The 72,089-nt window shown below is 43.2% G+C and overlaps 1 protein-coding gene across 1 annotated transcript; it reads left to right on the top strand.

Annotated features, from left to right (window-relative positions):
- Nucleotides 1-33,827: 33,827 nt before the first annotated feature.
- On the top strand, nucleotides 33,828-47,757 carry LOC310636980 (monoacylglycerol lipase ABHD6-like; the record flags this gene model as incomplete). The annotated part of the gene is made up of 8 exons (XM_083357211.1): nucleotides 33,828-33,937; nucleotides 34,836-34,992; nucleotides 36,067-36,180; nucleotides 37,562-37,694; nucleotides 39,713-39,870; nucleotides 41,009-41,063; nucleotides 41,902-42,002; nucleotides 47,581-47,757. 8 exons carry the CDS (start codon nucleotides 33,828-33,830, stop codon nucleotides 47,755-47,757), a joined length of 1,005 nt encoding a protein of 334 aa, XP_083213337.1.
- Between the last annotated feature and the right edge of the window lie 24,332 nt (nucleotides 47,758-72,089).

The following is a 72,089-nucleotide window of genomic DNA, read 5'->3' as shown; positions in this document are numbered from 1 at the left end:
CTCCGTGTTTGAAAGAAACTGAAAGAAACACGGACGAACGCAGCAGCTGTGCAAAGAGGACGGTAGCTGTTTGGAGAGGTGCGCGTGCTGTTCGGAGGTCTGCCACGCTCATCAAACATGAAAGAACGCGGCAGCTGTGCAAACGGGACAGCGGCGGTTTGGAGAGTGCGCGCGCGCTCTCTCTCTCTTCCCGTCAGCCGGCTCTGGTGGGGCTGCCTGCCATACTCTCTTTGCTCAGCTCGGCTCCGCTCTGCCCAGCTCGCCTCCGCCTCCCTCACCCCCCATTACCTCAGGCAACATCCTCGCTAGTCTGGAGGCGGCCACTGGAGCGGGGGTTTTAACGCCTCGCCCCCTCCCTTATCCTTCTCTCTCTCTTCCCCGCCGCTGCCAAAGAGAGAAAGAGAGAGAGAGAGAACTTCAATCTGCGCGTGCCACTTCTTCCCCGTCCCGCCAAAAGCGCCTGAGCAGAGCGACAGCGCTCCATCCCAACCACCCCAGGACTAGCACCAGCGGAGATTCCCGCAGCGCCTTGCTTGCTCCTCCGCAGACTGAGGAGGGCCTGACTAGGCGCTCCCTGCCCAGAGCAGAGCGGAGGCAGCCATGGCGGGGATTTTAGCGCGGGGGTCCAAGCAGTCACACGCTGGTCCAAACAGCAAAGGGAGAGGCGAGATGTGGCAGCAGCAGCCCCGGCGAGCTCCTGCCGCCTCCCCTCATAGGCATATCGCCCCTTCTCCCTGCCGGGGCTGCTAGCCACAGCAGGGAGAAGGAAGGGGGGAAAACGCGACTTCTTCTTCCTCGCCGGGGCTTGTAGCCCCGGCGAAGAGAAGGAAGGGGGGGAAATCGCCCTTTCCTTCTCCCTGCCAAGGCTGCTAGCCACCGCGGCGAGGAGAAGGGGGGAAATCGCCCTTTCCTTCTCCCTGCCAAGGCTGCTAGCCACCGCGGCGAGGAGAAGGGGGGAAAATCGCCCTTTCCTTCTCCCTGCCAAGGCTGCTAGCCGCGGCGAGGAGAAAGGGGGAAGAAATCGCCCTTTCCTTCTCCCTGCCAAGGCTGCTAGCCCCGGCGAAGAGAAGGAAGGGGGGGAAATCGCCCTTTCCTTCTCCCTGCCGAGGCTGATAGCCACCGCGGCGAGAAGGGGGGAAAATCGCCCTTTCCTTCTCCCTGCCAAGGCTGCTAGCCGTGGCGAGGAGAAAGGGGGAAGAAATCGCCCTTTCCTTCTCCCTGCCAAGGCTGCTAGCCGCGGTGAGGAGAAGGGGGGGGAAATCGCCCTTTCCTTCTCCCTGCCAAGGCTGCTAGCCGCCGCGGCGAGTAGAAGGGGGGAAAATCGCCCTTTCCTTCTCCCTGCCGAGGCTGCTAGCCGCCGCAGCGAGGAGAAGGGGGGGAAATTGCCCCTTCCTTCTCCCTGCCGGGGCTGCTAACCTCGGCGAGAAGAAGGGGGCAACCTTAACCCTAACCTCCCCCACCGCAAACGAAGGGGTGGCGAAGGCAGCAGATCTGCAAGCCTCCGCCACTCCACCCTGCTCACCTTTTTACTTCTTCCTCTCTTCCTCCACTCTGCCAAGTACAGTTAAAAAAACAGAGGTTTGTGGGTAGTCCCACAAACCAACCAATCAATTTAAACTTTTCAAGTTTTTTTGTGAGAAGTTTAAATTGATTTTTTTAAAGTAAACATGGCAGAGGGAGGAGGCCTGGGAGCCGCATGGGACGGCTCAAAGAGCTGCATGAGGCTCCGGAGCTGCAGGTTGCCGACCTGTGGAAGAAACCAATCTGTTGCCATGGCGAAAAGCAATTAATTGTCATGACAATTGGCAATTAGTGAGGGATAGCCGACACCTTATGCAGCAATTCCCCGCTCCCCTTGGAATGCAGACAGAGAGAGGAAGAATGATTCCCGATCGCATTTAAAATGCTGCCAGCCCTTTCCACCTCCCTGTCTGTTGCAAGCTCAATTTGTATTTGAAAGAAATCCCTGCAATAGTGAGCTTCTGGCTGCCTTAGTGAAGAGAGCTGGCTGCATAACACAGCATTTCAAAGTGAAAAAAGATTCATTTCTGTGTGTCCTCTGCTTGTCCCCCCCAAAAAAAAAACTGCTCAGAAAGAAGGGGAACTGTATAATAGCTAACTGTTTTCAAGAATCCTGTTTTCTTGTCTCAACGAGCCAGCATGAAATACATTACTAAGAACAGCTCAGCCTAGAAGAGGGCCCCAGTCTCCTAGTCGTCAATAAAGTAATAAATTGTCATGGTAACCAAGCGACTGGTTTATTGCTGAGTGAAAGAGACCCCCTCCTTTTGGAATGCAGAAAGCAAACAGCAAGCTTGGATTTATGCCACACAGACAGCGACCTCTGGTGGCCAATCTGCAAATAAAGCCTGAGCCAAGCTGCTTCTGTAAAAGCTACTCAGCCCCCCTCCTACATCAACTCAAGGAGAAACAAAACTGCTAACTAACCTTTGTTAAAACTGCAAAGTTCACAGCTCTGGTTGGAATTTTGACTTCTGACAAGCAGATCTTTAAAAATTCCAGACCGGCTTACCACCTAGCAGTTTTAAGAAGAAATATTAAGCTGACCTTTGTTTCCAAGTGAAGGCTAGGAGCAGCGCTGTCTGGTAGCAACTTGCAAACTTCTTTTTTCTAGATTAGCCATACCCAATTCCTGCAACCATTCATATGTTTTTGGTCTCCAGGCCCTTAATCATCTTATTGCTCTTCTGTGCAATTCTTCCAAAGTCTCAACATCTTTTTTGTAATGTTTCAAACTCTGTTACACCTAAAACCTTATTAAATGACTCACCAATACATGGTATATATACCGTTACTTGCCCCTATACAAAGGAATAATTACCAATTTCCAGGCTTACATAATATTTCTGGTCAGCTGGTCCCAGACTGGAAAAAATTCTGGGTTATTTATAATATGCTTATTTGCCCCACTGTCCAACAACCAAGTGTCGTTAGTGTCTGTTGGTTGCTTTCACCACAGAAATCTGTGTCCTCCTCCTTCCTTTTTTGTGCTGTCTCTCTCCTATGTGTTAATCTTCTTACTTGGCAATTTTTCTGGATATTTTGAATGGATCCACATACAAAGCAGCATTTTACTACATAGACTTCCTCTCCCACCTTATTATTTATTTTATTTTATTTATTTATTTATTTAAATTCCACTTATATCCCACCCTTCTCCGAAGACTCAGGGCGGCTTACAAGCTTAGCAGTAGCCTTCATTCTATGTATATGCCTGCTTATTAGGTCTTTCACACACACCCCAAGCAGCATTATTACAAAGTCAGCTTAATTGCCCCCAACAATCTGGGTCCTCATTTTACCTACCTCGGAAGGATGGAAGGCTGAGTCAACCTTGAGCCTGGTGGGATGCGAACCTGCACTAATTGCAGGCAGCAGGTGTTACTTAAGGAGGCATTAGCCCACTGCTCCACCAAGGCTCATTATCTCTCTGGAATGCATCTCCTTTCTGACTGAACTGTAAATTACTGTCATTTCTCTCGCATGCAGTGTTTCTCTCTATTCTTCTTCCAAAAGTGTCCCAGTTACATATTTAAATTACTCTCCTTCATGGAGTCAAGGCTTACTATTAACACATCCCAAGTATCATCAAGGGAAGTTAGCACAACATACAGTTGTATACTTCTGAAACACCATTCCTTGCTCTTCTAATTCAAAGAAGGTTTTCCTCATGAACTGGCAGTAATCTGACAGACTTTAGCTTTATTCTGTAAAGTTTTCTGGTGAGAGTTACTTTGCTCCTTGCTGTCTTTCTTACATAAAATCTGCATAAAGCAAACCAGCATTCTCTAGCAGATGTTAGTCCATGCACATATATTACCTGACTATCTTCCAAGCACAAAATTAATCTGACTAGTGCTTTTTATTTTGCTTTTGCTGTTCCTCATTGAGATTGTTGGAGGACTGCTTACAACTGTCCACAAAGCCTTCCTTTCCATTTTTAGGCTCCATGAGAGCTAATTTCTCTCATTAAGACTAGCCAAAGGAAATCCGCCTCCCATCTCCATATCAGATAGCAATATACTGTCTTAACAGGTGAATCATCCTCAACCTACCTCAGGCTCATGAAGAAACTTTTACCTCAGTTAAATTTACTACTGTCGCTTCAGGGAACTTCTGGTCCCATAATCTGTCAGGGAAATGTGCAGCAGGTGTCCAAATGAAGTTAGGAATGCTGACACAAACTTATGGTTTTATATAAATAAATATATTTTACATCTGTATTTATAGCAGAGAAGATAGGCAAACAGAGGCATCCTGAGGTAAAACACAGCACACAGGGCACACAGAAGAAAATCGCAGGAAAAAAGGAAACTCCCCCTCCTCACCCACAGCAACCAATCACAGCAGATTGCCTCACACAAGAGTTAGCACTCTGCAATCAATCAACTATAATTGTATATTCTGGCTCATTGTACATCCTCACTATTCCAGCTATTAAATTTGAATGTATAATGATAATTCTAATTTAAAAAGATGCTTTCAACATAAAAACTCATGATTGTTTGTATTCTGTGCTATTGTAGTACATAAAACTGCAAGATAATAGAACCTAGCAACATTTCAGAAGGGAATTCATATGAATTCTGACAGTTTCATATTTCCCCCTAACCTTATTACCACTTTCATTTCTCTTTTCCTTTGAAGGTACTTATGGATAGAAGAATAAAGATTCAGTCGAACCATTCCAATTTATCAGACATGGAAAAGGAATGGAGAAACATGCAGTTCAAATGGAACTAGAAAACTGTGAGAGAAACCAGTCATATAATTGGAATAAGGGAAGCTCATCTTCCATTGATGGACAGATTCAAGACGTTCATAGCCAACAAGGCAAACACAAGAAAAAGTACATTGGGAAAGGTGTAGGACTATTCAAAAATGCATTCAATATAAATAAGCAGTATCCAATCCAAACAAAAGGAGAAGATTATATATGCAGAGATGATGGAAAAAATTACAATGGGACTTTCAGTCTTTCTCGAGATAATGGGTCCCTGACATCTCATAAAAGGATCCACATGGGAGAGAAGCCATTTAAATGCATGGTGTGTGGAAAAGGCTTCAGCCAGCAGAGTAACCTTAGTTCCCATAAAAGAATCCACACAGGGGAGAAGCCTTATAAATGTATGGAGTGTGGAAAGACCTTTACTCATAGCATTCAACTTACTTGCCATAAAACGATCCACACAGGGGAGAGACCATATAAATGCATTGAATGTGGAAAGAGCTTCAGTCAACCCAGTAGTCTTACTGTTCATAAAAGGATCCACACAGGGGAGAAGCCATATAAATGCATGGAGTGTGGAAAAACTTTTAGTTACAGTGGTCATCTTACTTCACATAAAAAGATGCACACAGGGGAGAGACCATATAAATGCATGGAATGTGGAAAGACCTTTAGTCGTAACATTCAACTTACTTCCCATAAAAGGATCCACACAGGGGAGAAGCCATTTAAATGCTTGGAGTGTGGAAAAGGCTTCTGTGAAAACTGGTCTCTTACTGTTCATAAAAGGATCCACATAGGAGAGAAGCAGTATAAATGCACAGAGTGTGGAAAGGGCTTCAGTCAACACAGTAATCTTACTTCCCATAAAAGGATCCACACAGGAGAGAAGCCGTATAAATGGAGTGTGGAAAGACGTTTATTTATAGCAGTCATCTTACTTCCCATAAAAGGATCCACACAGGGGAGAGACTATATAAATGCATGGAGTGTGGAAAGACCTTTACTCATAACATTCAGCTTACTTCCCACAAAAGAATCCACGCCGGGGAGAAACCATTTACATGCATGGAGTGTGGAAAGGGCTTTAGCCAACAGAGTAGTCTTATTTCCCATAAAAGGATCCACACAGGGGAGAAGCAGTATAAATGCATGGAGTGTGGAAAGGGCTTCAGCCAACGCAGTAATCTTCCCATAAAAGGATCCACACAGGGCCCAAGCCATATAAATTTCAGGAATGTGGAAAGAGCTCCAGGAGGAACAATGACCCAATATCCCATACAGAGCTACATTTAGGTGAGAATCTATGTTAATTCTAGATTTAGTTGGTTAAATTTATGCATTTCCTATTTATGTATGTACTATTTTATACTGAAATTAAGGAAGGTTTTCTTGAGTTTGACCCTCACAATTGGCAGTCCTAGAGACATGAATTTACTGATGAAAATAAAAATAATAAGCATGTACTATTTTAATTATTAACTATGAACTTTGCAAGGTACTGTCTTTTGGCAGATACTATTGCATGTAATAAGAGATTTTTTTTTGTGTTAAATTTATGTTTGTTCCAGATTCCAGTTGGTGGTTATTTCCAAGAATCTGGCGATTTTAGGCATCTCTCTTGCTGGGCTGTTACGTTATGAAGATTTTGTCTTTATTGTTTCTTTATAAGTGAGCTTCTTGCTCCCAATTGTTTGTTCTTCCCATTTGATCATGGTTTTTGAAGCAGACATTTAATAGTCACAGCTTCCCCAAGCAGTAGAAGGAGCTGTATTTCTCTGATGCATTTTTTTCAAGGTTTATTGGTGTTAGTTCCACTGTAGATGATGTGTAGATAAAGGTACAGCTGACTCACAGTAGCTTTTCATAGTTTAAACTTTTATTCTTTTCCCTAGTCTTCTTAACAGTTGTTTTTTCCTTCCTTTTTCATTCCTTAAAACAGAGGTGTCAAACTCAATTTCATTGAGGGCCGCATCAGCATTGCGGTTGCCCTCAAGGGGCCGGGTGGGGCGTGGCCTACTGGGTGGGCGTGGCTAGAGTGTGTATGGCCTACTGGGTGGGCGTGGCCAGGTCTACATCGTTTGCATCAAGGGTGCCTATGGGGGTCTGGGCAGGAGTGGGACAGAACTGAGGGTCTCTGGCAGAAGGAGGGTCTCTGGGCCAGGGCCAAGGCAGTGGGGGCCGTTCCCTCACTGTTTCCAGGATGGCTTCGCGGGCCACGTGAAACCACTTTGCGGGCCGGATCCGGCCCCCGGGCCTTGTGTTTAGATTTAGATTTAGATTTAGATTTTATTTAATTTGTATACCGCCCTTCTCCCTAGGGACTCAGGGCGGTTCACAGGGCATATATAAATTACGATACAAAAGTTAAAATAAGATTAAACCAATGCCCAGTTAAAAAACAATAATACAATGCTAAGAACAACAATTTTAAAAGCCCATGTTCCCCCATCAGGCCAGACCAGCTAATTCAAATAGGTGGGTCTTCAGGTTGCGACGGATGGTTCGGAGGTCTGATGTCATCCGGAGCTCCACCGGCAGTTGATTCCATAGTGCCGGAGCGCCCACAGAGAAGGCCCTCCCCCTGGGGGCCGCCAGTCGGCATTCCCTTACCGGAGGCACCCTGAGGAGGCCCTCTCTGTGGGAACGCACAGGGCGGAGGGGAGTTGACGCCGGCAGCAGGTGGTCCCTGAGGTAACCCGGACCCATGCCATGTAAGGACTTAAAGATCATAACCAAAACCTTGAACCTCACCCGGAAGACAACTGGTAACCAATGCAGCTCGCGGAGCAAAGGTGTAACATGGGAGTACCAGGAAACTCCCAAGACAACTCTCGTGGCCGCATTCTGTACCAGTTGGAGCCTCCGAGTGGTCTTCAAGGGAAGTCCCATGTAGAGAGCATTACAGTAGTCAAGGCGAGAGGTCACGAGCGCATGAGTGACCGTGCACAGGGCATCCCGGTCCAGATAGGGCCGCAACTGGCGCACCAGGCGAACCCGGGCGAAAGCCCCCCTAGTCACGGCCACCACATGATCTTCCAGGGTAAGCCGTGAATCCAGGAGGACTCCCAAGTTGCGAGCCCCATCCACGGGGGGGTAAGAGCTCACCCCCCATAGAAAGAGATGGAACATTTTGTATGTCCCGGGATGCCGGAATGCACAGCCACTCAGTCTTGTCAGGGTTGAGTTGAAGTCTGTTCCTCCCCATCCAGACCCGAACCGCCTCCAGGCAACGGGACATCATGGCGAGGGCATCACTGGGGTGGTTTGGGGTCGAAAAGAAAAGTTGGGTATCATCGGCATATTGATGATACCCAACTCCAAAACCACGAATGATCTCACCCAGCGGTTTCATGTAGATGTTGAACAGGAGAGGTGAGAGAACCGACCCCTGAGGAACTCCACAAACGAGAGACCTAGGGGCCGATCTCTGCCCCCCTGCCAACACCGACTGCGAGCGTCCCAGGAGATAGGAGGAGAACCACTGAAGAACTGTGCCTCCCACTCCCAATCCCCTGAGACGCCGCAGCAAGATACCATGGTCGATGGTATCGAAAGCCGCCGAGAGGTCTAATAGGACTAGGACAGAGGAATATCCCCTGTCCCGCGCCCTCCAGAGATCATTCACCAGAGCGACCAATGCCGTCTCCGTGCTGTACCCGGGCCTGAAACCCGATTGGTAGGGGTCCAGATAATCCGCTTCAACCAGGACCAGAGGGAGCTGATGCGCCACCACACTCTCAACAACCTTCGCAAGAAAGCGAAGGTTGGAGACTGGACGAAAGTTGTTCAATACAGCTGGGTCCAAGGCAGGCTTCTTGAGGAGAGGTCTCACCACCGCCTCCTTCAAGACGGTGGGGAAATAACCCTCACTCAAGGAAGCAGATATAACCGCCTGGAGCCAGCCTCGTGACCTCTCCCTAGCTGCATAAACCAGCCAGGAAGGGCACGGGTCCAACAAACATGTGGAGGAGCTCAGCCTCCCCATAATCCTGTCCACTTCATCAGGGGTCACAGAATCAAACTCTTCCCAGGTAACATTGACAAGACCGCCCGTGTCCTGATCGCCTGACTCTGCCCAGTTGGAGTCCAAACCGGTCCGAATCCGAGCGATTTTATCCGACAGATGTTGACTAAATTCCTCGGCACGACCCTGCAAGGGATCCTCCCTCACCTCCTGATTAAGAAGTGAGCGAGTCACCCTAAACAGGGCGGCCGGGCGATTATCTGCGGACGCGATGAGGGTGGAGAAGTAATTACACCTCGCCACCCTCATCGCTGCGAGATAAGACCTAATGTAGGTTCTTAACCGCAACCGGTCAGGTTCGGATCGGCTAGACCTCCAACGGCTCTCTAGGCCCCGTTTCCGACGCTTCATCTCCCGGAGCTCCGCGGAGAACCATGGAGCTCGCTGGGATCTGCGCCGGGTCAGGGGCCGCAAGGGTACAACCCGGTCAAGTGCCTCAGTGGCTGCCCTTTCCCAGGCTTCCACTAAGGCATCCACCGAGCTGTGAGCAATGGAGGCAGGTGGGGACCCCAGCGCCGCTTGGAATCTATCAGGATCCATTAGGCGTCTGGGGCGGTACCATCTAATTGGCTCCGTACCCCCACGGTGGGGGGTGGCAAAACGGAAGACCAGCCACAGGAGATGATGATCGGTCCATGACAGGGGCATAATAAATGGAGAGCCCCCACCAAGATCATTCAACCACCGTCTAGATAAAAAAATCAGGTCAAGGGTGTGGCCTCCCTCATGAGTTGGTTCAGAAATTACTTGCGTCAGGTCCATGGCCGTCATGGAAGCCATGAACTCCCGAGCTAGCTCAGATGAACCTCCCAGGGATGGTAGATTGAAGTCTCCCAAAACTATAAGTTTGGGAAACTCAACCACCAACCCCGAGAGGATATCGAGCAGCTCGGGCAGGGCTGCCGCTGCGCGACTAGGCGAAATGTACACCAGCAGCAAGCCCAACTGCGCCCCAGAACCAAATCTCACAAAGAGAGACTCACACCCGACTATCTGAGAAACGGTGGTCTCCCGCGGACATAAGGTCTCCCTAATAGTGACCGCCACTCCCCCACCCCTACCATGAGCTCGTGGCCGGTGTAGCACCCAGAAGCCTGGTGGGCAGAGGTCAACCAAAGGGACCCCACCCTCTGGGCCCAACCAAGTCTCCGTGATGCAAGCCAGGTCCGCATGCTCACCCTCAACTAAATCCCTGACGAGGGGAGCTTTGTTAACCACGGACCTGGCATTCAGGTACACCAGCCGGAGCTCAGGAGGCTGCACATCCTCGCTCCCGGGACCTCGGGGAAGAAGCAGAGGGTCGGAGCGCCTCACCGCTTGCAAGTAGCGGAGACGGCCCTCCCGGTAGCGATACGGCCCCCTGTCTATCCGCCTGCTGCCATTCCCCGTCGTGGGAATTGGTAGTCCCACGACCCGCTCATGAGCCCCGGAGTCAACGACGCCCCGTTCTCCCCCCTCGCGGTCAGACCCAAGTCTGGCCTGAACTATGGTTGATTGGCCACCCCCCATAGCCAAACAACCCCCCTCTCCCACCCCTCTCCCCAACCCCATAAAAAATTTTGATAAAAAATTAATCAGGGGCCTCTTATTAAATTTGTGTTGACGGCCCCTACCCCTGCCCAGCCATCTCTCAGAGACCCAAAACTCGGGCCCTTCATCGAGGTTAGGAGGATCTAAAAAGGCGGGTCGCACCCAGGCGAGGGGGGCACCCCTGAGGGCGAGCAAGTCCGTGCTAGTATATTGTCGCATGTTGGCCCAGCAAGTCCAGGATAGGCAGTCCCAAAGATGATCATGTCCATAGGAGGGTCGAAGGCCGGAAAAGAAAATATCTGGCTCCACACCCAACTGCACTGCCACTCAGTTGGGTGCCCCGGTAAACAGGCCACCCCCGCCCTCTCACGGCAGGTTGCAACTCTGTTCCTGGGGATGGTCAAAGATATACTCTGGGTAGGCCTGCCCCATAGAGCTCCCACCTCTATGGGGCTGCAGATGTAAAAGTCAGCCACTCTCCCACCGTGGCTGGTACCCAGGACCGACCAAATCCAAAGGGGAGAGGGGGAGGTAGGCAAAGAGTTAATAAATGTATATATTGAAGGCAGAAGGGTAGGCAGGCCAAAATAGAGAAGGTGGTCTGGAAGCGTCATCACCGCCGCTAAAACGGTCCAAAAGCGGTGTAAGGACCACCTATCGCCATTGCTCCATTGAAACGGTCCGAAGACGCCGTTGCCGACACAAGCGGTCTGAGGCAGCACAGAAAACATCATCGCCGTTGGAATAACTCGCAGTCGCCCTCTCCGCCGCCAAAACGGCCCGAGGACGACAACGTCACTAGAAGCAGCCTGATGCGGCCTGGGGCAAGATGGAAACACCACCGCCGGCGAGAGGGGCCAAGAGCCCGAAAAACGCCGTAGCCAACCACCGGCCTCCACAAACGGCCCGAATAGGCCAGAAAACACTAGTGCCGCCGAAGTGGCCCAAAAACAAGTCAGATGTTGCCACTCGGGCCAGAAGGCCCCGGAAATGCCACCGCTTAGTGCTGGTCGCTGAGAAAGGCCAGAGCCCACTGCTACTGTCGCCGTCGTCGCCGGATGCAGGCCGTTTCCGCCGCCGAATGCGGCCCAAAGGACCGCCGCCACCAGCGTCGACGCCCACGCCGTCGCCGCCATCGCCGCCGCCAAGCCGGACCCACAGGTGTCTCTCTCGCCGACCAAAGGCAGCCTGAGAATATCGAAGGCGGCCCGAAACGGCCCGGGGAAGCAGGAAGCGCCGCCGCCGAGCGCGGCCCGAGAAACCGCCGCCGCCGCCGCCAGCGCCCAGGCCGCCGCCCACGCCGCCGCCGCCATTCCCGCCGCCAGAACGAACCCGCAGGCGTCCTCCTCGTCGACCGGGAACAGCCCGAGAACGCCGAGGCAGCCCAAAACGGTCCGGAGCAGCAGCAGGGAACGCCGGAGCAGCAACAGGAAACGCAGGAGGCGGCCACAAACAGCTGAGGACGGCCCGAAGAAGACAAGCGGCAAGCGGCAGAGGCAAACAGAAGGCAGACAGCAAAGGCGAACGGATGGAGAAGGCGACGGATGGAGAAGAGCAGGGCCAGCAAACAAACAAGTAGGACTTCAAACAAGTGGGACTTTGACATGTCTGCCTTAAAACACACACACAGTTTCTCAGTGAATACTACACTTCTCTGTTCTCGCAACAATTTGGAAATGACAGATTCATTGGATGTGAATGAATAATTCAAAGGGAATTCCATCAATTTATATAGTGAGATGGAATGTGATATTGAATTGCCCTATTAAATAATTTGTGTATTGAATTAAAATTGACAACTTTGAATTTTTCATGACTTTTTCTTTCTTTTTGTACCTAGTTAAGGATATTCAGGAGGATGAGGATGAAAGTGACTATAGTGTGCTGACATTGCAAATGATCAAGCAAGAAGAGAGATCTTTGGAAATCAGTGGGGACCAAAAGAAAATAATATGAAATTATGAAAAATTACTTTGGTTCCTTCTGACCAAGCACACAGAAAAGAGAAGGGGAACTGCCTGTGAGATGTGAAAATATCAGAAAATAATACTGGACAACAAAGATTTTGCATCCTGAACACCATTGATATATCTTACAGATTTTTAGCTGCTAATCATGAAAATAATCTGTAATTTAATGTATTGTGTACCACTTTATAGAAATCTTCTCTTTTTACACTGGCAATGTACACCTTTCAGTATGTTGGATGTACTGCAACCAAAGTCATTACTAAAAGCCAACATGGGTTTGTCAAAAACAGACAAATCTTATTGCATTCATTGACCAAGTGACAAAATTAGTGGACCAGAGGAATGCTGTGGATATAATTTACTTGGACTTCAGTAAGGCATTTGATAAAGTAGACACAAACTACTACTTGATAAGATAGAAAAATGTGGGTTAGACAGCATCACCACCAGATGGATTCGTAGCTGGCTGACCGGCCGTACGGTCCTCAATGAAACTGCATCTATATGGAGGGAAATGTGTAGTGGGGTGCCTCAGGGCTCTGTTGTAGGCCCAGTGCTCTTCAACATCTTCATCAATGATTTGGATGAGGGGATAAATGGGGAATTCATCAAATTTGCACACGATACCAAGCTGGCAGGAATAGCCAACGCTCCAGAAGACAGGCTTAAGATACAGGAGGATCTGAACAAACTGGAACACTGGATGCTATCTAACAATATCATATCATTTAATAGCATTGTATTTTATTGTTGTTAGCCGCCCTGAGTCCTTCGGGAGATAGGGCGGCATATAAGTCCCAATAATAAATAAATAAATAAACAAAATGAAATTCAACAGTGAAAAAAGTAAAGTTCTACATTTAGGCAAGAAAAACCAAATGTACAGGTATAGTATAGGTCAGGGGTCAGCAACCTGAAACAGTGAAAGAGCCACTCGGAACCGGTTCCCTCACAAAAGGAAAAACTGGGAGCCGCAAAAAATGTGTGCGCATGCGCGTACATGCACGAATGCACAGAACAGGGTTTGACTGAAGAGTGGAGCCAAGGCGAGATATGCACCTACCCTGCATATTTGAATTGATTGGTTGAACTTTTTTAGTCCCACTTTTTTTTTGGACTGCACATGGCAGAGGACTAGGAGCCGCAGGAGATGGCTCCGGAGCCGCGGGTTGCAGACCTGTGGTATAGGTGGTACCCTGCTCAATAGTAGCAACTGTGAGAGGGATCTCGGAGTCCTAGTAGACAATCCTTTAGATATGAGCCAGCAGTGTGCTGCAGCTGCCAAAAAAGCCAACACGGTGTTAGGGTGCATTAACAGAGAGATAGAATCAAAATCACATGAAGTATTAATATCACTTTACAATACTTTGATAAGGCCACACTTGGAATACTGCATCCAGTTTTGGTCACCACGATGTAAAAAAGATGTTGAGACTCTGGAAAGAGTACAGAGAAGAGCAACAAAGATGATTAGAGGTCTGGAGGCCAAAACATATGAGGAACAGTTGCTGGAATTGGGTATGTCTAGTTTAATGAAGAGAAGGACGAGGGGGACATGATAGCAGTGTCCCAATATCTCAGGGGCTGCCACAAAGAAGAGGGAGTCAGGCTATTCTCTAGAGCACCTAAAGGCAGGACAAGAAGCAGCGGGTGGAAACTAGTCAAGGAGAGAAGCAACCTAGAGCTAGGAGAAACTTCCTGACAGAACAATTAACCAGAGGAACAATCTACCTCCAGAAGTGGTGAATGCTCCAACACTGGAAGTTTTTAAGAAGAGACTGGGCAGCCATTTGTCTGAAATAGTATAGGGTTTCCTGCCTGAGCAAGGGGTTGGACTAGATGACCTCCAAGGTACCTTCCAACCTTTATTATTATTATTATTATTATTATTATTATTATTATTATTATTATTATTATTATTATTATTATTATTATTCTGTTGTTACATATGCAGATGGGAAAGCCATGCAAGAGAGTTGCATTACCTTAAAAAGAACTAGCCACTCTGAAAGAATTTGGTTCCAGGCCAGAAAAGCATGGCACTTGAACCTCTTGTTGAGCTAACAAATTTTTGCCTCCATTTCACATAAACCTCAGACTGATGAAATGTTTTGTCAGAGCAATGAACAAGGAAGATGAATGTTTTTGTTATTTGAGACAGATGTTTCCAAGAATAATTGATGTCAGGATTAAGGAAGGCATTTTTGTTGGTGCACATAATAGATATATCATTGCCAAGCTCTTTGAAGAGATGTTACTGAGAATTTGGGAACTGCAGAGCATCAAACTACATTCATCTGGTTGACAAACATCTTACAGCTTACAAGACCATGAAGCAACATGTCATTGAAGATGCATTTTCTGCATTCATACTTGGACGTCTCCCTCAGAAATCTAGGCACAATCAGAGAGACAAACATGGTGTAAGGTTTCACCTGGACATTGCCACAAAGGAAAATTGGTATGGCAACTGGAATCCATCAGTGTTGGCTGAATAATGTTGGACACTACAGTGAGATGCATCAGACACTTACAAATGAAAATCAGCAGCAAAATAATTTTATCATTATTGAATTCATACAGTGTGTCAGAAATGTGATTAAATATATTATAGTCATTAAAAGTTAGTTTCATATTTCTCAAGATGTGACTATGTTGAAGGGGTCTGTCATAATAACCAAAAGTTTTTCAGGAAGCAAAACTTTGAAAAAAATTATCCATTGTGACCAGACTCACATCTAAAGTGTAGAACTGAGACCTGAATCAATCAGTAGGAATGCAGGAAGCATGGAATTTTTTTCAGTCAAAGACCTCTCATTATATGAAAGAATCATCACATACTATCAATTTGTAATGTCTGTAGATGTGAAAGAAAGGAATTGGCTAGATTAGTCAGACAAATTAAGAAGGATACATCATTTGATAGGATAGTGACAGTGAGGGCTAAGCATCAAAAATATCAGGCACTTGGGACTAAAAAGTTCCATTTAGCTTATGAGTAAATTTTAGATTGTTATTATTATTAATAGTTTATTATAGTGGAATTGTTATTAGTTTTAATTACATGGTATTATTATTTTTATATTGTATTGTTTAATAACTTGGATATTAATTTGTTTATATTTTTACTATTATGTTTACTTTTATTTTGCTTGTATTTATGTTAAAGGGGAGTTAAAGCGCATTATGAACTTGGTTATTTGTATAGTTGGTTAATGTTAGTTAGATTATGATTATTATATTTGTAACCCTGTACTCAGCTCTGGGAAGTGGGGGAGGGAGGGGGGGTTAGAATTTTTTAACATAACATAAATCATTCAGTAATTTGTAAACAGTATGTTGTCTGGGTAACATTTATAAGACAATCCTTAACAATTAATTTCTATAATCTATATTCCATATGTTAATTTCATTTGATTTCCCCTTTCCCCAGAGTATCTTTCTTTGCAAAACATTAGATTAAAACAATTCTCATTATTTTAATTAACAGCAATTAAGTATATATTTTCAATAATCCTAATTGTCATTTTAGTTGCCTTATCATAAATCCTGTTACTATGTTTATTTCAGCTTATTTCTCCCCCCCAAATTCTAAATATTCTTACTAGTGACAATTTTTTCAACAGTTAATTATATTTACATTGGTGGATTTAATTCTGTTTTTTCCATATAGGCCCTCTCATGCTTTTATATTTCTTAATCAATAAGTAAAAAAGTAGAAAGAGAAAAGAAAAGAGGAATGAGACAAAAAAGAAGAAAAAGAAGAAAGAAAAGGGAAACAAGAAAAAGAGACAAGAGCACAGAGATACAAAAAATAACATACAACTTAAAATATGTATCCCTCCTAATTTAATATATATTTATTCCCTCAATTTCTTATTCTTTTTGACCATAGCTAAGAATGTATTTAATCTATTTAAACTTTAAGCATTCCATTCAATAGTTCTAATCATCTAATCCTTTAACTCTCATTCAAAACACATTTTTATGCTTTTCTTATTGTCACATTTAAATAACTAAAACATTTGCTTTTGTTTAAATCATTTCAACTTTTTTCCCCTTTAACAGGAAGGAAAAAAAACATGTATTAGTTAAGGAAAAAAAGGGGAAAAATCATCCCTCTAAGAGTAATATATTTCAAAGCTTTTCCATTTCTTTAGCCACATTCAAACAAATGTTTCTTTTTAAAGTATTCTCTCTGATAAGTTCCATCATCTATTTTCTGGATTTCCATTTTAGTCTTTTTTCTTTGGCCGTTGCCTTTCTTAATCAGTATGTTTTGCTGCATCATTTGTTTCCCTGTAAAGAATTTTTTCTCATTCTTTTCCTTGTCTTCAAAGTTGCTTGGATGTGTTGAAATATTTCCCATTTGGATTAAATCATGATTTTTTTATTTTATATGGTTCCATCTTCATGTCTCTATCCTCATCTCTACTGTATTTTCCTGGGAAATTTCTTGGAGTGAAATTAAGTTGAACATAAGTTGATTAATGCTCTCAAGATTATTCTGCATTCCCTTGTAGTTTAAAGTCATTATCCTTTGAAATTGTTGCCGCTTATCATATGTTTCCTTTTGTGAAGTGTTCATTTTATATGGTTCCATCTTTAAGTCTCTATCCTCAGAATTATATTCAGTCACCTCTACTGTATTGTCCTGGGAAATTTCTTGGAATGAAATTAAGTTGGAAATAAGTTGATTCATGCTCTCAAGGTTATTCTGGATTTCTTTGTAGTTTAAAGTCATTGTCCTTTGTAATTGTTGCCGCTTATCATATGTTTCCTTTTGTGAAGTGTTCATTTTATATGGTTCCATCTTTAAGTCTCTATCCTCAGAATTATATTCAGTCACCTCTACTGTATTGTCCTGGGAAATTTCTTGGAATGAAATTAAGTTGGAAATAAGTTGATTCATGCTCTCAAGGTTATTCTGGATTTCTTTGTAGTTTAAAGTCATTGTCCTTTGTAATTGTTGCCGCTTATCATATGTTTCCTTTTGTGAAGTATTCATTGCTTCAGCTTTGTTACTCTCACTTTGTTTACACAGCTGCATTTTCTAAAAACTTTGAGGGTCAGAGAAAAAAATCCTCACCCACCAGCAGGTGTCAGCGTTTGCTCATTTTTCAGATCTTTCTAGTCTTTTTTCTCTCTCTAAAGGGTAAGTTTCGCCGCTTCCAATAACCAAAAGGGAGAGAGCAGAATCCCCCTCCCCCTTTCCTTCTTGGGAGATCTCTTATTTTGGGGACATCTTCAGGAAAATAAGTAGGATAGAGAAAATCAATTTTCTTACCCAGATTCAAGCATGCTGTTTTAAATCTGCTAAATTTGAAAGCTTATGACTTCTGTTGTTTCCAACTATGGCTGAACGTGCAGTTAGTCAGCCCTTTCTTCTGTTGGTTTCTAGTAGGCTTCTCCTGGACCATTTAGAGAGACCGCCATCTCTCCTAAATCCCTGGGATTTCCTTCCTTCATACCACCCCTTCAGGGTGGGTTCTGGCCCCTTAGGGTCCCCAACAAAAAGAAATGCCAGCCAAAGAGTTCGGCATTCCGAATCTTCAGACTGCTCACTGGAAAACAGGAACAAGAAGTCCTCCTCTTTAATTTTTATATGCATATTGCATCAAGAACCTAGAACTAGATTAATCATGCCTCTGTCCAACAGAATAAGTCTAGTTTAGAAGAAAAAAAATACTATTGACTGATATATATGAACATATAACAAAACAATAACAATGCAAGATACAAAGATGCATGTTGACAATGAGTATATAGTACTATAAAAATAATCGGATTTATCTACAGTGTAGAACTGAGACCTGAGTCAACTGGTATGAATGATGAAATATGGAAAGTTATTCAGTCAAAAGTCTCATTATGTAAGAGAATAATCACATCTCTACCCATGTATCTAGACAGCACACTAAAAAGCAGAGACATCACCCTGTCAACAAAAGTGCGTATAGTCAAGGCTATGGTCTTCCCAGTTGCAATGTATGGCAGTGAAAGCTGGACCATAAGAAAGGCTGAGCGCCAAAGAATTGAAGCCTTTGAACTATGGTGCTGGAGAAGACTCCTGCGAGTTCCTTGGACTGCAAGGCGATCAAACCGGTCAGTCCTAGAGGAGATCAACCCTGACTGCTCTTTAGAAGGCCAGATCCTGAAGCTAAAACTCAAATACTTTGGCCACCTAATGAGAAGGAAGGACTCACTGGAGAAGAGCCTAATGCTGGGAAAGATTGAGGGCAATAGAAGAAGGGGACGACAGAGAATGAGGTGGCTGGATGGAGTCACTGAAGCAGTAGGCGTGAGCCTAGATGGACTCCAGAAGATGGTAGAGGACAGGAAGGCCTGGAGGAACATTGTCCATAGGGTCACGATGGGTCGGACACGACTTCGCAACTAACAACAACAACACCCATGTATAGTGTGTGGAAAGAACTGAAAGGATGTAGAATTCCTCTCTCACTAAAGGAGCCAGGATGATGGGAAGTTCCCAAAATGCATGTACAAAAACTTTTTTATCAAGCTTATATTTATATTTTGCCTTTCTATGGTGTGACAAGGATTAAGAAAAATCTAAATTGGATTTAAATAAAATAAATATCAATGGTGTGGTTACTTTTCAGACATGTATTAAATTCTCTTTTTTGTTGTTGTTAGTTGTGAAGTCGTGTCTGACCCATTGCGACCCCATGGACAACGTTCCTCCAGGCCTTCCTGTCCTCTTTTGATACTGTCTATGGGGTTTTCATGGCAAAGATAGTGGAGTGAGTTGCCATTTCGTTCTCCAGTGGATCACATTTTGTCAGAACTCTTTGCTATTACCTGTCCATCTTGGGTGGCCCTGCACAGCATAGCTCATAGCTTCATTGAGTTACACAAGCCCCTTCACCACGACAAGGCAGTAATCCATGAAGGGGAAATTCTCTTTAGTTGTGTTAAAAATTAGTAAAATGCACACAGCAGAGAAGCCATATAAATGTGTAGAGTGCGAAAGAATTTCAGTCGTAGTTGTTCCTTTACTTTCCACAAAAGGATCCACACAGGAAAGAAACCATATAAACGTGGGTTCTGAAAGAACTTCAGGAGGAGCCATGACCTAATTTCCCATAACAGATCTATTTGGGTGAGAAGCCATGTAAATTCTAGATCTAGTTGGTTAAATCTATGCATTTCCTATTTACATATACTGAACTAAGAAAATGCTTTTTTTTTAGTTTGACCCTCACAACTGGTAATCTTAAGATAAAAGATAGGGATTTATTATTTCTACATTTAAATTGTGCCTTTGTGACACATTGCTTGAGATAAGTTAATTATTCCAAAAATTATTTTGCAAAGGATTGCTATCTCCCTTGTGGTTATGTTAATGTGTTTTTTTTCTACTCCACCCTTGTTATTGTTTCTCTCCAATATATTTCGCTAAAATTCTTTTTGCTAAATGCACCTTAAGGGATTCCATAGGGGAGATTTTTAATATGTTGAAGAGGTGCTTGTGAAGGTATTATTGAAGCTCCATCTATTTTTACATGTGTGCAGTTATGGGAAGAGAGCCTTGCAGTGGAAAGCAGGGACTATTTTTTCCTTTTGTGGTCTCCCCTGGGATTTAAAGTAGTCTGAAGACCACTAAAGTAGACCTGGTTTCCAATGATAAGAGGAACATGTTGATAACACCAAAGAATGGGTGTTTAAGTGTATTTTGGAAAAGAGACAACTGATGGTGAGGGAAAAGCAGGCTTGGACTTCAAACCAGCAGCAGACAAACTGAAAGAAGAAGCGGAGCCCAGAGCTGCTACACCCTCTAGCAGAGGCATTACAGCCAGCCAGCAGCAGGTAAAGCATCTTACTTTATTGGTGGTCTGAACCATTTCTCAAAAGAAGTCCCTCACCGCAATGCTCATCAAAATAGCCTGGACAGTGATTGAACAGTTACACCTGCCATTTTGATCTTCACACATATACAAAGTGGTCACCCTTCTTTGTGTCAGTCCTTCCATTTAGTCCGACAAATATTCTGTTTCATTGCCCAGATGGAAACACCTACAGGATCATTGGCTGAAGGACAGCTAGTCCTCAACTGAGTTAGGTTAGGCCACCCACTCAAAGCAACTTGATAACTTTGGGAGAAGAAACATATTTTGACTCTCCACTGATCATCTGGTGTTTTATTGGACTCCTAGTTTGGCATGAACCACAGGAAAAGAAGGTTTTTTAATCCTTCTGCCACAAGTTTGCTGTCGTACATATCCCTTCTCTGCATCTTTTTGGGAGTTTGGTCTTTTCTTTCGATAGCTCCTTTCCTGGTGTATTGCAGGATAAAAACTTTTTCCTCAGATACTTCTACTCCAATAAGCATACAAGCTTGCACTTCCAGCAGTGGTAATTTAGCTTTCTTTAGACAGGATAGCAAACACATGCCTTCACTTCTCATGTTGTTTGGAGCTGCAGATTCTTGCTACCAAACTACTATGCACTCAGACACAATAAGCAATCAGCAGCCCTCAGGAAATAGTCAAAAGCCATCAGTCATTAATCTAAATCCTTCTCCCTTAGAAAGTTTATTTGCCAACATTTCCAAGCCCTAAGAGTTTGGAGGTCAGCAAGTCAGGAACTCTTAATTCCATCCCCTAATAGTATTTGATTACAATGCCCTAATAAATCACACACATACAGTGGTGGGATTCAGCCAGTTTGCACCACTTCGACAGAACTGGTAGCTAACTTTTTGTTGCCCAGGCCCAGAATGGACTTCCGGAAGCAGCATCCACACAGAGAACCGGTTGTTCACCTATTTGAATCCCACCACTGCACACATACCTATGTACTTCACCCTCTGAAAATGAGGCCACCTTCAAAGGGATTGCTCCAGAAAGAGACATCCTTGTAGAGAAAAAAAAGTACCGTATATACTTGAGTATAAGCCGAATTTTTCAGCCCACTTTTTGGGCTGAAAAAATCCACTTCGGCTTATACTCCAGTGAACAAAAAAAAGAACTGTCCCTTCGTTCGGGCCAGGCTGCTGAGAGAAGGGAGCGGCAGAGCCTTTCAGAGCCGGTAGACTCTGCCGTTCTGCCGGTAGACTCTGCCGCCTCCTGGTCCACCCTGGTGCCCGTCCTTGGTCTGCTGCTCGGGCGCTGGGCAACTGCCGGCTGCACCACCGTACGGCTGCTCGCCGGCCTTCCGGACAGCCCCGGAGGCTGCTGGGCCACGTCGGCGGCCGCGCCCTTCCCTGGCTTGTTCCCGGGGCCCGGCAAGACGCCCTGTGGCCTCTCCAGGTGCCGGGCGGGTGGCCGCTGAGCCGACTCGGCTGCTGCACTCCTCCCCGGCTTGTCGGCTGCTTCCGAGGGCCGGCGGGTTGCTCCACGGCCACTCCAGCTGATGGGTGGGTGGCTGCTGCGCCGTCTCGTCGGCTGCGCTCCTCTCCGGCTCGTTGGGGAGGCGCGGGCGCTGGCGGCTGCTTCCGAAGGCCGGCGGGTCGCTCCGCGGCCTCTCCAGCTGATGGGCGGGTGGCCGCTGCGCCGTCTCCTCGGCTGTGCTCCTCTCCGGCTCGTTGGGGAGGCGCGGGTGCTGGCGGCTGCTTCCGAAGGCCGGCGGGTCGCTCCGCGGCCTCTCCAGCTGATGGGCGGGTGGCCGCTGCGCCGTCTCCTCGGCTGCGCTCCTCTCCGGCTCGTTGGGGAGGCGCGGGCGCTGGTGGCTGCTTCCGAAGGCCGGCGGGTCGCTCCGCCGCCTCTCCAGCTGATGGGCGGGTGGCCGCTGCGCCGTCTCCTCGGCTGCGCTCCTCTCCGGCTCGTTGGGGAGGCGCGGGCGCTGGCAGCTGCTTCCGAAGGCCGGTGGGTCGCTCCGCGGCCTCTCCAGCTGATGGGCGGGTGGCCGCTGCGCCGTCTCCTCGGCTGCGCTCCTCTCCGGCTCGTTGGGGAGGCGCGGGCGCTGGCGGCTGCTTCTGAAGGCCGGCGGGTCGCTCCGCGGCCTCTCCAGCTGATGGGCGGGTGGCCGCTGCGCCGTCTCCTCGGCTGCGCTCCTCTCCGGCTCGTTGGGGAGGCGCGGGCGCTGGCGGCTGCTTCTGAAGGCCGGCGGGTCGCTCCGCGGCCTCTCCAGCTGATGGGCGGGTGGCCGCTGCGCCGTCTCCTCGGCTGCGCTCCTCTCCAGCTCGTTGGGGAGGCGCGGGCGCTGGCGGCTGCTTCCGAAGGCCGGCGGGTCGCTCCGCGGCCTCTCCAGCTGATGGGCGGGTGGCCGCTGCGCCGTCTCCTTGGCTGCGCTCCTCTCCGGCTTGTTGGGGAGGCGCGGGCGCTGGCGGCTGTTCCCGGAGGCCGGTAGGTTGCTCCGTGGCCTTCCCGGGCGTCGGGCGGGCAGTTGCTGGGCTGTCGCGGTGGCTGTGCACTTCCCCGGCTTTTCGGGAGACCGCGGGCGCCGGCGGTAGATCTCGGGGCCCGGTGGGTCGCTCCGTGGCCCCGCTGAATGTCGGGCGTGCCGGGCCCGACAGGAGCGGCAGAGCCTTGCAGAGCTGCTCCCTTCGGCTCCTCTTTGTTCAGGCCAGGCAGCGGAGAGAAGGGGCGGCAGAGGCTTGCAGGGCTGGTAGAGGTGGCGGCAGTCCAGCATTGTTTCTCCCCCTCGTGCGTGTGTGTGTGTGTGTGTGTCAGACCCGCAGGAATGGCTAGTAAAGGTGGCGGCAGTCCGGCATTTGCGTTTCTCTGTGTGTCAAGCCCCGTGGGCCCGACACACAGGAGGGGGGGGACGCCGCTTCCTTACCAGCCATTCCCGCGGGTCTGACACACGCACGCATGCATGAGGGGGGGGAAACGCCGGACTGCCGCCACCTCTAGCAGCCGTTCCCGCAGGTCTCTCTCTCACACACACACACACACACGCACGAGGAGGGAAACAACGCTTGACTGCCGCCTCCCTAGCAGACCTTCCCTGCGGGATGTGCTGCCAGGAAGCCTGGCAGCCTGATGAGCGGACCCTGCGAACCGCGGCCCGAGCCAGCTCCTGGATGCTGCCAGAGTTAACGAGCGGCTCGTCGTGGCACAGAATATAGATATGTTGCTAAGAAGGGGCCAAGCTTATACTTATACTCGGCTTATACTCGAATCAATAACTTTTTCCAGTTTTTTGGGGTAAAATTAGGGGTCTCGGCTTATACTCGAGTCGGCTTATACTCAAGTATATACGGGTATTACAACAGTTAAACTGAAATTCACTGTATATCCCTGAGACAAGGCTCTCAAGGTCTGATGGCTGGGAACAGAACACAGCTGCATGCCAAGCTCTACTTGAAACGTCCATTTTAAAAACATTTTCTTTGAATTCAATTGGACGTGAGGGCTAGTGGGAGGGAGTGGGGAGGCATCTAAGGGAAGGTTCAGCTTGACTTGGTGGATTTGGGGATGTGATTTTCAGTTCTGCCTTTGCACTAGTGTAATTCACTTGACTTCTAGTAAATTATACCTTTCTCAACAAATGGAGAATTGTTTTTACATAGATCAAGCTGAGGCAGATTTGACAAGTATGTTGGATAACTGAAATACAAAGATCAGTCTCTCATAATTACCCATTTATCCATTCAAGTGCTTGAGGAAGGGGAAAATAGTAGAAGAACAAGAAGAATCTGCATAGAAAGATTCCCGGTAGTTTTATCATTTCTCCTCAGTCTACCAGGAGGGTGGTTTAATCTCTTGGCTAAAACTAAATCCAAAAATGCTAGGCAATTCATAGAAATTTGGCATTAAACAAACTTTAACCAAGCTAAATTTATTTCAGATTTACTATTCAATAATAGGGACAGCAATAGCACTCGGACTTGTATACCGCTCCATCTCTAAAAACAAAGAACAAACCTGAAAAACAATAAAAATAAACAACATTTTTGTAAAAACCAAAAAAAGCCCTTGCCGTATTATCCAAACCTATTATCTTTCTCATTAGCTGTCCTTGTAGTTAAACTTGGAGTTCTATATTTTATTAAAATGAAAGAATGAATCAATAGCAATCAAAGAAAAAGATAGAAGTAGTATAGGAAATAAATCAGTTAAACAAGCCTTCATTTAAAAAAATTTTTTTTTAAAAAAAAGTTGTAGAACCAGTTTGGTCTAGTGCAGGGGTAGGCAACTTCGGCTCTTTTATGACTCATGGACTTCAACTCCCAGAATTCCTGAGTCAGCATAGCTGACTCAGGAATTCTAGGAGTTGAAGTCCATGAGTCATAAAAGAGCCGAGGTTGCCTACCCCTGGTCTCGTGGTTAAAGCATGGGACATGAGACCATGAGTTCAAGTCCTGCCTTAGGCATGAAAGCCATCTTGGTCCAGTCCTCTCTCTCTCTCAGCCCAACTCACCTCACACAGTTGCTGTAGGGGGAAATAGAAGTAGGAAAGTGTATTGCGCATGTTCGTTGCCTTGAGTTATTTATTAAAAAAAGGTGGAATATAGATAAACAAATCATCAATGGAAAAGTTTCAGCTGAGATTCAGAAAAAAAAACCACTTCAGAAAAAAAGATGAAATGAATAAGATAGCATGCAAACATAAATTAAAACCAGAAAGTTCAGTGTGAGTGCTTTTATCAGACAGTATACTGTCAGATAATGTATACTGCAGAATTCTTCATCTGAGAAAGATGTAAAAGATTTATAATCCCATGGGTTCACCCTTCAAGAATACCCCTCTCCCAGAGAAAGTTGCTCTTCTGCCAAATTCTTAACAAGATAGCTAAAAATTCCTCTTTCTGCAGATAAAAAGAGAAAGGATTCAGCAGATATTTTGTGTGTGTGTGGGGGGGGGGAATACTGTTTATCAAGAAAGCCACTTAGCTTGTATTCCTCTCTAGAATTTTTAGTGATACTCCTCTGACATGATGATAATATGCTTTGCGATGTCTCCTTTTGACCCCCATTTTTGTTGCCAAAACAGGAGTAGGGACAAGGGCTCAGCGAGTTTTGTTAACAGGAACATTAAAAGGTAAGAAAAAGTAGGAAGAAATAACTGCATTGGTTGTTTCACAATATAGTTAGTCCTTGACTTATAACCATTCGTTTAGCAACTGGTTGAAATTACTATGGCATTAAAAAGGGGGATTTATGACCAGTTATCACATGATTGTTGCAGCATCCCTCTGCAGCTGCCCTATGATTAAAATTCAGGTGCTTGAGAACCAGCATGTATTTATAATGGTCCAGGATCATATGGTCATTATTTGCAACTTTCTCAGGCAGCTTTCAACAAGCAAAGTCAATGAGGAATCTGGATTTGCTTAATGACCACACAATTCACTTAAGGACTGCAGTGATTCTATTAACAACCGTGGCAAAAAAGGTTATAAAATAAGACATGACTCAATTGCTTGGCAATGGAAGTTATGGTCCCAGTTGTGGTCATAAGTTGAGGATTACCTGTACAATACCTCATTATGCCCCAGAAACTCAGAGAGATGAACAAGCCATGCTAAGAGACAATTTTGCCACATTTTTCCCTGGGAAACTTTGTTCATTTTGCATCCACGCTTTGCAGCAAAAAAAAAAGGTGCTGGAATCAAATGGATCCAGGATAGCGGTCTTTCTTTGATCAAAAGCCTGTCCAAAATAAGTTCTGGAAAAGAAGGGATGGTGGGAAAGTCATCTGCAAAGAGTAATAGTTATATCTGGTAAGAGAGTATGAATTGGAGGAATTTGTACTTTGAAAAGGAAATGTTCATGTCATAATAATAATAATAATAATAATAATAATAATAATAATAATAATAATAATAATAATAATAATAATAATAATAATAATAATAATAATAATAATAATAATTTTATTTATATACCGCCCTTCTCCCGAAGGACTCAGGGCGGTGAACAGGGCAAGCATAAAAAATACAGAGTTACAAAAGTTAAAAAGGATTAAATATATGCCCACTAAAAACAGTACATACAAATATTAAAATAACAATAAAAAAAACCACCCATCACCCATCAGGCCAGGCCGGAACGATGTACTTTTTAAAGAGATCCATTATTAGTTCTTACGTAAATTGGATACAATTGATACAAAACGTCAGCATATTTGGAATTAGGCGGGTAGTAAATTTTGAATGAATTCCATTGTCTTTTCCTTATTTTTCTGTTCTTTTCTTTTCCAAAAAGAAAAAAGAAAAGAAAAAAATCAGAACCAGAACTCTGCCATTCCTTTGTAGATAGAAAACCAGACAGGTCTCTACCAATGGACACATCTTTGATCTAAGATATCAATTATCTCATACTGCAATACTTCGTATTACTCATAGATCCTACCCTGTCAATTACCACAGATTGGATGAGATAAAAGTGTGGGAATGTTTATATAATGTGCATCTGACTCCAAACCAAAATATGATCTGAATTCCAGGATGAGCATAATTCAAAAAATAAAATAAAATAAAATCTGTGGAAGCATCCTACATCTCTCTCACTTTAGCACAGATGTATCTTGTGCCACCTGAAAAAAATAATAATTAAATCATTGTGCTACACGTTTCATGGATAATATCGCAATGTATTGGGGTTGCAGGAAAAAGCAAATGTTGGGAAGGTGATTCACAGTATCCCAAAGCAAGGAGAAAGAAATGTAAATAGTGAAGTCAGAAGAAATAGCGTATGCCTTCCAGGACAATAACCTGCAGAATTCTCAATTTTGGATGTCAGCCAGTTGGTTTTTACAATTTCCCTGGGATCCTCTTACTAGAGAGATTGATTATGTGCTGCCAAGTCATTAGCATCCACGTTGTGATGAAATCTCCAGCTAGAGTAGAGGGGAAAGTAAAGAGGGTGGCTAGCTTACTGTAGAATTGTTGTGTGAAAGTAATAGACTACTGAAGCCTTTAGCTGTCTGTATCTAAGAGAAGGCAGTTAACAGAATAGCAGAATAACAGAGCTGGAAGGGACCTTGGAGGTCTTCTAGTCCAACCCCCTGCTCAAGCATGAGACCCTATAACATTTCAGACAAGTGTCTGTCCAGTCTCTTCTTAGAAGCCTCCAATGATGAAGCACCCACAGCTTCTGAAGGCAAGGTGTTTCACTAGTTAAATGTTGTCACTGTTAGAAAAATTTTCCTTAATTCTAGGTTGTTTCTCTCCTTGATTACTTTCCATCCATTGTTTCTTGTCTTCCCTTCTTGGTGCTTTGAAAAATAAATTGACCCTTTCCCCTCTTCTTTGTGGAAGCCCCTCAGTATTGGAACACTGCTATCATGTCACCCCTAGTTAGTCTAATGAGATTCTTATAAGTAGGAGAACAACAATAAAGCAGCTATTTTGACCTGATCACTAAGTTGTTCTGGTTCCCACCACCTGACATACATAGAAAGATTTTCTCTATGGCGATTTGTCCCTAGCCTAATCTTTCAGGTTTTCCAATAGTGCATTCTTCACCACTGTAACCATCCATCCACCTGTTTATTGATCATCCTCTTCTCTGTCCTTCTGCTTTTCCCAACATTAGAACCTCTACAGAGAGCATAGTTTTCATATAATGTATCCAAAGTAGGATAATTTGAACCTGGCCATTTGTGTGTGGAATGAGAACTGCGAGTTGATTTGTTCAATGATCCATTTGTCCACTTTCTTGCCTGTCCATGGTATTCTCAAGAGTCTTCTCCAACAAAGTTAAAAAGCATCAGTGCATCCTGTTTCTTCAAAGCCCAGCTTTCACTTCCATACCTTTACTAGTATCAGGTCCCATAATGTTTCATTTCATGGCAGACTTGATATCATAACTCTAAACTTGCTCTTCAGTGGCTCACCTCTAATCAAAATATTACTATCTCTGAAGATATTCTAGTTAACTGGTTGGGTTGGTGCTCTTCAAATAAATTACTATTATCTGCACTTGGGGTGGAGATTGTTTCTCATTGCTGTATCCTTAGATCTTTCTTTTGATTGTCTTCACTTTGAGGTAGCAGAAGATTGAGACTCAATTCATTGAAGGCCCATGTATATCCAAGACATGAGAAACGTTAACTGTCTCAATGAAATGAAATGTGATGCTTATTTGATTTAGACTTGGAAGCTGCCCAGACAAGGAATGGATTGAAACATGCAATAATCTCTGAACCTTATGATTACATCACAGAATCTTTCATCTTTTGGTGGCAGAAAGAGGAATATGAGGCTGAACAGGCTCCGGAACACTTCAGTTTCCAAAGACTTGCAAGAGTGGGAGGAAGAATTAGTTACCTTTACTCCTCCGCGTATCCCAACTGGGTTTTTAAAGACACCTCCACCCCACTTCACAATGCAGATAAAAACTGCAGGAGAAGTAGAAAGTAAGAGAAGAGTCCTGATGATATTGTCCTTCTCAGGTAAGATTCTGACAATTTTCCAAATAGGTTATGAATGTGTTTGTCTCAGGGAAAATAGTGTGGAAAGAATTTTATTTTATTTATTAAATTTGTATGCTATCCATCTCATGGTTGCAGGCCACAGAATAATAAAAAGTTAAAAAAATGTAATGCAAAGCTATTAAAATTAGGAAGATTAAATTTGCATCCCTCCCTCCCCTTTTATGTGTTTTAATCCTCCTTATTACAAATGGTACAATGAAATGTTAGAAACATTAATCTATGGGCTACTTTCTCCCTAGCTGGAGGGCTAGGGAGATCTTGGAAATATTTGGATCCAAAGTTTTCTCCAATCTGTTTCTACAATGTCTGAACTTCCCTTTTTCTTCTTCCAACTCTAGAATCAAACCCAAGAGAAGGAAGCACAGTGGATGTTTCTACCAAGATAAAATATAGAGAACTACAGGTGGTCTTCGACTTATGGCCACAACTGAGCCCGAAATTCCCATTACTAAGCAAGACAGTTGTTAAGTGAGTTTTGCCTCATTTTATGACCTTTCTTATTTATTTTATTTATTTATTTGTTTTTATAAACCGCCCTTCTCCTGAGGGACTCGGGGCGGTATACAGAGTAAGGTAGGCAAACATAATGAAACAGTACTGAAAAACAATAATCAAAACAAACTGGGACCCCAATTAGAGCTATTAGGCCAGGCCGGACTGCTGGAAAAGGTAAGTCTTTAAGTCGTGCCGGAAGGTGCGGAGGTCGGGGGCCATCCGGATTTCAGTTGGTAAGCAGTTCCAGAGGGCTGGCGCACCCACTGAGAATGCCCTCCCCCTGGGGGCCACCAGCCGACATTCCTTGAGCGGTGGCACCCTGAGGAGGCCCTCTCTGTGGGAGCGCACAGGGCGGTGGGGTGTTGACATTGGCAGAAGGTGCTCCCGTAGGTAGTCCGGACCCATGCCATGTAGGGCTTTGTATGTCATTGTTAGCACCTTGAACTTCACTCGGGAGGTAACCGGAAGCCAGTGCAGCGCACGGAGGAGAGGTGTGATATGGGAGTATCGGGAGGCTCCCAAAAGCGTCCATGCCGCTGCACTTTGCACCAGTTGAAGCTTCCGAGTGGATCTCAAGGGCAGCCCCATGTAGAGAGCGTTACAGTAGTCTAGGCGAGAGGTCACAAGGGCATGGGTGACTGTACGTAAGGCATCCAGGTCCAGATAAGGCCACAGATGTTAACATCTTGCCACAGATGTTAAGTGAATCACTACAGTTGTTAAGTTAGTAACATGGTTAAGTGGATCTGGATTCCCCATTGACTTTGCTTGTCAGACGATCACAAAAGGTCATCACATGACCTCAGGACCCAGTAACCATCATAAATATGTGCCAGTTGCTTAATGTCTGAATTTTGATCATGTGACCATGGGGATGCTGCAATGGTCATAACTGTAAAAAACAGTCATCAGTCACTTTTTTCAGTGCCATTGTAACTTCAAATGGTCACTAAATGAATGGTTATAAGTCGAGGAATACCAGTACTGAATTTCCACCTCCAATTTTAGAGGTCTTGCCAATTTGGAAGACAGTATCTAATTCAGTCCATGGCATCTGGATCCTGTCCCAAGCAGGGGTAGGCATAGCTGACTCAGGAATTCTGGGTGTTGAAGTCCATGAGTCATAAAAGAGCCAAGGTTGCCTACCCTTGAGAGTGCAGCTTAAATACAGTTTGTCTGGTTTTTACACAAGTGGATGTAAAGAATTCACTAAGACTGATAAAATGTAAAGAATACAACCTCTTCAAAAACAAAACTTTCATTGCCTTGAAAAGAGAAAGTCCATAGATTTACAGGCTTGTAAATTCTCCTGATAAGTGAGTCCTATGATGTCAATAACCATTATTCTCAGGAAAGTAATTACAGGATCATCACCTTCAAAGCATATCATAGGAAATTATGAAATAAATAGTTGTTTCCAAAAAGCTTTCTTCAAGCAGGTTGGGTTACAACATTGGCATGCAGTGATGCAATGAAAGCACTTTACATTTTCCTGGGAGTTGTCCAAAACTGTGTCCCTGAATATTATTGCCTCTTTTAGTATCCATTTAAGATCTGGTAATACCTTCCAAAAGTTTAGAATAACAATTGTCAACATCATGTTAATAATAATTTATTTAATTTGTCAGCACATCCAAGAGCAGTAATCTCAATTTAAGAAGTTAAATTTCAGAGGATGCCAAAAATACAGCATTAAGGATCACTAAGGGGATCCTTTTACTCTTAAGTATGATATACTCCAGATAACAACTTTAAAGCACCATGCTATCGATGGAATCTATCTATGAGCTGTATCCAGTTACTTTGTTTATCTACTATGATTCTGAAGCTCAATTGCTAGAATTGCTCTAGTCATTGTCAGGTTCAAAGTCATTGTCCCTGAAATATATTCATAAATTCTTATTATAGAAGAAAATAGAGATTGTCTTTTGATAGAGATGAAAGCTAGTCGTATACTCAGCTGGCCACCAATTTGCTTTGGGAAGGGTTTCATTTATCCCAAGTAAAATCCTGCACATTTCAAGAAACATCCCTCTGTCGGGTCCTTGATGTTGTCTGAGCTTGTTTGTTTTCTTGCAGACATTTTATTACCCAACAAGATAACATCATCAGTGCTAACATCTCCTGTCACTGCTGATGTTTCCTATCTGGGTAATAAAACAGTTGCAAAACAAAAACAACCAAGCTCAAACAGCACCCAGGACCCCACAGTTCAACCCCGAGTTACAAATATTTTCTTATGTTAGAACATCCCTCTGAAAATGAGGATTGCTGCAGAAAGAGGCATGGCATGTAGAGAAAAAAAATCTCTGTGTTTGTGTGGGTGATTGCACTATTGTAGCCCTTTTCTGTTAAAGAGTTCTGCTGCCAATCACAGGTTTGGAGAGAGATAAAATTATTAAAAAATAGTTGTCCCCACAAGGGTTGTAGTTTAATTGTATGTTAGTGAGTTCTCTCTTAGAATTTGATTATATCTTAGATTTTGCTTTCTGTAAATATTTGCTTTGTATCAGATTGGAGGGAAAAGCTGAGAGGGTTAAATAATTTGCTTTCTCACTGCAAGCTTCCAACATTGCAATATTACAAATGTAAACAACATTACTATGACTCAGGAAGGTGGGTTCTCTTTGACTCCACCTACTCAGCCAACTCTAGATGGTCTGAGTTATAAAGGACCTAACACAGTGTGATGTGTGAATCCTTTGACCCATATACGTCAGCTTCTTCCATGGATCAGCCAATTCATAGCTGCCACAGATTTAGATACAGTGTTTGATGTTCATTTTTTCTCTCTTGTTCACTGTTCCAACCTAGAGTGCCAAATTTCCTTCTCTAGTATAAAAAAAAATGAGATAGTGCTCAAAGAAAAATGACTTTTCTGGATAAAAATCTTGAATAATTTGGGTGCTCGTGCAATCTAGGCCAGCTGAGTTTCCTTCTTCTATAGCAATTATTAATACATACAATTTTGACCTTTTAAAACCCTGGGCAGTACTGAAACAGATGTAAGGGGTCCTTGGTGCACTCTGAGCTTGGTTGTTTTCTTGCAGATGTTTTATTACCCGATTAGTAACCTCATCAGTGCTAGTCCTAGGTAGCACTGATGATGTTACCTAGTTTGGGTAAAGAAATATCTACAAGAAAACAGCCAAGCTCAGAGAGCACCAAGGACCCCTCATTTCAACCCCAAGAAACAAATATCCTCCTATTATAGAAATACTACTACTACTACTACTACTACTACTACTACTACTACTACTGATGATGATGATGATGATGATGATGATGATAAAAAGTTGGAAGGGACCTTGGAGGTCATCTAGTCCAAACCCCTGCTCAGGCAGGAAACCTTATACCATTTCAGATAAATGGCTGTCCAGTAGAAGTAGCTTAGCTTCCATCATCTAAAAAGCACTCCGTATTCTGTCTTGCTCACAATTTTTTATTGTGACTACTGAACAAATCCCCCAGGCCCCCATACTCATAGTCACATCAAGCTATCTAGTTTGGCATACACAGAGAGATACCCATTGCAACTGTATAACACAATACACATTTATTCAGAAGGATTTCCCACTATGTAGAACCGGTATTATTTGCATACTGTATAAACATCTGGATGATTGCTATGTAATCAGCCTTATTACATCAATTACATAATTTTAAATTGCTTTAAATGTTTAAGTAAATGTTTACTATCATTACATTAAATTATACATGCAACAGAGACTTGCAACATTTAAAACAAAGTAATTTTATTATTAGAGTTAAAAAAAACAGAGAATCTATCATTTTCCAACTATATAGAGCACACATATGATCACATGCACATGCACACACAGAGACACACAGAGACTTGAAGAAGATACCACAATGGCCATAGGGCATCACTTGAGAATATTATTGCTTTCCTCCTTTTGATGTTCCCCAAATTAATATAATACATAATTAATTTCTGTTTAAGTAACTTGGGGGTTAATATACCTTCTGGTCATAAGACCATAATAAGAACTATGGAATCTATCCAAAGGCTTATCTAATTCAACATTCTGTTTCAAATCTAACCAGATACCCATCTTGTTTCCAGAAACCTTTATTAGAAAGTACAATGTCCCTAGGATTTTAAATAATCCATAAATTCTGTTGTCAGAGAAGTTTTCAACAATCCTATTTCCCATAAATATATTTGATTTTTTTCTAAAGCTACCCAAATTTTATGCTTTGTGGTTGCAAATTTTACAGTTTACTTGTCTTTCTGCAAATAAGTAATTCCTGTTATTGAAAGGGGGGTTAGTAGTTCAATCCCAGTCTAGCATTGTGTCCGCAGTAATCAAATAAGAGAGTTTATAATCAGGACTTTTTCTCTTACATCACAATAAACACTGTTTCTTTTCTCAACCCAAAATCAACTGAATCCTTCTACTCCTGCTCCTCTGCAATCAGCTTCAAGGGACATATTGCTTCTGATAGCATTTCACCATCATGATTACCTGCTAAACCTTCATGAATTTCCATAACTAATCATGAAGCAATCCAAATTATGACCATCATGCCATCATTAAGCAGAACAATGAAGAAATCTGTTATTGACCTGAGTCATTAACCAGTTCTATTAAAATTGTAAGGCCACACATAATTTAATAGTATTTATTAAGATTGTATCACCCTTTGATTTTATGCAGCAGGAAAAGTTCCTTAATTGGCAAGCATGGACCACAATATGATCAGAACAATTATGCACACTGCTATGGCTCTCTTATCTTTTTTCATCTCAAAGTTCAGTGTGTTACCTTCACTATTATTCAGGATCATGATCTGGTAAGTGTATTTCTTGTAAAATATATGAAAAAGAGAAAATACATAATTGGTCAACTAGAGCAGGGGTCATCAACCCCCGGTCCATTGGACCAGTACCAGGCTCTGGCATGCCAGCAACTGGTCCACACAAACAAACAAAGCCCCATCCGTGGAATGCAGGCAGTACACAAAACTACACCCCCTCTGGTCTGTGGAAAAACCTCTCTCCATAGAACCTGTCCCTGGTGCCCAAACGGTTGGGGACCCCTGAACTAGAGCGCTATTCAATTACCAGAAGAAAGGGGTGTGTGTGTGTGTTTTAAGTGAGGGAAGCTTAGTCAAATGTTAACTAACAAACTCTAGTTTTTGGCCCATCGTTTAAGTCAACATTTGAGTAGAGATAAAATGAAGGCAATTAATTGCATCTTGTCCCTAAACTCCATAAACATCTGGAGAGAAGAAGCAATTCAAAAGTTTCAGAAAAGTTTCATCATGAAGGGTTACTGGCTGCAAGTTCCCTCTCTATAGCTAGCCTTCCTCATTAACTTGTTGACTTAAAGAACTATATAACATCTGCATGAGCTTTCTTAATCTATAGGCTGATCTTGGCATAAGATCAGAATATTAGAGTCTCTCCATATGGAGAATTTCCCCCATATTTTTGCACTCTTTAATAGCTTCCTTATTGGCCACTCCTCTTGCTTGTGTTGAAGACTGCCTTATTGGTCTTGTCATTGCCACTTATGCACAGTCCTCATCTACAACCTCAAACCATTCTAAAAGCCTTCAGCAGTTTTCACAGCCTCTTCCATCTACTGCGAACTAATGGAATAGAAGTCTTTGGAATGGAAGTCTTTCCACAATATGCCTCCTCCATAAAATCCCCATCAGTCTTCCATTTTGTTCTCCATATTTTCAGGACTAAGCGTCTGAAAATGGGGGTGAAGGTGAGGTACCTTGATAATGAGGGATACCAATTCAGCTACTTGACCCGAGGAGAACCCGGATCCCGACCATCTGTGCTGATGCTTCATGGATTCTCACTCAACAAAGACATGTGGTTAAATACCATCCAAGTAGGTCTTACTTTTAGCTTGCGTGATGTTGGTCTGATCTTGGGTACTAGAAGTCAGAGAGGAAACCTTCTGTGCTCTTGCTCACAACTAGCTCCTTTTAAAGGAAATGTGCCAGTACCATTCCCTGTGTCCCATCTGCTTACAGTTCCTGGGATTCCATCTCACTGGGCAGAGTGAAATGTGTGGAAGAGGGAGCAACATCACAATGACCAAGGGGAAAACTGTGGGTAATATGTAACCTGGATCTCAATTACTACCTGTCCCACTCTGGTCGTCCTCCAAATAGGAGGGCCTTCTCCAGAGTTCCTGGCTAATATGGCCTTTACTAACATCCACATCTAAGGTTCTGTCCATTTTTTCTTTATCTTCTTGGAGGTAGATAAGAACCAGCTCTCTGCCACTATGGATGAAGCGAAATAGGAAATTTAACCCAATCCTTAGGTTACAAGTGGTTTTGGCCCTCCTGATGTTAGGGATCATTTATGCCTTGCCAAAGTGCTGCAAAGAGGAATTGACTGTTGTCACACTAGGATCTGGCAATTTTACAAAATATTTGGGCATTACTGTGCATTTTTTCCTTAATAAAATAATATTGAAAAGATAGTTGTGGAAATCTCATGTAGTCTCATGCATTCTTTCCTGAAATTTTAATGAAATTACCCTCTTGTGCAATTTGCTGAATGAGGCAAGCAGGTAGGCAGAGATAGATAGATAGATAGATAGATAGATAGATAGATAGATAGATAGATAGATAGATAGATAGATAGATAGATAGATAGATAGATAGATGATAGATAGATAGATGATAGATAGATAGGAGAGAGAGAGAGAGATAATTACCTTCTGAAAAAAATCAGTGAGGTGTGAGCATGCTCAATTTTCCAAAATGCATTATTTGGTGACATCAATGGAAGAAGAAGAAAAGATGGGTGGGGATGGCTGGGGAAGGGAGGACAAAAGAGAGGTGGATCTGATACTAAAAATGCTTCTTCTCTAGTCCTGCTTTTGGCAGTGAACAGAGCCAGCTATTTTTGTTTTGATTCCTTGGATTCACACAGAACCATTTCCCCATAGGTCTTTCCTACAGGCCTCCACGTGATCTGCCTTGATCTACCAGGCCACGGGGGAACCACTCGCTTGCTTGGAGAAAGTTACACAGCAGTTGCTCAAGCTAAAAGGATACACCAGGTGGGACCTTTCTTGATATGATACATTGTTCTTTGAAGGCTGGTGATTGGCAGCAAATGGTGAAAGTAGGGTGTGTGAGAGAAATTAGATATAAATTCAAGGAGTGGCTGTCAATGACAAATACCGGTATATAAAGTGGCTATTCTTTGCATTAAAATGTAGAATCTCCTTTCAGTCAAGCATGACTTCTGGTGATTTTATGGACATGTCCATTTGATTTCTTGAAGGTAATATTTTATCTTCATTTTTTTCATATATGACTTAGATAAGGGAATAAAAGGGGAACTCATCAAATTTGCAGATGACACTAAACTGGCAGGAATAGCCAACACCCCAGAAGACAAGCTCAGGATTCAAAAAGATCTTGACAAATTTGAAGAACGGTCCCTATGCAACAGAATGAATTTTAATGTGGAGAAAAGCAAAGTTTTACATTTAGGTAGGAAAAATCAGAAGCATAAGTATAGATTAGGCAAGACTTGGCTCAAAAACAGTAACTGTGAGAGGGACCTTGGAGTCCTAGTGGACGATCACTTGAATATGATCCATCAGTGTGCAGCAGCAATCTAATACAATCCTGGGTCGTATAAACAGAGGTATAGAATCAAGACCACATGAAGTATTCGTTCCGCTTTATAAAGCCCTAGTAAGACCACACCAGGCAATTTTGGTCACCATATCACAAAAAAGATGTTGAGAGTCTGGAAAAAATTCAGAGAAGAACAACTAAAAAGATCAAAGGCCTGGAGACCAAAATGTATGAAGAACGGCTGCAGGACTTGGGTTTGGCTAGTCTAAAGGTGATATAATAGCAGTATTCCAGCATTTGAGGGGCTGCCACAAAGAAGAGGTGGTCACGTTATTCACCAAAGCACCAGAGGGCAGGACAAGAAACAATGGTTGGAAACAAATCAAAGAGAGAAGCAACCTGGAATTAAGGAGAAACTTCCTAACACTGAGAACAATTAACAAGTGGAACAGGTTGCCTCCAGAAATCATGGGTGCTTCATCACTGGAGGTTTTTAAGAAGAGACTAGACAGTCACTTATCTGAAATGATATAGGTTCTCCTGCGTGAGCAGAGGACTGGACTAGAAGACCTCCAAGGACCGTTCCAGCTCTATTCTATTTTACCACTGCCTCCTTCTATAAGTTTTTGTTTTGATGTTTTCACTCCTAGTTCTGTTTCAGTCAGATATTCCTAGTATCAAACCCTACTTAGCTTTCCAAAATGGAGCACTATTGGTTAGATGTTGCCACCTGGAACTTTGTGGAAAGCCAAAAAATGAATTACTATAGTTTAGGGGGAAAAATGGGTAAGCATGGGTAAGCATCTCATGAAAACACAGCCACAATCTCTTTGTTCCCAATGCTTGTTTCAGTTTGTCCAGTGTGCTGGCCTGAACCACAAGCCTTTCCACCTGGTTGGCATGTCCATGGGAGGCATGGTTGCTGGGGTTTATGCAGCTCTCTATCCAGCCCACATCTCCTCTTTAGCCCTCCTCTGCCCAGCTGGTAAGTATTTACATCAAGTAAGTAAACTGTGAAGGAAGAGGCAGAATGTCTCATGCTATGTGATCCTCATATTTTCCTGGTTTTGTGACCTGAAACACCTGCCAGCATTGTTGGTCTCTTCTTGCAGACTGGGTATATTACGGCAAACCTAGAAAAGTATGCATGGGTCCATTGTGATGAACACCCATTAGTTACCTTGCCAGTAACTATATTCTGGTGTTCAGACTGTCATATTGGGGGGCATTAGCTTGCAAGGAAGCCTCAAACCCAGAAAGGACTAACTGCAGAACTGGATAGTTGGCCTACCTTGACAGAAAGCTCAGAATTTAGCAGTTTAAAACATGGTAGTTCACTTTCTGTTTAGTATAGTATTTTAATCTATCTTAAATACAGATAAACCTACAAACACAACTGAACCCAAAATTTCTTCTGCTAAGTGTTGTTAAGTAAATTTTGCCTCATTTTATGACCTTTCTTGCCACCATTGTTAAGTGAATCACTGCAGTTGTTAAGTGAATTGGACTTACCCATTAACTTTGCTTGTCAGAAGTTTGCAAAAGGTGATCACATGATCCCAGGACAATGCAACCATCATAAACACATGCCAATTGCCAAATGTCTGAATTTTGATCACATGACCATGGGGTATGCTGCAACAGTTGTAAGTCTAAAAATGGTCATAGCTTACTTTTTTCAGTGCTGTTGTAACATTCAGATAGTCACTAAACAAATGGTTGTAAGTCAAGGACTACCTGTATTTTTCATGCAGCATTCAAAGATTTAAACACAATTCTGCCCACATATTAGGATACATAGCCCTCTATATGGTCTTTAGAAAGGACATAAGGGAAGTAAGTAGTAGTAAGTTAGTAAGACCTCACTGGGAATACTGCATCCAATTTTTGATCACCACGATATAAAAAAGATATTGAGATTCTAGAAAAAATGCACAGAAGAGCAAGAAAGATGATTAGAGGACTGGGTGCTAAAATATATAGTGAATGGTTGCAGGAACTTGGCATGTCTAGTTTAGTGAAGAGAAGGACCAGAGGGACATGCTAACAGTCTTCCAATATTTGAGGGCTTGTCCCAGAGAAAAGGAAGACAACCTATTCTGCAAAGCAACTAAGGGCAAGAGAAAAAATAACAGATGGAAAATTATCAAAGAGAGATCCAACCTAGAACTAAGAAGAAATTTCCTGACAGAACAATTAATCAGTGAAATGGCTTGCCTTCAGAAGTTGTGGGTGCCTCATCACTGGAGAGTTTTAGGAAGGGATTGGACAGCCATTTGTCCCGAGTGGTATAGGATCTCCTGCTTGAGCAGGGGTTAGACTAGAACAGACATGTCAAACACAAGGCCCGGGGCCTGGATCCAGTCTGCGAAGTGGTTTCATGTGGCCCGCGTAGCCATCCTGGAAACAGTGAGGGAACGGCTCCCACTGCCTTGGCCTCTGGCCCAGAGACCCTCCTTCTGCCAGAGACCCTCAGATCTGTCCCACTCCTGCCCAGGCCTCCTTAGGCACCCTTGATGCGAACGATGTAGAGCTGGCCATGCCCTCCCAGTAGGCTATACGCACTCTAGCCACGCCCACCCAGTAGGCCACGCCCACCCTGGCCATACCCACCCGGCCCCTTGAGGACAACCGTAATGCTGATGCGGCCCTCAATGAAATTGAGTTTGACAGCCCTGGAGTAGAAGATCTCCAAGGTCTCGTCCAACTGTTATTCTGTCAAGAGATGATCAACTGGATGTTTTGGTGGTAGTCGGACTCTTCACATAAGGTCTACCTGCCATGATTGTTAACTTTGTGGCTTGGGTTGCTACCATTTTTCCTATCCAATCTTTTACCCACCAGTTTTTCCACTTGTGCCTGCTGTGAATATAATTCAAACCTAATCATGAGGACAAATGATATATGCTTTCCTTAAATAAATCTATGCCTGCAATTCCTGTTCAAATGTTATGTTTTTTCTTATATTAGCTTTTAAAATTTTGCACTTTCCTCTACTTACAGGTGTGAGGTATTTAACTGATAGTGAATTTTTTGCCCAATTACGTCAGCTGATTTTCTCTAAGGGCTCTGTGGAGAATGCTATTATCCCAGTTACAGAAGAGCAGATGGAAAACTTCATAAAGCTGTGCTTATACCATCCCATTTTTTTAAAGATTCAGGTGAAGATCTGACCTTTCATGGATTGCTATGTTGTTACCCAGTCTCTTCTGATAACATCTTCCCTGGCTCTTTTATTTTAATGGGGTGGCCAGAGAGAGCACACAACCCAAAACATTTCAAAAATACAGAAACTGGAAAAGAGAGGTGTGGACAGGCTCATTCATTCATCTGCCCACCCATTCTTACATTCATTCAAACATTCTTTTTCTTCAAAAGAAAGGTATCCTGGAATTGCTCACCATAAAATAAATAACCGAGACATTAGTGCCTTCAGATTTGTAGTCTAAAGACACAGAAGAAGGTTCTTGGATGAGAAGTGAAATGTCTTCAAAGTAAAACAAAGTCCAGTTGCCTTTGAAAAAGCACTTTTAGGATTCTATGACAAGGCTAGAAATTAAACAGGCAACCTGAGGACTACAGATTTAATTTTTCTCAGCTGTGCTTGACTGAAACTGCCCATAGATACTTTTTAAAAATTAACCATTTTTGCCAAGACCATCATCCTCTTTTTTACCTACTGGGTCAACTGTGCTTTATTCATTGTTGACTAAGTTATCGAGAATGGGCTTGAGCCCATGATCTTTATCAAAATACCCAGCCTAATACTGAGTGCCTCCCGCTCTGTGAAATATGCAAGATAAGACTGGTTTTCAAAATGACTTTTATAGGATAAGAGGATAAGTGAAAAGAACTACTGTATACTCTCCAATAATGCAATGAACTGCTGATCAGGAATGCGATTGTGTATATCCAGCTTTGCTGAACATAGGTTACATTGGTGCAGAGTAAATAACAAAATGTACAACACGGTGACTCAAGGGCCATTCTTTATGTATTTGCATATGATGTCATGATTCAAATATGAAAGGGCAAACTTGCCTCAGAAAAATGTGATACTTATTTCATCATGTTGGTGTCCCTAGAGTTGGAAATAGGCATATTTATGCTTGGCTGCTCACACTTTTCAAAAACTTTTAAGAAATTGCAAATTTGATTCAAACATAATTCAATACAATATAACTTATTCTGTAAGCCTCCCAGAGTTACCATATGGGGGATATGGGCAGTATATAACTTTAATAAATAAAACAAATAAAAATAACTTCTGACTTGCCATTTTGGTCTTTCCACTTTTAGCTCCTAAAGGGATATCTTGAAGATCGGACATCACATAAGTCGGTTTTTGTAAAATGTAAGTACAAGACACAATATGGACCAGCCCACATTTCAGAAAGACAAGCCTACATTTAGCACCAATATAATGAATCCAGGGTCTAGTAGCCAACATCAACTCTCCATTCAGCACATGTTGATTGCATTTGCATGTTATATTTGACAAAACAGAATAACAAATTTAGAAGGGACCTTTGAGGTCATCTGGTCAAACCCACCACTCAAGCAGGAGACCCTATAATATATCAGACTTTGGCTGTCCAAAGTCTTCTTGAAAACCTCCAGTGATGGAGCACCCACAACTTCCGAAAGAAAGCCATTCCACTGGTTAATTGTTCTCAATTGTCAGGAAAGTTCTCTTTATTTCTAGGTTGAATTTTACACTTGATTCTTGATTTTTCAAAAGTTAAATAGTCTTGGGAAAATCAGTTGTCTCTTGATACACTACTATGATATAGCTGTACCACTCTGCATACCGAGGTCCTACAGTTCATATCTCCTTTGTAATCATCATAGATCAACCTTTCCCAATTTACAAGCCTTCCAAGGGTGTTAGGAATATAACTCCCATAATTCTCAGTCAATTAATGCCCATTGGGTATGGAGTCCAGAGGTTGCTGTCCAGCTATACTAAAGAGATGAAAGTTGGAAAAGCTGCTGGACTGGCATTTAATCAGCCAAATGGGATAGCAAAGGGTTCAAGTTACTGTTCCAGCCAAGTGTTCCTTAATCAAATTTACTCATCTTGTTATTTATAAGAAAACAGAAGATCAGAAACAGGCAAAGCTCATGACAGGTTTCACTGCTCATTAAAATGGAAAGAAACAAACCAATTCTGCCTCCTTTTATTGAGAAAGGTTTTCTGGACCTCACCAGCACTGAATCGAGGTATAGCCTCCATGAGAAGATGAGGAAAATCAAAGCTCCCACCCAGATTATATGGGGAAAGGAGGACAAGGTAAGGGATTTGTGTGTGTTGTGTTGTGTAGTGAGTTCGTTGCGCAGGAATGAAGATGAGGCGAGTGATTTCAGCAATGGTCATGTTTATTTGCTTGCAGGATCTGTACTGAGGAACTGAGCTGCAGACTGCAGCAATTTATAGCCTGGCCCCTAGGCAGCAGCCAATAGGTTTAAAGCAACCCATTGCCACCTAGGGGCAGCCAATAGCAGTACTGGAGACGGGGTGTCTGAGTTGCTGGGAGCCGTTAGCTAGCTCCAGCTTACCACATGGTGTTACAATTAAGCCCAATACATAACACCCCTCCCCTCTTAGAATGAACAAACATCATAGCAACAATAAGCGTGAAAATAACAAATTACAGGATTTAACAATAGTATGCATAGGTTCCCATTAACAATACAATGACAGTTAACGACATTATAGCTCCATCATTGTTTTAGTACAGTCTCATAGTCAACAATTATCACAAGTACATACAACATTATAGTTCCTTTATTTTACTATATAACCTGCTAAATAAGCAGGAGGATTGCATGCCCTTGTGGAACGCCTCAGGGGTTCAGTCACTTTCTGGTCTTTCAGCTTACCCACCAGGCCGGGCAGACCAGTGTCCTTTGATGCACTTGAGCCAGAAGGATTTGGTGCTCTCTGGCTGGCCTCTCCAGGTTGGCCCACCCCAGAGTCAGACTGTTCAGCAGAGCTGGCACAGCGGTTGTGAAAGTCAGGTTGGCTTGCTCCATCCTGGGATCCATGTTGCACTTCCGGACTCCCCTCCTCTACGGCCAACTCCTAATTTCTTGTGCTGTGAGAGTCTTCAGAGTCTATGCATGGGCTGGCTTGGTTGCCAGTTTGGGGACTTTGGGTGGGACTTATGATGCAGTCCTCGCTTAGTGGCCATTCTGGAAACTGCTTTCTGAGTTGGTCAATGTGGCGTCTGACAACTCGCCCTCCCTCCAGCCCCACTTTGTAAGATAGGGGACCAGATGATTTAATGATTTTTCCAGGAACCCACAGATTCCCATGCCCATAGTTTCTAGCCCACACCCCAGCTTACCGCGTGGTGTTACAATTAAGCCCAATACATAACAGTGTGTATCTGGGATTTTGTGCACATTGTGTTGCAATGAGGCAACAATGGAAATTGTATTACTAGAGAATTTTACGTGGCCTGAATTCAAGGCTCAGTGTCTGCCTTTTTTATACTAGAATGTGATGTCCACCACTAAAGGAAGGGCTGGAAGCACACACATTCTTAGATAGCAGAAAGGAACCATTTTTATTAGTGTGATGTCTTTGCATGGCTTGTTGAGGATCACACTCCAGAAGAGGGCAGGATGAGGATTTATTTGGGAGACTTCAGGGCTTTTAAGTGTCAAAGGAGCCTATTAGGCTTAAAGTACTTCTTTTGCTCCTTTATCCCCCAAATTCAGACACATATAATAGGCTCCTTTGACACTTAAAAGCCCTGAAGTCTCCCAAATAAATCCTCATCCTGCCCTCTTCTGGAGTGTGATCCTCAACAAGCCATGCAAAGACATCACACTAATAAAAATGGTTCCTTTCTGCTATCTAAGAATGTGTGTGCTTCCAGCCCTTCCTTTAGTGGTGGACATCCTCACTAGGTGGGTCAAGTGAGGGGTAATGTTTATTCTTTCTTTAGGGAATTTACAAATTAAAGGAAAACGAAGCAAAAATTTGATTTCATGATTTTGGAAATCATTGACGAGAGAGAGAGAGAGAGAGAGAGAGAGAGAGGGAGAGAGAGGGAGAGAGAGAGAGAGAGAGAGAGAGAGAGAGAGAGAGAGAGAGAGAGGAAAACAAAAAAGTTTTCTTTCTTCCTCCTGGGCTAAGGTGAAGAGTTAAATAGGGAGATTTTTCATCATCATCATCATCATCGTCCCCCAGTGAGGCACTCCCTTGACATGGTTGTGGGGCTTGTGTGCTATGAGGAAGGTGAAAGCTCTGCCAGAAGCTCAACTGTACCAAACAAATGCACCAGTTCTGGAAAGAACAACATCTAGAATCAGGAATAACAGAACAGGGGCTAGCAGATTAACCTGGATTTATAATATGAAATAAAGTATTCACAGAAGCAGAATTGGAAGAACTGCAAAGGTCTACCCAGGACAAAGAAATCAAAGCCTTGTCAGAAGTAACTCAGATTATAAAGGCAAACCAGAGTGAGTTGGCAGTAGAGGAATCCAGCAGAGATATAGAATTGTTTTCATTTGGAAACCAGGCACACTCTTCCCCTGCCTTGGAAAGAACAAAGCCCTCTAACTAAAGAAGTAGAAGAACTGAAAGAAAGAATAACTGAGCATCTAGAACAAAAACATCAGAATATGCCTGCATTGAAGCTTGTTCCAAAGAAACAGCTAGCAAAAGGATTAAAAGACTTTTTCTCCAAGAGGAAGAAAGAAAGAAAGAAAAAGAAACAAATCGAACAATGTACAGCACAGCTGCAATTATAACTGAATATCTGTGATGCAAAATCAGCAAAGAAGAAATAAAAGCCAAATAGTGAGCCACCGAAATAGAAGATCAGACTGGAAAATAAGTTCAGCAAGTTGAGATCTGATGCAAGCAAATTAGAACAGATGAAAGTAAAGAAGCTGAAGAACAACACGATCAAAGCATACCTAATCAAAAAAATGCCACTTAGAAGGAAGATCAAGGAAGCAGTGGAAATAATAAAGCAGTAAACAATAGATATAGTCAAGAAGATCAGCATATAGGAAGCTCTAATTGCAAATTATAGGTAGAATCTCTAATTTCAATGCAATCAGAAACATTTCTACCATATAGCAAGGACTCAGCTTGGTTAAAGGAGATGGATAAGAATAAAAAAAATAAGTTGAAATGAAAGAACTAGTAATAACAGGAGAAATGGTAGAGAAAAGAGCAAAGAAGATCAAAAATTGGTCAGCACCAGGTGAAGACGAATTGCATGGTTTTTGGTTGAAACATTTGGCTTGTCTCTACCCAGTGGTGGGATTCAAATATGTGAACTACAGGTTCTCTGTGTGGATGCCGCTTCCGGAAATCCATTCTGGGCATGAGCAACAAAAACTTAGCTACCGGTTCTGCTGAAGTGGTGTGAAAGGGCTGAATCCCACCATTGTCTACACCCACTAATTGCCAAGCTGTGTAACATACTGCAAGGAGGAGAAATTGAAGAGTGGCTAATATCTGGCAAAACGTACCTCATAAGGAAAGATCCAGCAAAAAGCCATCACCACACAATTTGAAAGCAACTTTCAAATTGCTAACTGGTGTGGTAGTTAATACAGTCCAATAGCATCTAGTTGAAAACAAGCTCTTTCCAGCTGAGCAGAAAGGAAAATGCCCCAATAGCAGAGAAACAAAAGATCAACTCTTAACTGACTAGATGATTTTGAAAAACTACAAGAGATGGAAGACCAATTCGAATGTAGTATGGATTGGCTACAAAAAGGCATTCCATTTTCTGCCACGTGACTGGATAATCAAGTGCCTAGAAATAATAGGAGTCAGGAGAAACATCAGAAGCTTTGTGCAAAGATTGATGGCACAATGGAAGACACGGTTGCAGGTCAATGGTCAGAGACTGGGAGAGGTTCACATCAAGAGAGAAATATTTCAAGAAGATTCACTATTACCACTACTATTTATCATTCCACTGATTCCTCTGTCAACAATATGAATAACTCAGGCCATAGCTATCATATATCAAAAACATCTGCCAAGCTATCCCACCTCTTTACATGGACAATTTGAAGCTGTATGGAAAAACACCATCTGAAATAGAATCACTGTTCAACACTGTCCATATATACAGCCAAGATATTGCAATGGAATTTGGACTGAACAAATGCTCCATGCTCACCATCAAGCGGGGAACAATAGTGAAAACTGAAGGAATCAAGATGCCTTACAGAAATAACATCAAGAGTCTGGATGACGAGGATCACTACAAATACCTGGGTGTCCTTCAGGCTGACAACATCAAGCACACACAAGTCAAGAAAAAGTTTAGAAGGGAATACAGCAAGAGAATGAAGAAAATCTTAAAGTCCAAACTCAGTGGAGAAACTACCATCAAGGCAATAAACACCTAGGCAATTCCAGTCATTAGATACACAGCTGGAATAGTGGACTGGACTCAAGCAGAACTAAAAGCCATCAATAGGAAGACCAGAAAAATAATGGCAATTAATCATGCCCTTCATCCTTGCAGCGATATTGACAGATGCTATCTACTAAGTGGATGTGGAATGTTGTATCAGATGATTGAAGAAGAAAAAAGGGCATTGGAAGAATATGTGAAGGACAATGAAGAAGATACACTGAAGCTATTATACCAGGAAGGCTTATTGACTACTTACAGACCAAACTGGCCTATAAGAAAGACCAAATGAAAAAATAGAATGGAGGCATGGGAAAACAAAGCATTAGATGGCCAGTACATTAAAATATAACATGGAAAGCGGATAATAACAGACCTACAATGGCTAAGAGCAGGAAAGTTGAAGAAAGAGATTGAGGGACTAATTATCTCATTTATTTAAATAGGAAGCTTCAGATCAGTATAGATTTTATTTGGATCTTGTTATTGGCTACACCTACAGCTTTATAGATATTAACAAATGAGAGAAAACACTAATAGAGTTCAATACTTGGAGCAGCTCACATAAGTTGCTTAAGACCCAGAATAAGCTGGAATAATGTCTCTTTTCCATGGCAGACTTAACAAAATGTAGGAGCCATCGGTCTCCTAACAATCTCTACTGCTGTGGGGTAGGGAATAGGTATTCTGCAATAATATCTACAACATGGTGCTCAGGTGGCTAGCCATCTCCTCCTGTAAACATCTGCATAGAATAACCAACTATACAGAATAAGAAGGATGACCTTGTTAAAGATACATAGAAGCTGATACCAAGGCAAAAGAGACAGAAACATTTTTTAAAATAAATTCCCACTAACATTGACAGACCAAGCCAAGAGTATATAAAATGAGAGTAAACCTCACTTCCTGCTAGCACTGATTATATTACCTAGTTTAGTAAAGAAATGTCTGCAAGTAAACAATCACATTCAGGGAGCACCAAGGACCCCACAGGTAATAGTTCAGATAGACACCACTCTAATTCATGAAGGAGGAGGAGGAGGAGGAGGAGGAGGAGGAGGAGGAGGAGGAGGAGGAGGAGGAGGAGGAGGAGGAGGAGGAGGTATTTTTCACCAAAAAGGATCAGCAGCTGTTTCTTTCATTTTGGTTAAACATGACTGATTTGTAACTTGATCAGTATGATCATCTTCTTAATTCTTCTAGTTTAAGTAACTCTTGCTACAAGTAAAGATGAGAACTAAGATTTTACACAGAAAGACTTAAGCCAAGAGAATCCAGATATACTGATATCCACCTAAAAGGTTTAATAAAGGGAAGATCAAGTTTAATGACTCTGTCCTTGAAGAAACAATAATATGCATAATAGAATTCAGTAGTTAATATCTTTCAAATAAGGAGATTCTTTTAAATGCACTTTAAAAAGGCTTTCAAGGGGAAGAGGAAATTTAATATTTCTTTCTTGTATAGGTCTTTGATTCTTCGGGTGCAGAAATTTTGGCGGCTGCCATTCCTAATTCCCAAGCGCATTGGCTGGAGAAATGTGGACACTTCATAACTCTGGAGAGGCCCAGGACCTCTGCAAGGCTCCTCCTGGAATTCTACAACTCAGTCTGTGACTCCGCCAAGCAGAAGAAGGTGGCCTGAGGTCTCAGGAAGTGCCAGATGGCTGGAGACAGGCAAGGTCTGCCCCACCACCAGCCCCATGTTGACTTCTCTGGCTGGTACAATGGGAGCTACAACTCAAGATATTTAGCAGAGGAGGTGAGGACCTAGAGAGAACGAAGCTTTGCACTACCATTTCATAAAGACCGATCAAGAATTGATCCAACTTTTCTAACAAAGCTTACAGTACAACAGTCTGCTCATAATGATTAGATAGAGCAGAAGGTCACTCTACAGAAACACTAACAAAGACTATTAGCTACCTTTGGGTGCTGCTCGTCCATTTTCCCTTTCACCGTATCCACACTCCTTCTCTCTCTTTCCTCTTCTCTACTTTCTTTCTTCCTTTTTTTCTTTCTTTCCTACTTCCCTCTTCTTCCTCTCCTCTCCTCTTTCCCTCACCACTCCCCTCCCGTTTCTCCCTATTTCTCCTCCTCTTTTCCTCTAACCTTCCTACTTCCTTTCCCCTTCTCTACTCTCTTCCCTCTCTCCTCTCCTTTCTTCCCTCCCATTCCTCTTCCGATACAATTCAGGGGTAATCTCCGAGCAGTTCCTCTTCTTAGATTTTCAATATCTATATTAGGTATGATAACATTAATTTTCTATTATGTCAATATTTCTATAAATCTGGTCTTCTCAGTATATACTTCTATAAATTTTTATACTACCTCCGATTATGCAATATTGTGTCGCATGGGTCTCCCTCCTTATCTCCTCATTTTTCTTCCATCTAAATTAGTGTTAGCCGTCTTTTAAGCATATTCTTTTTTTCACCCACTCGTAAAATTTTCCAAAAATTTCATAATACTCTGACTCTGTCTTATCTTTAATTAACATTGTTAATCTATTCATTTCCGCAGATTCCATTATTTTCCTGATCACCTCTTCTTCTGGAGGAGCTTTCAGTGCCTTCCAGTTTTGTGCGAACACAATCCTAGCTGCAGTGGTTATATGAATAATCAAATATGTGTTCTCTTTGCTATATTTCTCTTGTAAAATACCCAACAGGAATATTTTTGGTCTTAATTCTATACGTTGTTGTATCATCTTTTCTATCCATGATTTGATTATGTTCCAATAAGGTTTTGGTTCTGCACACGTCCACCACATATGATAGAAAGAGCCTGGTATTTGATGGCATTTCCAACATTTCATAGATCTTTCCATAAACATTTTAGCTCTGGAGACATATGCCATCTGTAGAACAACTTGTACATATTTTCTTTATACGCTGTTGCCATTGTCAGTTTATAGTTTCTTTCCCATAATTGCTGCCATCTAATTCAATCGTGTTTCCAAAGTTTCTTGACCATTTTATCATTGACTCCTTAACTTGCTCCTCCTCTAATTCCCTATTTAATAAGTAGCTATACATTTTTAAATCCATTTTTCTTCAGTTCCTGTATTTCATCTAACTCTGTTCTCCCCAAATTAAAACCATCTATTTTAGCATCTTTTTCATATCTAGATTGTATTTGTGTTCTCATGTACCAATCCATCTTTATTCCTTGTTCCTCTAATTGTCGTTTGGTTTTCCCATGTCTGTTAGTAGGTCTTTATATCTTATAATGTTTCTCATGTTAAACATATTGTGGTGTATTAACGCTTCCATCATTGAGAGCCAATCTGGAATCCTCAAGTAATGCTTCCTCTTTATTTTCTCCCATACCGTCAATAAAGAATTCCTGATATGATGTCTCTGGAAATAGTGGTGTATTCTATTTTTCCCATACCATATGAACGCATGCCACCCCAACTGTAAGTCATGTCCCTCTAATGTCAATAATCTAGTATTCCTCAGTAAAATCCATTCTCTCATCCATGACATTACTGCAGCCTGGTAATATAATTCCCAATTAGGTAAGCCAAACCCACCTCTGAGTCTTGCATCCTGTAGCATTTTTAAATTAATCCTTACCTTTTCCCCCTGCCAAATATATTTCAAAATTATTTTATTTAGCCCCTCAAAATATTTCTTTTCCAATCTTATTGGTATTGTTGAGAACAAAAACAACAATCATGGTAATATATTCATTTTGATTATTGCAATCCTACCCATTAATGATAATTGTACCTTTTTCCATTTATCCAAATCTACTTCAATTTATCTTTTCAATTTGTAATAGTTATCTTCTTTAATTGTTATACATCTTGCTGTCAGATGAATCCCCAGATATTTTACCTTCTTTACAATCTGTATCTCTAACTTTCCCATCAATTCTTTTCTTTGTTTTTCAGTAATATTTTTCACTAACATTTTTGTTTTATCTTTATTACTCTTCAAACCTGCTACCTCACCATATTTTTCTATTTGTTTTATTAATACAGGTCCTGTCTCTAGTGGCTCCTCCAAGATAAATACTAAATCATCTGTGAAAGCTTGTAGCTTATATTCTTCTCTCTTAACTTTCATACCTTTTATATTCTTATTCTGTCTTATAGTTCTATTTAGTATCTCTAGTGTCAATACAAACAATAATGGGGATAAAGGGCATCCCTGCCTTGTTCCCTTCATAATGTTAATATTTTCAGTCATATCTCCATTCATCATTATTTTGGCTATTTGCTTATTGTAGATTGTTTTAATTACATTTATAAATTTCTCCCCAAAATCCATAATCTGTAGTTGCCTTATTGTGAATTGCCAATTCACATTATCAAATGCTTTCTGTGCATCCAAAAACATCAATGCCATCTGTTTTTTGGGATGTGTTTCATAGTATTCTAATGTGTTTAATATAATTCGCATATTGTCTCTAATCTGTCTTTTGGGCAAGAACCCATTTTGATCCAGATGTACAAATTCGTTTAGGAACTTTTTAAGTCTTTTGGCCATGATTGATGTGAATATTTTGTAGTCCACATTCAGCAGGGAAATTTGTCTATAGTTCTTTATTTTCTGTATTTCCATTTCTTCCTTTGGTATCAGGGTAATAAGTGCTTCCGACCATGAATCTGGTATCTTAGCTTCAGAGAGGAGTTCATTATAGAGTTCCAGCATTATATTGCCTAACAGTTCCTGCAATGTTCTATATAGTTCTGCTGGTAACCCATCTGGTCCTGGTGTTTTGCCATTCTTTTGTTTTTTAATTGCTTCTGTTAATTCCATCATTGTTATTTTCCATTCTAGTAGCTTTTTAAATTTCTCAAGTACTTTGGATATCTCTCTTTTTTCCAAGAATTGTTTTATCCTATCATCTGAAACTACTTGTTGCTTATATAATTCTCATAATATTCCCAAGCTATTTTTTTCTTTTCTTCATTCCGGTGTTGTAAAGTCCCCTCGGCAACTTCCAGTTGTTTAATCCATCTCTTCTCTTTCTCCTTTCTAATTTTACATGTCAACCATCTCCCTGGTTTGTTTGCATGTTCAAAAAAAATTTGTTTAGCTGCCTTTATTTTCATTGCCACTTCTTCATTTTCTATTAAATTCATTTTATGCTTGTTCAACTCCATTAATTTTTTTAACTTTTTGTTTTATGTATCTTTCTGTAATTCTTTCTCAAGAGTCTTATATTCTTCCTCCAGTTTTTCCCTAATTTGTCTTTTCTGTTTATTCTTTTTTCCCATATAAAATATAGCCAGTCCTGTCATGTATGCTTTCACTGTATCCCAGACATTTTGAAGTGAGGTATCTTCTTTTTTGTTTTCCTTGAAGAAGAAAGTCATTTCTTTTTCCATATATTGCTCGAAGTCTTTTTCATTCAATACATAATTTGCTTACAAGAAGTTCATATTAGGAAACAACATAAAAATCTATTAGAATATCCAGAATTGGGAGAATTATATGCCTCACTTGCAGATCAGAGTAAAAGAGGTGTGGTATTATATATTCAAAAAGCAATACAAACCAAATTGATATATTCAGAAGAAGAATGGTGAATTTTAATGGTTGAAGTAATTATGAATTGTAAAAAAAACTTTATTGGTAGCGATTTACGCCCCAAATGAAAACCAAGAAAACATCTATTCAAAATTACACCAGAAAATAATAGAACTGGAATTCGAAAGCATACCGTATATACTTGAGTATAAGCCGACTCGAGTATAAGCCGAGACCCCCAATTTCACCCCCAAAAACTGGAAAAAGTTGTTGACTCGAGTATAAGCCGATCCACCGTTCTGCAAGCCTCTGCCGCCAGCAGAGGCTCGATCCGCCATTTTGCAAGCCTGAATACACAGGAATACCCTGTGTGGCCGCGGCTCTCGGGGAAGCCCTGGCTGTCAGCTTCCTCGCTCCACGCTGCCATTCGGGGCCCGCGCGTTCCCCGGGCAAATCGCGGCGCCCAGCAGGCGAGGAAACACGCCCGCTCCAGTCGCCCCCCCTTCCCTCAGGAGACGCGAAGCAAGTGACCGCCCGGAGCTTACCGAGGACTTGCTTCGGTGCTTCCAGGATCGCGCGCACCTCTCCCAAGCCGCCGCCGTCCGGAGACCTGCCGAAGTTTGGGGAGGTTTGGGGAGGTGCGCGCGCACCTCCCCAAACCTCCCCAAACATCGGCAGGTCTCTGGACCTCTGCGCCCTGCCTGCCTGCTTCTTTCCGCAGCGGAAAGAAGCAGGCAGGCAGGGCGCGGAGGAACGGAGACCCGGCGACGTTTGGGTGGGGAGGTTTGGGCGCCTCCCCAAACCTCCCCAAACGTCGCCGGGTCTCCGTTCCTCTGCGCCCTGCCTGCCTGCTTCTTTCCACAGCGGAAAGAAGCAGGCAGGCAGGGCGCGGAGGAACGGACACCTGCCGACGTTTGGGGAGGTTTGGGCGCCTCCCCAAACCTCCCCAAACGTCGCCGGGTCTCCGTTCCTCCGCGCCCTGCCTGCCTGCTTCTTTCCACAGCGGAAAGAAGCAGGCAGGCAGGGCGCGGAGGAACAGACACCTGCCGACGTTTGGGGAGGTTTGGGCGCCTCCCCAAACGTCGCCGGGTCTCCGTTCCTCCGCACCCTGCCTGCCTGCTTCTTTCCACAGCGTAAAGAAGCAGGCAGGCAGGGCACGGAGGAACGGACACCTGCCGACGTTTGGGGAGGTTTGGGCGCCTCCCCAAACCTCCCCAAACGTCGCCGGGTCTCCGTTCCTCTGCGCCCTGCCTGCCTGCTTCTTTCCACAGCGGAAAGAAGCAGGCAGGCAGGGCGCGGAGGAACAGACACCTGCCGACATTTGGGGAGGTTTGGGCGCCTCCCCAAACCTCCCCAAATGTCGCCGGGTCTCCGTTCCTCTGCGCCCTGCCTGCCTGCTTCTTTCCACAGCGGAAAGAAGCAGGCAGGCAGGGCACGGAGGAACGGACACCTGCCGACGTTTGGGGAGGTTTGGGCACCTCCCCAAACCTCCCCAAACGTCGCCGGGTCTCCGTTCCTCTGCGCCCTGCCTGCCTGCTTCTTTCCACAGCGGAAAGAAGCAGGCAGGCAGGGCGCGGAGGAACGGACACCTGCCGACGTTTGGGGAGGTTTGGGCGCCTCCCCAAACCTCCCCAAACGTCGCCGGGTCTCCGTTCCTAAACTTGATTTGGCACAGGCCTATCAGCAATTGCCAGTTGATGAGGCCACAGCCGTGGCTCAAACTATCGTGACTCACAGGAGGGCTTTCAAAGTTAAACGCTTACAATTTGGACTCAGTGTTGCATCGGGTATTTTTCAGGGAATCATGGAGCGTACACTCAAGGGTATTCAGGGCGTCTGCCCTTATTTTGATAATGTTCTTATTGCAGGGGAATCCCCAGAAGTGTTGGTCAGTAGTGTTGGCCAGTTTTGCAGAGGCTTCATGAAGCAGGCCTCAAATTAAAAAAGAACAAGTGTAGTATTGGGGTTTCTTCAACAGAATTCCTGGGTTTCCAAATTGATGCTAACGGCATTCACCCTGCTGATTCTAAAGTGAAGGCCATTAAAATGGCTCCTAGGTCCAAATCAAAAACAGAGCTACAAGCATTCTTGGGTCTCCTAAACATCTATCACACATTTCTACCTCATAAAGCTGCAATAGCAGAGCCTCTCCACAGACTGCTGGATAAGAAAGCTCCATGGAAATGGACTAACTTACATGAAAAAAGTTTTTTGGAATTAAAAGCACTATTGTCAGAAAAGTCCACTGTAACTCACTACAAAGAGTCTAAACCTGTATGTCTTGCATGTGGCGCATCTCCCTATGGGGTGGGGGAAGTTTTAAGTCACATAGAAAAGAATGGGAAACAGGTTCCAATAGTATTTTACTCAAGGACATTGTCTTCTGCTGAGCGCAACTATGCTCAGATTGACAAAGAGGCCCTAGCCATCGTTGCTGGAATAAAAAAATTCCATGACTATTTATATGGCAGGGATTTCACAGTCTACACTGACCACAAACCTCTGTTGGGACTTTTCACAACAGACAAACAAACCCCCCACATACTATCTCCAAGAATGTTGAGACGGTCTATCTTCCTATCTGCATACAATTTTAAATTAATTCACAAACCAGGTAAGGAAATGGGCCATGCTAATGGCCTCAGCAGATTACCACTGCCACTAATGGATCCAGATCCAGCTCCTGCTGCTACAATATTGTCCATACAGGACATACCTGAGTTTCCCCTCCATGCAGGGGACATTGCTGCTGAAACTGCCACAGATAAAATACTTAGCAGAGTGTTGTCATTGGTATACATGGGCTGGTTGGAAAAAAGTCCAGGCTCAGAATTTCAAAGCTATTGTCAAGCCCCGCCGGCTTGCCATCCGTCCAGGCCATGCCGTCCTCACCCTCTACACCGCCGTCCTCGCCGACTCTGCTCCCCTCTGCCTTAACTGGGTCCCACCAGTCTTCTGGGGCCGCTGCAGCCTGCCGCCGAACTCTGCCCCCCTCTGCCATCAACGGGGCCTGCTGGCCTTCTGGGGCCGCGGCAGCGCACTGCCGAACAGCTGACGGGCACACCCGCGGCTCACCAATGGGGGCGGGGTCAGGCGCCCTCCAGCCTACTACCGGGTGCGCCTGCGCAGGAGGAGCCCGCCGCCAAACAGCTGATGTGCGTGCTCGCTGCTCACCGGCAGGGGCGGGGCCGGGTGTGCTCCACCCAGTTACCGGGCGTGCCTGCGCAGGAGGAGGCCACCATCAAACAGCTGACGGGCGCACCCGCAGCTCACCGACGAGGGCAGGGCCAGGCGCTCCCCAGCCAGCTACCGGGTGCGCCTGTGCAGTCCGGACCCCCGGCACCCGCAAGTGCTCCTAGGCAGCCGGAGCCGAAACACACACCAAAGCCGGAGCCAGACCAAGCGGAGAGCGGGGGAGAAGCAGCCGGAGGGACTAGCACAGACTGGATGATGGCCGTGCCTGCGTTGCCTCTCTCGTCAGCTGGGCGTTCGGCTGGACCAAGGGGGGAATGCATGGCCGAGGGAACAGGGGGGCCAGGGGGACATGGAGAAGGGGAGGAACGGGACTTACCTGGAGGATGGCCCGGCAGGACGTGGCAATGCACACAATGGGTGGTGGGTGTGCACGGTAGTGGGTGGGGTCTTTATGGGGGAGTGGGCGGATGCCAGTTTGCTCTGACAGGGTGGGGTTAGGGTGGTACTGCACAATAAAGGAAGCATTGAGGCAGGACGCCATCAATGCTGACTTTTTCCATGGTTTGTTTTGTGCGAGTTGAAGAATAAACCTTGTCACCCGTACCTTCGGTGTGTTCGTGATTCGTAGCTAAGGACGTCGTGACAGCTATTTTGTCAGGAGGCATGAGCTATCTGCACATAAAGGGTGCATATTATGGGGGAACAGAGTCATAATTCCCACTTCCCTAAGAGACAGGGTTTTACAATCATTACATGAAGGCCATCCAGGCATTGTCAGAATGAAAGCTTTAGCTAGAAGCTACCTCTGGTGGCCTGGCCTTGATAAGGCCATTGAGAGTCAAGTCCATGGTTGTCATACGTGCCAGCAATCTAGGCCTGAAATGCCACAGGCTCCAGTTCACAGGTGGGAGGAAACGCACACTCCCTAGTCTAGGGTTCACATAGACTACGCTGGGCCTTTTCAGGGGCAGCTCTTCCTGATAGTAGTGGATAGCCACTCAAAATGGCTGGAAGTAATTCCAGTTCCTAACATGGCTACTGCTAGGACCATCCAGGTGCTGAGAAAACTCTTTGCCACACATGGGTTGCCAGATGTCTTAATTTCAGACAATGAGGCCCAATTCACTGCTGCTGAATTTCAGGCCTTTCTTAGAGCTAATCTCATCAGACATGCAACATCTGCACCTTTTCATCCATCTTCTAATGGTCAAGCTGAACGCATGGTGAGGACAACGAAGGAAGCACTCAAGCGCATTGTTACAGGTGACTGGCATCACAGGATGACAGATTTTTTACTCTGCTAGCATTCTACACCCTGCACTGCTACAGGCAAAAGTCCTGCAGAACTACGTTGGGGGAGGCGTTTGATTACTAAACTGGACAGGTTGCATCCAGATAGAGTGGCAGCAGAAGCCTCTCGACCAAAACCCCCAAGGGGGCTGCAAATAGGCGATTGGGTTTGGGCCAGGAACTATGGTCATGGGAATCTGTGGGTTCCTGGTCAAATTACCAAGGCATCCGGACCCCTATCTTATGAAGTGGGGTTGGAGGGAGGGCGAGTTGTCAGACGACACATTGATCAGCTTAGGAAACAGTTTCCAGAATGGCCACTAAGTGAGGACTGCATCATAAGTCCCTCCCAAGGTCCTCCCAAGGCCAAGCCAGCCCTCACATGGACTACCAGGACTTTTCTTAACTGAAGTGGAACCAGAGGGAGATCTGGGGAGCTCTGGAGTGCAACATGGACCCCCTGAAGGAGCAAGCCAACAGAACTTCAGCAACTGCTGTGCCTACTCTGCCGATCAGTCTGACTCTGGGGTGGGCCAACCTGGTGAGGCCAGCCAGAGTGCATCAAATCCCCTTGACTCAGGAGCACAAAGGGACACAAGTCTACCCAGCCCACTGGGTAAGCTAGTAGACCACAAAGTGATGGGAACTCCGAGATGTTCCTCTAGGGCACACAAGCCTCCTTCATATCTTGCAGATTATGTTGTAAAATAAAGAACTATATGTTGTTGTAAACCCTGTTGACACTTGACTACAGAAACTAGTGCTATGTTGTAACTGTCTATTACTGCAAATGGAAGCCTGATAATTAAGACGTTGTTTAATCTCATTGTAACCTACATTGTTTTTTTATTTTTATTATTATCACTTTACTTTTGTGTGTTTGAATAATGAGTCTTGACAATTGTTGAGACTAATTGGTGTTGTCATAGTCTGATCTAAGAGGGGAGGGGTGTTATGTACTGGGCTCTTGTGAAATACCACGTGGGTTGCTGAAGCAGCTAATGGCTCTCCAGCAACCCAGACTTTAAGTCTCCTGTGCTGCAATTGGCTATCTCCAGGAGGCAATGGTTGATTCAAACCTATTGGCTGCTGCCTAGGGTCTAGACCATAGGTCTGCAACCCGCGGCTCCGGAGCCGCATGCGGCTCTTTCAGCTGTCTCCTGCGGCTCCCAGTCTTCTGCTATGTGCAGTCCCCCCAAAAAAAGTGGGACTAAAAAAGTTCAACCAATCAATTCAAATATGCAGGGTAGGTGCATATCTCGCCTTGGCTCCACTCTTCAGTCAAACCCTGTTCTGTGCATGCGCGCATGTACGTGCATGCGCACACATTTTTTGCGGCTCCCAGTTTATCCTTTTGTGAGGGAACCGGTTCCGAGTGGCTCTTTCACTGTTTCAGGTTGCTGACCCCTGGTCTAGACTATATATTGCAGCTAGTTGCAGACATTTCCCCAGTACAGTTCCAGCACGAAATAAACAATGTGTGTGAAAACCCTAACAAGCAGGCATATACATAGAATGAAGGCTACTGCTAAGCTTGTAAGCCGCCCTGAGTCTTCGGAGAAGGGCAGGATATAAATGTAATAAAAATAAAAATAAAAAATAAAATAAAATGAGTTATCCTGTACTCAGCTTCGCGTCTTCATTCCTGCACCAAAGAACCCGCTATTTAACACTACCTTTCTTGGGTCTATATGTAATTAGGTGTATCTTGAAAGTCAAAAGTGAAAGGAAAATGACAGTGGATGGGATTTTTATAAGAAGGAAGGAAGCAATGTTGGAATATATCCAGCAAGTCAACAGTGAGACTATGGAGGGCTTATTGAAGAACTATGAACAGAGAAGGGCAGCAAGATAAAAGATTTTGAGGGGAGAGAGGGGGAGAAAGAAGGGGAAGGAAGGAAGGAAGGAAGGAAGGAAGGAAGGAAGGAAGGAAGGAAGGAAGGAAGGAAGGAAGGAAGGAAGGAATTGAAAGAAGAAAGAGAAATAAATAAAGAGGTACAGTATTAGCATCAGAAAGTGGAGGTGTAATAGTAGTTTAGCAATGGCCTGTTTCATGCATAGCAACAAGTGCTGGTATAAAGCAAATGAACATTTGAGGGCACCACAGGCTTCCTTGTGTAGCAGATTTGGATAATCATTCATCTACTCAAGAAACTCTGGGCAATGAATAGAAATACAAATCCAATTCAAACCATTCAAATCCAATTCAGATTAGATTCAATCTCAATGATCTCTCAGCAAGTCTTTTAAAACATTGTAAAAAGTATTTGCCCCATTAATAATGGAAAGATCTAAGATGTTTAAGTATACACTTTAAAAAATTGGGGAATAACTTGTAACACAAAACTGGAACAAAAATTCAGGAAAAAGGCATTGGAGAATACAAAGAAATTTAGAATTGCTCTTGGGAAGGTATAATAAGCAAGCTGTCAAGTAAAGTCCTAGACAGGAGATACAGACATTTAGAATAAGATGCCCAGGCTGAATGGCACCACCAACATCATCTTTGGTGCTCTCATGTCAAAATAGCATGTTCCTCCTTAGTCCAATACAATCCCAGTGCAGCTTCCAGATATATAAAATCTGTGAAGCTTTTCCACCCACTCTATGAAGGAAAGACAGGTTGGCAATGCCTGACAAAAACAAAGAAAGGATAATTATAGGCAATGGTAGCAGGGCGTGCAGCAGGGCAAGGAAGCAGGTCAGACTGCCAAATAATCCCTACCCCTTTCCTGCATGTGGTATATCACACGCAAGATCAAAGGACAATGTTGCAAGATTATTTCATCATTTTGGCAAGAATGTCAGTAGCTCTCTGTCAACTGAAGGAAGGCTCTTACAGTTTACAGTGGCAAAACTAGTGACAGTTACATTTTAAAAATTAAGCTAATATATGCAGCATTGTTGATCAGAAGGTCGGCAGTTTGGCAGGTCGAATCCCAAGTGCCGTGTAACAGAGTGAATGCCTGTTACTCGTCCCAGCTTCTGCCAACCTAGCAGTTAGAAAGCACGTAAAAATGCAAGTAGAAAAATAGGGACCACTACGGTGGGAAGGTAACAGTGTTCCGTGCGCCTTTGGGGTCTAGTCATGCCGGCCACATGACCACGGAGACGTCCTTGGACAAGCGCTGGCTCTTTGGCTTTGAAACGGAGATGAGCACCGGCCCCTAGAGTCGGAAACGACTAGCACGCATGTGCGGGGGAACCTTTACCTTTACCTTGTGCAGCATTTTAGCCTTCCTTCCTTCCTTCCTTCCTTCCTTCCTTCCTTCCTTCCTTCCTTCCTTCCTTCCTTCTTCTTTCTTTCTTTCTTTCTTTCTTTCTTTCTTTCTTTCTTTCTTTCTTTCTTTCTTTCTTTCTTTCTTTCTTTCTTCTTTCATCATTCCCCATTCCCAGATGAGAGAAAATGGAAGACAATTTGGAACATCCTGCTCTCAAAATATCAGGGCAAAAAGAAATATCACCCTGTGGCTTGCAGGGAAGTTGGGAAAGAGTTAAAGTAAGAAACTAGACTGCAGTATGTAGGAAGAGGATCTTCTAACATCCGTAGATAGGGGTGGATCCTGGCAAGAGATGGGAAAATAGGAAGCTCAGAAGACCCCACTTGGGTGTGACCAGAAGAAAAAAAGAAAGGAGCAATGAAGAGAGGAGAGAAAAGTCAGTAAGAAAAAGAAGAAAAGCCAGAGTGTTTGGAATGATCTGAGAGTTGCCCTCCTCCCAAGATAAAGACTAATGGACAAGTACTAATAAAGAAAAATGAGAGGCAGAGAAACTAAGGGTTGAGTCAGTGGGGTGTTGAAGATGTTCTTCTGTAAGGTGGAGTTGAGAAGTGGTTTGGAGATCTCATCTAAATAACAATGGTGAGAAGGAAAGGAACAATGACCATCATGAGGAGGCCGTGCCCATGTTTGTTCCTCTTCATTCTTTGGATAAGAATGATCCCAGAAAAGACAAAGACGCAAAGAATGCGAATTTCACTTCTAGTCTGGTCTTTGCTTGTATTCTTTTGACTCAGAATGAACAGAGAAAGGAAAACAAGAAAAGTAAGGCCATTCTATTAGTAGTCCCCACCCAAAGTTAGCTGAAATTGGAAAGCTGTGCCTGGTTTATTCACTGAAACATTGCCAAGGAAAATAAAACTAAATTTCAAGAGAAAACCTGGTGGTTATTGATTCCTTTGCATTAATGATTGGTCTCCTCCAGATCTTTTCTTTTAATTTTTTGGAGATATAAATGTAAAACTTCCTAGGGCAGGTTCAGCAGAGCAAGAGAATGAGAGCAAGTTCAAGCATGCATGTGATTGGCTCAGAGCTCTCATCAAATGCATGCAGATATAAACTTTGGTCTCATCTAGTAATTATCCCAATGCCCTATACTCCATTTGGCATGGGTCCGGGTTATTTACAGGAGTACCTTTTGCCGACGTTAACTTCCCATCGCCCTGTGCGCTCCCACAGAGAGGGCCTCCTCAGGGTGCCGTCGGTCAGGGAATGTCGACTGGCGGCCCCCAGGGGGAGAGCATTCTTTGTGGGTGCGCCTGCCCTCTGGAATCAGCTCCCTGTTGAGCTCCGGATGGCTCCCGACCTTCACTCCTTCCGCTGCGACCTGAAGGACTTGCCTGCCTGGACTGAGGGACTGGGATTTTAGATCTTAAATTTTAAAAATTTTAAATTTTAGAATGTGTTTTATTGTTTAGGGCTATTGGTTTAATTTCATTTTAATTTTTGTATATTATGTGTTGTTTATAGTGTTTAATTGCCCTGTACACCGCCCCGAGTCCCTTGGGAGAGGGGCGGTATATAAATCATCATCATCATCATCATCATCATCATCATCATCATAATTTGCTGAATGATGCTCTGGAAAAACCCATTATCCCTCTTAAGTCTACAATTTTACCCTCATCTGTTCCCCAGCCCTTGAGAAAGTGAACAGGTCCACAATGGGGAATATACTTTGAGAGGAATATGGCATTGCTGGATGTTTGCATAGTGCAATCTACAAACAAATTTATTCTATTTAATTTAATTGAAATAAATATATATTGTATGTAAAGTTAATAAATAAATTATTTGATTATTCAATCCAGTTAGATAACTATTTGTCTGAAATGGTATAGGGTCTCTTGCCTGAGCAGTGAGTTGGATTAGAAGACCTCCAAGGTCCCTTCCCACTCTGTTATTCTGTTATTACTTAGAGAGATGTGGTGGCCTAGAGCTGAAGACACTCTCCTCATGCTCAGAAGGTTGAGAGTTCAATCCTAGGCAATGGCAGATGTTTCTCTATCAGGGCCCCAAAAGAAAATATCTACTGTGAACTCCATATAGGCATCAAGAGGGCATCTTGCCAGTAAATGCTCAGCTCCATTCAGTCACCCTGATTCCACCCCAGATAGAGGAATTAAAAGGTCATAAAAGAAAAAATATTGTTGTTGTTAGTTGTGAAGTCGTGTCCGACCAATTGCAACCCTGTGGACAACATTCCTCCAGGCCTTCCTGTCCTCTACCATCTTCTGGAGTCCATTTAAGCTCACACCTGCTTCAGTGACTCCATCCAGCCACCTCATTCTCTGTTGTCCCTTTCTTCTCTTGCCCTCAACCTTTCCCAGCATTAGGCTCTTCTCCAGTGAGTTCTTCCTTCTTATGAGGTGTTTGAGTGTTTGAGTTTTAACTTCAGGATCTGGCCTTCTAAAGAGCAGTCAGGGATGATCTCGAGGACTGACCGGTTTGATCATCTTGCAGTCCAAGGGACTTGCAGGAGTCTCCTCCAGCACCATAGTTCAAAGGCCTCAATTCTTTGGTGCTCAGCCTTTCTTATGGTCTAAATTTCACAGCCATACATTGCAACTGGGAAGGTCATGGCCTTGACTATACGCCCTTTTGTTGCAGGGTGATGTCTCTGCTTCTTAGTGTGCTGTCTAGATTTGCCATGGCTTTCCTCCACACGAGCAAGCGTCTTTGAATTTCTTGGCTGCAGTCCCCATCTGTGGTGATCTTAGATCTGATAGACAGTGTTGTGTACTGGGTTCATTGCACAGGAATGAAGATGAGGCGAGTGAGTTCAGCAAACAGCATGGTTTATTTCTTGCAGGATCTGAACTAGAGAACAGGGCTGTAGCTGCAGCAATTTATACCTTGGCCCCTAAGCAGTGGCCAATAGGTTTGAAGCAACCTATTGCCGCCTAGGGGCAGCCAATCGCAGTGCTGGAGATGGGTTGTCTGAGATGCTGGGAGCCGTTAGCTAGCTCCCTGCTCTCGCAACCTACCAGCCATTACCACGTAGTGTTAACAAGCAAGGCCAATACATAACATCCCTCCCCCCTTAGAACGAACAACACTATAGCAACAATAGAAAATAGCAATACACTTACAAAGACTTAACACTGGTGTGAATAGGTTCCACTTAGCAGCTCAATAAAGTACTTACAACATTATAGCTCCATTGTCCATTACAATCTTGTAGTCAGCATTAAATACAAGGTACATACAACATTATAGCTTTATTATTACTGAACAAAATCTTTCAGATAAGCAGGAGGTTTGTGTGGCCTTGTGGAACGCCTGGGGGCCCAGGCACATCCTGGCCTACCAGCTTGCCCGCCGGGCTGGGTAGACCAGTGTCTCTTAGTTCAAGTGATTCTGAGTGGCTTGGTGCTCTCTGGCTGGCCTTTCCAGGTTGGCCCACCCCAGAGTCAGTTTGTTCAGCAGAGTTAGCACAGCAGCTGTAGCCATCAGGTTGGCTTTCTCCATCAGGGGACCCATGTTGCACTTCTGGGCTCCCCTCCTCTATGGCCAACTCCTTGTTGCTTGGGCTGTGTGAGCCTTCAGGGTCTATGCATGGGCTGGCTTGGCTACTGGTTTGTGGACCTGAGTAAGGACTTATGACGAAGTCCTTGTTTTGTGGCCATTCAGGAAAATGCTTCCTAAGCTGATCTATGTGGCGCCGTACAACTCGCCCACCTTCCAGCCCTACTTCGTAAGAGAGGGGGCCTGACATTTTAGTAATTTTTCCAGGCACCCACAAATTCCCATGCCCATAGTTCCTGGCCCACACCCCGTCGCCCACTTGCAGCCCCTTCGGGGGTTTTGGGTGTGAAGCTTCTGCTGCCACCCTATCTGGATGCAACCTGTCCAGTTTCATGATCAGTCGCCTCCCCCAGCGCAGCTCTGCTGGGCTTTTCCCTGTAGCCGTGCAGGGCATGGAATGCTGGCAAAGTAAAAAATCTGCCAATCTGTGATGCCAGTCCCCAATCACTATATGCTTCAGTGACTCTTTTGTGGTCCAGACCATATGTTCAGCTTGACCATTGGTGGACAGGTGAAATGGGGCCAACGTTGCACGCCTGATGAGATTTGCTCTCAGGAAAGCCTGAAATTCAGCCGCAGTAAATTGGGCTCCATTGTCAGATACTATGACATCTGGCAGCCCATGTGTGGCAAAGAGTTTCCTAAGCACCTGGATAGTCCTAGCAGTAGTCATGTTAGCAACTGGAATTACTTCAAGCCATTTAGAGTGGCTGTCTACCACTATGAGGAAGAGCTGTCCCTGAAAGGGCCCAGTGAAATCTATGTGAATTCTAGACCAGGGAGTGTGAGTCTCCTCCCACCTATGAATTGGAGCTTGCGACATTTCAGGCCTTGATTGCTGGCATATGTAACATCCATGCACCTGGGGTTCAATGGCCTTGTCTAAACCTGGCCACCATAAGTAGCTTCTAGCTAAAGCTTTCATACAGACAATACCCGGATGACCTTCATGTAGTGATTATAAGACCCGGTCTCTTAGTGACGTGGGGACTATGACCCTGTTCCCCCATAGGATACAACCCTTGTGAGCTGATAGCTCGTGTCTTCTAGTAAAATAACACTGGAATTCAGGGCCTGGGCTTTTAACCAGCCATCCTGTGTGTACCCAAGAAAGTACTCTACTTAATGTCTTATCAGCTGCTGTTTGTGCAGCTATGTCCCCTGCATGGAGAGGAAATTCCGGCAAGTCCTGGATGGACAATACACAGGCCGCTGGGGCAGGGTCTGGTTCAATTTGTGGCAGTGGAAGCCTGCTCAGGCCATCTGCATGGCCCATTTCTTTGCCAGGTTTGTGAATCAGCTTAAACATGTAAGCTTATAAAAAAAAATAGACCATCTCAGCATTCTGGGGGATAATATGTGGGGTGTCTTTTGTCTGTGGTGAATAACCCCAATAATGGTTTGTGGTCTGTGACATATAAATTGTCATGGAATTTTTTAACTCCAGCTACAATGGCCAATGCCTCTTTGTCAATCTGAGCATAGTTACGCTCAGCAGAGGACAGCGTCCTTGAATAAAATGCAATGGGAACCTGGGTTCCATCTTTCTCTAAGTGACTCAAAACTGCACCCATCCCATATGGGGATGTGTCACATGCTAAACAGACTGGTTTAGACTCCCTGAAATGAGTGATAGTGGAACTGACCAACAGAAGTGCCTTCAGGTCCTGAAAACATTTTTCGTGAATGCTGGTCCACTTCCAAGAAGCTTTTTTATCTAAGAGCCTGTGAAGTGGCTCTGCCACTGCAGCCTTGTTAGGAAGGAATGCGTGGTAGAAGTTGAGGAGGCCCAAGAATGCTTGCAGCTCTCCTTTTGTTTTGGGGCTAGGTGCCATCTGAGTGGCCTTTAGTTTGGACTCAGCTGGGTGGATGCCATTAGCATCAATGCAAAACCCCAAAAAATCAGTCAAGGGAACCCCAATACTGCATTTGCTCTTTTTTAGTTTGAGGCCTGCTTCACGCAGCCTCTGCAGGATGGCTCTGAGCCTCCTTGCTAGCACTTCTGTGGATTCTCCAGCAATAAGCACGTCATCAAAATAGGGGCAAACCCCTGGGATGCCTTTGAGTGTGCGTTCTATGATTCCCTGAAAAATGCCCAGGGCTACACTGACCTCAAATTGCAAGCACTTTACTCTGAAAGCCCCCCTGTGGGTCACAATTGTCTGTGCTGCAGCTGTGGCCTCATGAACAGGTAGTTGCTAATAGGCCTGCACCAAATCTAATTTTGCAAAAGTGGTGCCACCCTGCAAAGATGCCAGGATGTGGTTCACCACTGGGACTGGGTATGTGTGCTGTTTAAGGGCCCAGTTAATTGTACATTTGTAGTCTGCGCATATTCTGACTTCCCTGTTGGCTTTAAGTGGTGTTACAATAGGAGTTTCCCACTCCCCACCATCTACTGGTTGCAACATGCCCTGTTCCACAAGCTTGTCTAGTTCTGTGTCTATTTTGTGCTTGAGGGCAAAGGGGACCCTGCGAGGCTTAATCCTGACGGGAACCACATTTGGTTTCTAACTTAAATGCTATTGGCGGGCCTGTGTAAGTTCCTAGGGCTGAATCAAATATGTCTGTGAAGTCCTCGCAAACTGACACTAGACTCACGACTTGTTTCCGATTGATACTGGTTACTTAGATGCCTAGTGCATCAAAGCAATTGAGTCCAATTAGGCTCGTTCTCTGGCCCCCTACTACAACAACATCCAGGTGCCCTGAAAACCTTTAAATTTAATGGCCAAGGTGGCTTCACCCATGACTACAACTTTTGCGTTCTGGAAATCTGTTAAAGGTATGTCAGAGGGCCTCAGCTTGGCCCATCTCCTACTGCGACTGCACACGGAATTAAATGTGTCCAGAGAAATAATGGAAACAGCAGAGCCTGTGTCCAGCTCCATCTTACAGGGGACCCCTTGCAGCTCCACCTGGAGTCTATACTTGGGTTTAAGGGGGTGTCAGGCCCCGGTGCGACATACACTTCTGCGGCTTGAGCAAAAACCCACGCTGAATGGCCCCGCGGCTCTGGTACCTCTCCTGGTCAGATCGTCCAACTGGCGATGCGATGGCTGGTCCCTCTGGTGACCTCTGCAAACTGCTGTGATGTGGCCGGTTTTCCCACAGGCCCGGCATGTGGCTGTCCGGAACCTACAGTCCGAGCATTGGTGGTGGCTGCCACAACCTGGACATCTAGGCAAGGGATCTGCCTTGTAATTAGTCTCTTGCTGCTTGCTGCTGTGGTGCTGTGGGTCGGGCTATCTGTGCAGCTTGTCAACTTCGGCGTCTTCTTCTAACTCCTCAGTGAGTTCGGCATCCTTATGGTGGATGGCTTCTTCGCATTGCGTCATTTTGGTGGGCCAGATCGTTCGGACGGCTCCACCAGCAGCTTTGTCTGCCATGAGCACGTTCTGGGCATCTTTGAATGACAGGACCTCTCTGGCAAAAGGTTTTTGCTGCAGCTCTTGATTACAGAGACTGCAGACGAGCCGGTCTCAAAGTTGCTGTTTAACATATGAAAATCGGCATAGGCGTGCAGCCTGCCTCAAGGTCGTGATGTATTCGTTTTTTGTTATATATATATATATATATATATATATATATATATATATATATATATATATATATATATATATATATATATATATATATATATATATATATATATATATATACAATTTTATTTTCCCATTTCTTCCACAGACAAGTCAACAAATATATCGCCATACATAAATACATACACGTAGGTTTGGGTGCTGCTCATCCATTTTCCCTTTCACCGTATCCACCCTCCTTCTCTCTCTTCCCTCTTCTCTACTTTCTTTCTCCCTTTCTCCTTTCTTTCCTACTTCCCTCTTCTTCCTCTCTTCTCCTCTCCTCTTTCCCTCACCACTCCCCTCCCGTTTCTCCCCACTTCTCCTCCTCTTTCCCTCCAACTTTCCTACTTCCTTCCCCCTCCTCTACTCTCTTCCCTCTCTCCTCTCCTTTCTTCCCTCCCATTCATCTTCCGATACAATTCAGGGGTAATCTCCGAGCAGCTCCTCTCCTTAGATTTTTAGTGTCCATATTAGGTATGATGATATCCTTATCTCCTCATTTTTCTTCCAACTAAATTAGTGTTTGCTGTCTTTTAAGCATATTCTCTTTTTCACCCACTCATAAAATTTTCCCCAAATTTCATAATACTCTGACTCTGTCTTATCTTTAATTACCATTGTTAATCTATTCATTTCCGCAGATTCCATTATTTTCCTGATCATCTCTTCTTCTGAAGGAGCTTTCAGTGCCTTCCAGTTTTGTGCGAACACAATCCTAGCTGCAGTGGTTATATGAATAATCAAATATGTGTTCTCTTTACTATATTTCCCTGGTAAAATACCCAACAGGAATATTTCTGGTCTTAATTCTATACGTTGTTGTATCATCTTTTCTATCCATGATTTGATTATGTTCCAATAGGTTTTAGCTTCTGCACACGTCCACCACATATGATAGAAAGAGCCTGGTATTTGATGGCATTTCCAACATTTCATAGATCTGTCCTTAAACATTTTAGTTAGTCTTTCTGGAGACATATGCCATCTGTAGAACATCTTGTACATATTTTCTTTATACGCTGTTGCCATTGTCAGTTTATAGTTTCTTTTCCATAATTGCTGCCATCTATCTAATTCAATTGTATATCCAAAATTTCTTGACCATTTTATCATTGACTCCTTAACTTGCTCCTCCTCTAATTCCCTAATTAATAAGTAGCTATACATTTTTTAATCCATTTTTCTTTATTTCCTGTATTTCGTCTGTTCTCCCCAAATTAAAACCATCTATTTTAGCATCTTTTTCATATCTAGATTGTATTTGTATTCTCATGTACCAATCCATCTTTATTCCTTGTTCCTCTAATTGTTGTTTGGTTTTCAGCTTCCCCGTGTCTGTTAGTAGGTCTTTATATCTTATAATGTTTCTCATGTTAAACATATTGTGGTGTGTTAACGCTTCCATCATTGAGAGCCAATCTGGAATCCTCAAGTAATGCTTCCTCTTTATTTTCTCCCATACCATCAATAAAGAATTCCTGATATGATGTCTCTGGAAATAGCGGTGTATTCTATTTTTCCCATACCATATTGAACGCATGCCATCCCATCTGTAAATCATGTCCCTCTAATGTCAATAATCTAGTATTCCTCAGTAAAATCCATTCTCTCATCCATCACATTACTGCTGCCTGGTAATATAATTCCCAATTAGGTAAGCTAAACCCACCTCTGAGTCTTGCATTCTGTGACATTTTTAAATTAATCCTTGCCTTTTTCCCCTGCCAAATATATTTCAAAATTATTTTATTTAGCCCCTCAAAATATTTCTTTTCCAATCTTATTGATATTGTTGAAAACAAAAACAACAATCGTGGTAATATATTCATTTTGATTATTGCAATCCTACCCATCAATGATAATTGTACCTTTTTCCATTTATCCAAATCTACTTCGATTTGTCTTTTCAGTTTGTAATAATTATCTTCTTTAATTGTTGTACATCTTGCTGTCAGGTGAATCCCCAGATATTTTACCTTCTTTACAATCTGTATCTCTAACTTTCCCATCAATTCTTTTTTTGTTGTTTTTCAGTAATATTTTTCACTAACATTTTTGTTTTATCTTTATTACTCTTCAAACCTGCTACCTCACCATATTTTTCTATTTGTTTTATTAATACAGGTCCTGTCTCTAGTGGCTCCTCCAAGATAAATACTAAATCATCTGTGAAAGCTTGTAGCTTATATTCTTCTCTCTTAACTTTCATACCTTTTATATTCTTATTCTGTCTTATAGTTCTATTTAGTATCTCTAGTGTCAATACAAACAATAATGGGGATAAAGGGCATCCCTGCCTTGTTCCATTCATAATGTTAGTCTTTTCAGTCATATCTCCATTAATCATTATTTTGTCTATTTGCTTATTGTAAATTGCTTTAATTACATTTATAAATTTCTCCCCCAAATCCATAATCTGTAGTTGTCTTATCATGAATTGCCAATTCACATTGTTGAATGCTTTCTGCGCATCCAAAAACATCAATGCCATCTGTTTTTCAGGATGTGTTTCATAATATTCTAACGTGTTTAATATAATTCGCATATTGTCTCTAATCTGTCCTTTGGGCAGGAACCCATTTTGATCCATATGTATAAATTCGTTTAGGAACTTTTTAAGTCTTTTGGCCATGATTGATGCAAATATTTTGTAGTCCACATTCAGCAGGGAAATTGGTCTATAGTTCTTTATTTTCTGTATTTCCGTTTCTTCCTTTGGTATCAGGGTAATAAGTGCTTCCGACCACAAATCTGGTATCTTAGCTTCAGGGAGGAGTTCATTACAGAGTTCCAGCATTACATTGCCTAACAGTTCCTACAATGTTCTATATAGTTCCGCTCAGTGCTTTTTTTGTAAAAGAAAAAGGTGCCGGAACTCACACATGTCATACAACCCGCCTTGCCTACCCTACAAGGTTCCATCCAAAAAAGGTGCCGGAACTCCGTTCTGAGCGTTCTATGAGAAAAAAAGCCCTGGTTCCGCTGGTAACCCATCTGGTCCTGGTGTTTTGCCGTTCTTTTGTTTTTTAATTGCTTCTGTTAATTCCATCATTGTTATTTTCTCTTCTAGTAGCTTTTTAAATTTCTCTGGTACTTTAGGTATCTCTGTTTTTTCCAAGAATTGTTTTATCCTATCATCTGAAACTACTTGTTGCTTATATAAGTTCTCATAATATTCCCAAGCTATTTTTTTCTTGTCTTCATTCCAGTATTGTAAAGTCCTCTGGGCATCTTCCAGTTGTTTAATCCATCTCTTCTCTTTCTCCTTTTTAATTTTATATGTCCACCATGTTCCTGGTTTGTTTGCATGTTCAAAAAAGGTTTGTTTAGCTGCCTTTATTTTCCTTGCCACCTCTTCATTTTCTGTTAAGTTCATTTTATGCTTGTTCAACTCCATTAATTTTTTTATCTTTTTGTTTTGTGTATCTTTCTGTAATTCTTTCTGAAGAGTCTTATATTCTTCCTCCAGTTTTTTCCTAATTTGTCTTTTCTGTTTATTCTTTTTCCCCATATAAGATATAGCGAGCCCTCTCATATACGCTTTTGCCGTATCCCAGACATTTTGAAGTGAGGTATCTTCTTTTTTGTTTTCCTTAAAGAAGAAAGTCATTTCTTTTTCCATATATTGCTGGAAGATTTTTCATTCAATACAGTTTGATTTAATGTCAATCTTGTTCTTTTTTTTTGTCCTTTCCATGTAATTGTGACTGGGTTGTGGTCTGCCCATGTGTTTGTTTCTATGTTTATATTTTGTGTACTTGTAAATAAGTGTATTGATACCCATATCATATCTATTCTTGACCAGGACAGGTGTCTGTTAGAATAGAATGTATATTGCTTCTTTTCCGGATATTTTCCTCTCCAAACATCTAGTATATTTAATTCGTCCACCATATTATGAAAAGATTTTGGAAGTACCGTATTTTCTGGCGTATAAGACGACTGGGCGTATAAGACGACCCCCTACATTTCCTGTTAAATTATAGGGTTTGGGCTATACTCGCTGTATAAGACTACCCCTCTTCCAGCGCATTTCATATAGAATTAACCAGGACATTAATTCTATATGAAATAAGAAAAACAAGAACAGATGGTGAATCTGGCTAACTATACCCATAACCTCAAAAATCCTGCAGGGCCCCCAATCACCCTACCCCAATGCCTGGGAGAACAGCCAGCTTTTAAGAATTTCCAAGCCACATATATCTCAGGGGGAACCCTCATTCCAGAGGGCAAGAATCTCAACAGCGTTGTGCTTCATGGGTCCCAATCAGTGACATTGTTTAATTGAAGGGAGCCAGGGAGGAAGAGGATGAAAAGAAGATGCCTCTCCATTCCTGTTTTACCAGATTTAACAGCTTCCAATGTGTTTGTGGGAGAAGCAAAGAGTTTCTGTGAGTTGCTGATGCTCTGAGTAGACAGTCAGAAGCGAGACAAAATTCTAAGACCTATACAATTGTATGGCATTTATCTGAAGAAGAAAAGCAATATTTGCATCAAAGAATGAAGTTTAACGTCACCAATTAATTAATGCACCAATTTAGTGTCAGGAAATCTTCTTAACAAAGCAGAATAAAGACTTAGTCAAAAATAATTATTCACTAGTTTAGAAAAATACTTTAAGAAGGAAAAAAATAAATTTAGGATTTTGCAAGACATGAAAGAACAAGGTGGACTGGCAATACCAAACTTCAAATGATATTATCAAACCTGTTATTTAACAGAAATTATAGTCTGGGTTGTATCAGATGAAGGAACAGGATACCCAGAAGGTTTTTATATAATATAAATAATAGAAGTGTACAATATATAAGAGAATATTTCATTATAAACTACATACTAAAAGGAAACACAAAAGAAATCTGAACATAAAGGTATTTGCTTCAATATTAACATTTTTTACTTTATTTTATTTATTTATTTATTTTATTACATTTATATACCGCCCTTTCCTGAAGGACTCAGGGCGGTTTACAGGGTGATTAAAAAACCAAAATACAAAAGTTAAAAACAAATTTTAAAAAAATTATATGTGTCCCTGCCTAAATAAAACCCCAGTTAAAATAAGATTAATCCTCAGCCTGGGCCAGAGAGCTCGAAGAGCCAGGTCTTCAGGCCCCGGCGGAATGAACGGAGGTCAGGGGCAGTCCTCAGCTCCACTGGCAGCTGGTTCCAAAGGGCAGGCGCCCCCACTGAGAAGGCCCTATCCCTGGGTGTTACCCGCCGGCAATCTCTTATCGGTGGCACCCTGAGAAGACCCTCCCTGTGGGAGCGCACTGGACGAAGGGAACTTGATGCCGGCAGCAGGTGTTCCCTCAGATATTTATTTATTTATTTATTTATTTATTTATTTATTTATTTATTTATTTATTTAATTTATATACCGCCCTTCTCCCAGGGGACTCAGGGCGGTGAACAGGGCAATACATAAAAACTAGATACAAAAATTAAACAATGCCCATAAAATTAATACAAATTTAAAATTAAAGTCGTTTATAAAAATCCCACCCCGTCCCATCAGGCCAGGCCAGCTTGTTTAAAGAGATGGGTTTTAAAATCGCGCCGGAAGGAGCGGAGATCGGGCGCCATCCGGAGCTCAACCGGAAGATGGTTCCA

This window comes from Vipera ursinii (genome assembly GCF_947247035.1).
Source record: "Vipera ursinii genome assembly, chromosome: 2".
In the NCBI taxonomy this organism is placed as follows: domain Eukaryota; kingdom Metazoa; phylum Chordata; class Lepidosauria; order Squamata; family Viperidae; genus Vipera; species Vipera ursinii.
This window is presented reverse-complemented; position numbering and strand designations above follow the sequence as displayed.